The 65,616-nt window shown below is 45.0% G+C and overlaps 1 protein-coding gene across 4 annotated transcripts; it reads left to right on the top strand.

The window, feature by feature from the left end:
* The first annotated feature begins 495 nt into the window (after positions 1-495).
* Positions 496-54,701, top strand: LEF1 (lymphoid enhancer binding factor 1). Of its 4 annotated transcripts, XM_085222300.1 has the most exons (12): positions 496-831; positions 1,391-1,454; positions 2,699-2,832; positions 25,498-25,630; positions 28,578-28,668; positions 30,606-30,689; positions 32,502-32,624; positions 33,441-33,603; positions 37,364-37,471; positions 41,261-41,309; positions 41,961-42,001; positions 53,534-54,701. In XM_085222300.1, exons 1-11 carry the CDS (start codon positions 631-633, stop codon positions 41,993-41,995), a joined length of 1,185 nt encoding a protein of 394 aa, XP_085078426.1. In that variant the 5' UTR covers positions 496-630; the 3' UTR covers positions 41,996-42,001; positions 53,534-54,701. The 4 variants fall into 4 exon arrangements, with proteins under 4 accessions (XP_085078426.1, XP_085078425.1, XP_085078428.1 ...); XM_085222299.1 differs by lacking the exon at positions 41,961-42,001; XM_085222302.1 differs by lacking the exon at positions 30,606-30,689.
* Positions 54,702-65,616: the final 10,915 nt, after the last annotated feature.

Below are 65,616 nucleotides of genomic sequence, written 5' to 3' on the forward strand. Positions count from 1 at the left end.
GATGGCGGGGAGCGGTGGTCCGCAGGATGCCCCGCACCGAACACAACGAGTGGCATCGCTCCGATGTTTCCCAAGTGAGCGCGTCGGATGCTTTTGTTTGGATTTTTTCTTTAATTTTTTGGTTATCGACAAAATCTTTCCAACGCTTGTTCGCTCCCAACGGGGTGGAGAGGGGCACCGCTCCCGTAGCGCTCCCGGCTCCGCACGAGCGTACCCGCACGGCGGCCGTCTCGGCAAACTTTCCCGGGGCCCGGCCCGGCCCCTTCCCTGCCCCCCTCTCCCCCCCGCTGCCCCCATCCCGCCGCCCCCCGGTGTCACTCACGGCGGCGGCGCCTTTCATCTCCGCCGCCCCCGCCCCTCCCCGACGGCTGGGGCGGGCGGGGGTTCGGTTCGTCCCGCGCAGCCCCGCGGCCTCCCTACGCCGTTCCCCCCGCGGCGGGCGCCGAGCGCGGAGGCAGCAACTTGGCGAGGACTTCGCGGGTTTTTTTTAATTTATTTATTTTTTTTTTTCCCCTTCTTCTCTCCTCCTCCTCCTCTCTCGCCTCCTCCCTCGCCTCCTCCCCCGCCGCTCCTCCCGCTCCCTTCCCGCGGCGGGCCGGCGGCCGCAGCAGACGCCGCGCTGCCGCGAGGATGCCGCAGCTGCCGGGGGCCGGGGGCGGCGGGGGGGACCCGGAGCTCTGCGCCACCGACGAGATGATCCCCTTCAAGGACGAAGGGGACCCCCAGAAAGAGAAGATCTTCGCCGAGATCAGCCACCCCGAGGAGGAGGGCGACCTGGCCGACATCAAGTCCTCGCTGGTCAACGAGTCCGAGATCGCGCCCGGCGCCGAGGTGAGGGGCTGGGGGGCAACGAGGAGCGGGGAGAGGCGGCCGAGCCCCGCGGTGGTGGCCTGGCCCCGGCAAAGGCCCCCTCGGCCCGGCCGGGCTCGGCGGGGCGCGGGTCCCGTGGGAGCGGGCGGCGGCCCCAGCGCTGCCCCGCACGCCGACGGGCCGTGGGCTCTTGGAGGGGTTCACACTGAACTGTCGGGAAGAAATGCCCGACACTAAGCCAACTTCGGAGAGAGCCGCTTGTCGGTGTTCCTGCCTGTTTTCCTTTCTTTTTTTTTTAAAATATTTTTCTCTCTTCCCTCACCTCCCCCCCAAATATGCAATAACGAGGGCAACCTTATTTTCCTTTTGCATTTTGGTACCCATTGGGCGTTTCGGCCGCCGGAGCTCGGCGCGTTCCCGCACGCCGCCCCTCGGGCTGCGCTCTGCCCGGAGGAACCAGTGGTACTGCCCCGCGCCGTCAATGTCCCGTCTTTTGAGGTAGACGGACGCAGTGAACACCCGCACAGTGACTTCTCCTCTTTTCCTTCCTCCTCTCCGGTGCCGGATTCCCCGCGGCCAGGTTTCCAGACAGACTCCAGCGCAGGATTCCTATCATGACAAGGGCAGGGAGCACCCCGAGGAAGGTGAGAACCGCGTGTCCCATGTGCTGCTCCCACCTTCGGGCTGCAATCCGTGTCTGAATTCAGCGTCTTTTGGGGATGGGGGAGCGTTGGGGGAGGAGGTGGATGCGCTGCACATTTATCTCCAGTGACCAAATGGTTGTCAAAAGAAAGACTAATAAGGAGGCCACATGGATCCTCGCTGAAGAAATCACTGTTTTTAGGATGTTGGCTTTGACACAGAGCGACCAGCTATGTTGGGGAGCGGTGTGATTTCCCCCTAACGCATGGTGCCCCTTCAGCCCCTAAGCCTCCATCCGAGCAGCTCTCCTGCTCTCTGTAACACACTGGTGGTTTGTCCGGCCAAAGAAATAACAAAGTTTGTGGAATATTGCTTAGAGAGCCGGGCATGTGTACAAAGAACGAGTGCTGTGAAGGACAAAGGCTGTGCTTAATGTGCAGTGATTATGATCACGGGCTGAAGGAGGTCATCACCTCCACAAGAGTGGGATGCAGCTCAGCCCCAGTGCCTGCCGGGACCCTGTGGTTCCTCACAGAACTGGGTGCTGCACAGCCGAACAGCTGCAATGTCTGTGCTTACGGCCGTGAGGGAAGATCAGCTCTGTGCAGCTCTTTCTCCCCTTGCATCCTCTGAAAAACTCACCTGCAGGCGGTCTTGCTGCCCAAACCTGTCCCTTTGCAGAACCCGAAGCTAAGCAGTTTCCCCACAAAATCACCTCCCCCCCTGGGCTCTCCCTCCGGAGGCTGTTCAGCAGCCTTGGCCCTGGGTTTGCCCCATGCCAGCCCTGCCCTCTGCTCCCGGTTAGGAGAGGAGAGGGTAATTGCCCCTTGTTCTCGCCATCTTCTCCCTCCCCTCCTAGCAGTGATATGGGGAAGCCGTGCTGGCAATGCTTCCCAGCCCAGCATCCTGGAGGGATGTGCGATGTGGGGGAAAACTGCTGCTTGAGGAACATGATGTCAGTGCTGGTGTTTCTGCCTACTCTGGAGGGGAATGGCAAAATAAATGAGTTGCTCTGAGGCATTGATGTTGCATTGGCCCCTCACAAAGTGCAGTGACTCCTTTAAGAATTAACTCTTCTTCAAAAAAATGCGGTTACAAATTGCTGGGACTGCTTTCTGCCAGAAATAATTGCCATAAGCAAGGGAATGTTCTCAGGTAGAACGTTTCCGTGAACACACAGTACCTGTTTAAGTGCTCTGAGGTGCACGCGTAGGGAATAACACCGTCATTGTCTCCTCTTCCGTAGGAAAGCATCCTGATGGCGGCTTGTACAGCAAGGGACCATCATACTCTGGTTACTCGGGGTATATCATGATGCCAAATATGAACAACGACCCGTACATGCCTAACGGATCTCTGTCGCCACCCATCCCCAGAACAGTGAGTTCTCTCCCTGAAGACTTTTCGGGGTTCCTCCGTCGGTCCCACAGCGTGTGGCCGCACCGTGCGTTCGGGCTGTGGCAGTGTCAGTCGCGTTCCCGGTGGAAGAGCCGAACCCCGTGATGAACCGCAGTGCTCATAGCGGGGCCGAGGGAGCCCTGCTTTACACTGCGGGATAATGTGCGGTGGGGCGATGTAAGTGCCGTCTTTGTAGTCGCGAGGACAGATGTGAATTTTCTGGTGTTAACTCTTTGTTTGTTGAGGAGTCTCGAGGGCTGCAGCAGGGCTGCTCAAGCTGCCTGTCAGCGAGATGAAAAGGCTCGCTCCGCTTTTTGCTGCCAGATACGGTATCGCCGGCTGCTGATTGACATTGATGCCCGCCATCGGTTGCTCCATGCAAAAAGGCTTTGTGCACTGGGGAGCAGCGCTCGGGATCGGCTCCCTCCCCACGGCATGCAGCATCACACTGGGGATCGGGGCGGCCACAGCTAGCTCCAGGACGGTCCCTCTGCTCATGGTGCTGTAGATGCCTTTGCAGATGGATCTTAACACACTTTCATTTTTGGATAGGAATTACCTTTACGGATGGATCTTAGTGTCTTTTTAGTTTTGGGTAGTAAATTCTACTGAGTATGTGTAGAGGGTGATGGGAAGACAGTATTGTAACGGTGATGGTTATATTGTCTACCTATCAATTGTGGAAGTTATATTAGAGTGGAGCAGGAAACAAAAAAATTACAATTTTTTTCCCATCCCTTCCCCAGCCCTTGGAAGGGCAGGGAGTGTGCCTTATCTTTGCCAGGCTGGTGCAATTAGTCAACCTAACTAATGTCAAGTGGGCAATGGGGAAGGGCAGTATTCCCCCACGGCTCACTCCAGAGGCGGGCGCTGCATGCATGTGACTTCAGCCGAGGCGTGATCACAAACCCCACCCATTGCACTTACCCAGAGCTGGAGTTGTAGTGTCATGGATGTGTCTTCAGTCTCCATCTTCTGTACACCTAGGAGCTAGTTTGGGACAACCTGTCAGAGAAGAGGCTGCCGCTTTCATTTTCCTGTGGTTTAGAACCGAAATGTCATTATTCTTCCTGTGGTGCTGTACCTCCTCTTCTCCAACTTAATTCTGGTCCAGAAAAAAGTGTTAAGATGAACAGCTCACTGTGGGCCTCAGGTACCAGGGAGAACAGTGCTCAAGAAGGCAACCCGGATCTCTGCAGCTTCAGGCACCAAAAGTTTTTACAGATCCTCATGGTGCTGTGTGGCTGCAGGCACTGAAGCCCCACTCCTCTGCCTGCTTCACTTCTGCAGATAAGTAGGGAGAACTCCTTGAGGAGATATACCCACACAGAAGCATTTTACTGCTGCTCTAATATTTCTGAAGTCCTGTTAGAGACATGCACCTTTTTTTTGTTTTTTTTAAGCCATAAAACAGTCTGTGTCTCTCAGACATGTGCAGGAGCATGCTCCACTGGGGATATGAAGATTTTGTATCTCAAGTGCATCGAATTGCTGTTCCTATCCCACTGTCAGTCTAGGTCCCATCTCACTGGCCCTGGCACAGCTGCTTTGCATGCTGTCCCCATCCCACAGCCGGGGATTAGCATCCCTGTCACTTCGGCCCTTCCGAGGCATTGGATTCACTTAAGAAAATTGCATTCAGAATAACTTAATCTAGCAAGCCAACGGCTTCTATTTTGAGACTTGGATCTTGTGGATGTGTTTATTTAGCTTGGGTTTCCCACTTCAAAGGAATCTGTCCTCTCAGCAAGAAAGTGATTGAGCACTTAAATAAAAACGTATTCATTCAATCTTTGGGGCTGAACGAAAAGTACAGTAGGGAGCTAATGCGCGTGCCAGCTTTGCTGATCGGCCAGGGATCGTCCCCACAAAGGGGAAGAAACGTGGTCAGAGCTGCTCTACAGGAGTCCGTCCCTGCTGTCTGCTATGGGGAGTAGGGTCCTGGGTATCTTGATCTGTCATCTTCAGAGGTATCCAACCACTCGTACAGAAGTGCACGATGATGGAGCTGGAGGGTGTCCTCATTGTTCATCTGTTCTCTCTGTGTGGCTGTGAGTGTAGGTGAGGTTGGAGCAGGAAGACCGTGGTCAGTAGGCACTGCAGGTGTAAAGTGACAAGGCTGTAATGGGATCTCTGTCAGATGGGCAGTGGGACTGGAACAGTGGGCACGGAGTGATCACCAGCAGCTGATTTTGGTGCCTCTAGGATGGAGAGCATTGCACTTCAGCAAGGTGTCCTGTGGAATGTGCTTCTGGTTCATGCTCCCTGTGGCACCACCTGCTTGGGAGCAGCCTTGACACTCTCTTTCTACTATTTTCTGCTTCTTTCTGTGTTTGAAAACTGCCTCAGAGATTTTTATGACCACATCTCTCCACAGTTTTAGCTTATTTTCATGTTTTGATCTTTCTTTAAATCAAAGGATCATTAAAGTTGGAAAAGACCATTAAGATAATCCACTTCAACCATCAACCTGTCCCCACCATTCTCACTGAACCATGGCAGTGTGGAAAATTTTTATTTCAATATTCTTTTCCTCTCAAAGCCAAAATAGAACATCATACCAGCCACTGTGAAGGACAGTGTCCAAATCTTGCATAAATCCACCATAAAAAAAAAATTGCAATTTGGAGCACAAAATTAGAGGCATTTCAAATGAATGCTATGCTTGGAGAGAATTTCTTTCCCCTGGAGTTGTGCTAAAATGCAGATAAACTGCATCCAATGATGAAGGTGTGTTCAGGTGGTGCACTGCTACCCTCCTGCCAGGTACTAAATCCCTGCAAAGTCTGGCTGTGGGATGCCCTGTCCAACAGCATACCAGGTCAGGCGATGCTCGGGCTCAGCACAGATGGGAAGAGCAGCTTCCCTTTCCTGGGAAGGGAAGCTTTTGGTTTTGCTGCCCTGTGACACTGTAACAGTGAGTTACATCAGTGCTGTTCCAGCTGCCTGGCTCTCTGCTGTGTGCTGCTGGCATTTAACCTGGCAAGTGAGTTGGAATGGATCAAGTTGGGTTTGGAAAAATTATTACTCAAATCCCTCTCTCTCCCACACACGTTATTCAGTATCTTCAGTACCCATGGAATAGGGAGAAGAGGAAGCTGTAATGGATTTAACGAGAAAAAATGAAAGAAACACAAAAAAAGCTTAGCTCTTAAGTTTGTGGTTTTGTTGTGATTTCTTTTCCCCTTTCTGTTATTTTGAGAATATTTCTAAGCTAACGGCATCAAGATTCTGCTTGAGATGTAAATCTCCATGAGGAAAACTCATAATAGGAGAGCTGCAAAAAAATGCCAATTTGTTAGGCAGCTCCTCCGCCAGTCTGACAGTGTTCTTAGGCTGGCAGCAAACTACGCTCCTTATCAGAGTGACCTGTGGCAGATGGCGTCATACTTTGGAGTAAGGAATATGAAGGCACTCTGGGAGAGCTGGACAGCTTGATCTGGCTGTAGGTGCCCCTGTTCATTGCAGGGGAGTTGGCGTAGATGACATTTAAGGGTCCTTTCCAACTTAAACAATTCTATGATTCTATGAAATGCTGTTAATGAACCTTGTTAATGAAAGGATATCCCAGAACTGCCCAAAACAAAAAGCGTTTCTTCTTACTCCGAAGCCTGTAATTTTTTCTTTGTTTTGTTTCTAGGGATGTGTGTGAGAATTTTACAGACTAATTGGGCAGATTGAGAAGTATCATTGCATCAGGACTTAGACAAAACTGGTTCGATGACTCTTGTGTTTGGGTTTTTGAGGGGAGTGGGGTTACACAGGGGTTTTGTGGAGCTTCTCCTCCAGGTCCAGCTGCATGGCTGCGGGTAAATACATCTTGTTTGGCGAATAGTTGTGTTCAATGTCCAAAATACCCCATTTTGCTTAAAGAACTTTTCATCCTGATGTCTTCCGGACAGTGTTTTCCAGGGTCAGGCTTGCATTCTTGCTCTGGAGGCAATGATTTCTAGGCATGGAACCCTTAACACACAGATTCTGTGGGCTGGCTTTGAGCTGTCCCATGTCACCTGTGCCTTGCCTCCCGTGTCACTGCTGGGTGACTTCACACCGCAGGGCTGGGCTGATTGAGGCTGGGATGTGAGCCTGGGGGGCAGTGCAAGTTGCTAGGCTGTGTCTGGGCTGAGGGTGGAGCAAAAGTATGTGCCTGTGCAATTAAGCATGAAATAGGTAAGTTCTGTGGATAATTACCCGGCGCTGAGTTGAGCTTGAGGACATGACCTGTGGGAATGGCTGTGGGCTGGTAGCTGTGGGCAGATGCAGGGGAGATGTCCCCCTCGTCCCACAGCATGAAATAGGACCACAAGCTGAGAGGACTTGTCTGGAAACAGGGAGCCTGATGAGAGATGTTCAGGAGGTGACGGCAGAGGTGGGAGCAAAATCTGCAGCTCCTGAGCATCCTTCAGGAAATCATCTGGATGACAGCTCCTCTCTAAAGATATGTTTTTGTGGTGGTGCTTCTTTGTCTTGTTTTGCTTTCATGAAAACAAACCAGAAGTCTGAGAAAGTAAAAACTGGAATGTATGTGGAGTAGGGACTAAGAGAAGTTCTCAACACCTCTATCTGATTAAAAGCAATGCTGATAAGAAGAAAGTTCTTGGCAGTGCTGGCTTGGCTGTTTTCTACACTGTCTTTCCATGAAGGACCAGAGAATTCTGATGAAGTTTTTAAGAAAAAGCAGGGAGGAACTTTAAAAAAAAAAGAGTGTAAAAACTTTTTGTCAAAAAGCACATTTCGGTCTTTTCCCTTTCTCCTTCTCTGCCACTCCAGCAGCACCAGCATCTTCCTCCTCTTCTGTGTCTCATCTTTATTGCCACACACGGATGCAGGTAGCTTACTCCCAGCATCGTGATGTGCACTCTTACTTCTTTCTCGGTCCCTCTATTAGAAATCCAGCACAAATGGGACCAGATAATGAGCACGGCGCACTCCCTCCCCTGGGAAGCTGCTGTCCATCCTGTGCTCCTCCAGCTTCTGAGCTCCTTCAGCATCCAGGAAAATAAGCAGCAATTATAGCGAAAAGTACTTTTTCATCCCAGTAATGGCTTGATACTGAGAGGCAGGGTTGCAGCATCACACGGACCTGACTTCTGATGCTGTTTCAGGAACCTCTGCGATGTTATATGGATTGCCCGCTGGCTTCTGGGGGTTGGTGTTTGTGCTCCCATGTCTGGGGCTCCTGATGGGATGGATGGACAGACAGAGGAGTGGGATGTCCTAGCAGTCTGGCAGGTGGCAGGTCTCTGGCACCTCATGCTTCTCCTCGGCGCTGCTTTGTGGGCATTCTCCTGTCCTCAAAGCAGGCACTGGAGCCACAGAGGAGCGATCTCTCAGTGTGTGCAGAGGGAGAGTAAATTTTCTGGGGATGGAGGAAGAGTAGAGGGGCAGAAAAAAAAACAACAAACGCACATTGGATTACCATAGGAAAGGCTTCTTAATGGTGTTCAAAATTGAGCTTTTGTGTTGTGGTAAAGAGATGGCTTACTATGTTTGCCACCACTTTCAGCCTGTGTGTGCGCTGAGGAATGGCCAAAGTATCCCTGAGACAGTACCAACAATCCAGGTAGTGACAAGGACGTTGGCGTGGTGTCCGCAGGGAAGGAGGGCAGCTCCCGTGCTGCCGTGTCTGAAACGGGCCTGTAATGACTGCAGGGAAAAAAGGAGCTCTGGAATGGCAGAAGGCAAATGATGCAGCTAAGAGGAAATTATTTTTATTGCTAATACGCGAGTGCTCATAATGTCTAATTCTTTACAGCTTATAACGTTTAATTCTTTACAGCTTATGCTTTATTTACACATTCTTCACTTCTCACCACTCCGCATGCCGTAGCGGCAGTGAGCGTATTTCAAAACTACTGTTCTCAAAAGACTCAATTCAGTGGCTTCAGAATGAATAGAAGTGTTTGTTGAAGCGGCAGCGGTGCTCCGGACAGGAGCGGCTCAGCTGTGCGGCATCCCTGGCTCTGCCTCCCATCCTCCCTGTCCCCTCTCCTTCCCACCGGTTCATTTTAAGGCTTCCCTGGAAATGTGTTCCCTGGACAGTGTGGGCGTGTGTTTAATCAAAGCTCAGGGCCGCCTTTCTAGCTGGAGATTTTTGCCTTTGTGCTCACTCGTGAGGGCAGGGGAGGAGGGGATGGAGGGCAGGAGCATCCGACACTCCCAAAAATAGCTCTGTGGTGATCTTTAAGGCAGCGTTACGGCTGTTGTGTGGCTGGAGCAGAGGAAATCTCAGAAGGAGCTCTGCAGTCCTTTATACTTCCAGATCGCTGGTTATCTTCCCAGATAACTGATGAGGATTTAATGCTCGTTCGCCACGTGTTGTGCCTGGTTTAGGCTAAGCGAACTGCTGTCAGTTTACTACAAGGAGCTGCAGAGCAGTACCCAGGGCATCTGTAGCATTTTGCCTTGCATCAGGTGCTAGAAGTCACTAAATGCACCGTGAGTCACAATATTTTTTCCCGATTTGACTCGCTTACCCAATCATATTTTTACTTCAGCCTTTAGGCTTGAAAAAACATGTGCATAATCAGTTCATTTTGTGTGGTCTAGGCTATAAAAATGCCCCCTCTGTTCTTTCCATATGAAAAACGTGTTTTTAATTTTGGGGAACTTATATAATTTTCTGTGCTTTCTTTTGTATTTCAGATTGAAAACAAATGCTGCCTTCCCCTAACTTTGCATGTTCCAATTACGGAGTTGTGAAAATAAGTCATCCCTCAGCTTTTGTTACTTTAAAACAGCTATCGGTGATGTCAGAGTCAATACTAAAAGCATTAAGAATGCTGGCAGAATGTAATGCAGCTGCAATCCAACATGATGTTGGAAATGGGGTTGAGAGCATAAAGGCTTTCCATATTCCCAGGGCGCACAACTGCTCGCGGCCTTGGCTTTGATCTCTTCAAAGGCTGCTGCCTCCTCCTCGATGGAGAGACTTGGCTGCCACTCGCTCGCATTGAAAAAAGGCAGAGGTCTCTATTCAGGCAGAAATCAATCACTGTGCAGGAACAATTATGTGTAATTCAACCATCATGAAAACAGGACGAGATTATGGGTTTGTTACCTGAGTGACTGCGTGGAGATGGGGAGCAGCGGACACCGGCGTCCCGCTGGCACGCTGCATCTCGGTGACAATTAGGGACGTGTGAGCGGTGCAGCGGGCGGGGGCGGCGGGATGACAAATGCTGGTCACGCCGTCCAGCAGAGCAGAAAATGAGGTTACAATTGGGAGATAATGTTTGCATATGTAACCATATTTCAGCAAGCTGGGCAACTTCAGGGAGTGGAGTAGATGGGGTATCGTAAGCAGCACCGCTGTGCGCGGCGAGCTTTCTGCGACCTCGGCGTGAGAAACCCGGACACCACGTCCTAATGAGCTGCCTGCTGGACGCAGCCTGAGGGCAAGAATTTCCTAAAAGAAGCCAGCTCCAGCCCCGAGGGCAAAGGGAGCACATGGGAGCGGGTTAGTGCGCTGTCCCCTCCCTCTGCCTTCCCTCATCTGAGGGGATTTGTTTCGCCTCGCGGCAGCGCATCCCCAAGCACAGCGTTCTCGGATTTGCATGGCAACGTTTTGGCAGTAGTAGGCTGCCAGGGGTGTGACATGATGGTCAAAATATCTTCTGATTTATAATGGCCTCCTTTAATTAGGAACTTGGTGCTTTTTTTGCACCAAGTGAGCAATGGCGCACTGTCTATAAAAAGGGAAAGAACCAGCGTGCATAGTATCAGCCACGAGAATATTTATTTCAAGTGTTATTGCCTATAAAGTCTTAAAATAGTTTTCCTCCCAAAAAGGCAAAATAAAACACAGATGACTGATTATAGAATGGTATCCCTGCTCAGCTCGGCACATAGGACATGCTTCACCTTTTATACTGCTCATGCCTAGACATCAGAGGCGCAAGAAGCTGCTTTGAGTTACAGATCTTCAAACAATAAGTCAAAACAAAAAATCAATCCCTCCAGTCCCTGGGTGCAGTTAGCTAAAGATAAAAGAGAAAAATAAAGTTATGCTAAAGCAGATAGAGGAAAGGAGCAGATACGCCAAGGAAACACAGAGGACAAGTGCAGAGCTGAAGTGGGCCCAGTGTGAGCCAACATCAATGAATTTTTATCTTATCAAAAAGTTTTAGGGTTGCCAGTTCATTTCAGACTGGATCACTCTGCTCCAGGGTTGCCTGGAGCCTTGCCTTCAGCACAAGCTGCTCTCCCCACCCTCACACACCTCCTGCATGCCCCTAAATACCGAGGCAGGGGGCTAGGCTGTGCCTCTCCCTCCCTGCAAAACTGCTGCAGACTGCAGCAGCGAGCTGAGGGCTCTGAAAATCCCTTCAAAGATGAACTGTGATTTCTGATTAAATGTTTGGTGAAAAATGCAGAATCTCAAACAAAAACAATGAAGGCATTTTCTTATGGTGATATGTCCCCACCTCCTCTGCCTTGCTGTGCATTTAAATGGTATAGGGATGTTTTTAACATAGGAAAAAAAAAAGAGCAGTCTTATTTATCTTTTTTGATCGTAGGCTGATTGATTATATTTTAGATGCCAGCTGTCTTGACTGAATCGAGCACATTGCTCAAGCCTTTGCCTACAAGAAGGAGAGCGTCACAGCCCTGGTATGTGTCTGGATAGCTCCAAGAGTACAGAACTAACTGGGAATGCTGATTGGTAGAGGTGGGAAGTTGCCAGCAGCAGGGGTTAAGCTGGGGCTGGAGCTGTCCCGCCAATGCCAGCCTGTTTCTTCTGGTCCCACCGGTTGATGTTGTCTGGGCAGAACATGCGTGCTGCAAAAGTGCAAGCAGGTCTGTGGCTTGGCAATGGAAATGTCGCCTGTGGGACATGCTGCTGACCAAGGGAGAAACCATTGTAGGGACAGCTGATGCCTAGGCAGGGAGCAGAAGGTCATGACAAAATGAGAAATCCTGTACATGTGGTGCCTTCTGATCTTGTTTCCTTCCTGAAGGATGCAAAGCACAAGTTTCGAAACGTGCTGGTTTGAAGCAGGATGAACCAGGAGGCTTTCAGCCAAGCGCGGGGCTCAATCAGCCAAACCTGAAGCGGAAGGTGCTGTAGCCAACCCTGCAGAGTGCTTTGCTTGCTTTTGTTTGATGCCTGCATCGTGTGGACACAAAAGAGCGAATGGAGCTGTGGGCCTCTCCTGCCCAGGGAGCAAGGCCCTGCCTGGCCCCTGTGACGAGCACCAGCTGCCTGTCTTCAAACCTGGAGATGGAGTGTCTCAGAGGAACGTGCTGGCTGGCCTTGTGCTTCTCAGCATGAGGCTTTTCTCCCTTTGTCTTTCTCAGCCTGGCCATGCCAAGTGTCCCAACAACAGCAGAGCAATAACACTCCTCATTTAGGGCAGCACCTCACTGAAGCACTTGCATTTCAACAGCACAGAGGCAACTCTGATGTGCCAAAGGACACTGTGGATGCCCCATAGTATGTGTTGCTCTCTGGAGAAGACAGCCAGGCCGGGCCCCCTGGGAGGGTACCTGGACAGGTGGTGGCTGCTGGTGGGCATGTCTGTGACTTGGCTTCACCAGAGCAGATAGAGCCCTGGGGGATGTGTTGGCTCAGAGACCTATCCCAGTGCAGCCCAGCCTGCAATAGGAGGCAGATGTTTGCAGAGTGTGTGTTATGGAAATCAGACCAGTCAAAACTTGACTGGCCTACAGTAATGCTCCTCTCCTCACACCAATGGCAGCTGAGTTTTCTTTGGCTGGAGGTAGGAAAGAACTGCTGTGCTCTGGGCTGCAGCCGGAATGGGGCAACCAGGGCATGCTCTGCCACTCCCAGCCCTTGACATGCCCAGGACACTCCATGCAGGCTCCCCCTTGGCCCAAGCCCCATGGGAGCAGTGGGCATAGTGATGATGGCAGGGTTGTGCAGCTGTCAATTTGCTTGTCTGCCTACGCCAGCAGCTCACACATCACCCCACCACGTCCAACATGGCCCCAGGCACACAGTCATCTACCGACACCCAGCAGTACAACCTAGCAGGGGCTGCCACCGTTCACCACATCACCAGCAGTACTTTTTTGGGCTGGGCATAAGGGAGGGAGTCCATCTCCAGCACTCCCCTGGCAGCCTGAGCAGCTGGACCTGCAGAAGTATTGAATTAGCTTTGTTATACTGCTGATCTGGAGTAATTACTGGTGTAAGCCGATGCAGTCCCATTATTGCTGATGGGATTGTGGCTCTTCATGTCACAGGTGAATTGGGCTCAATTAACCAGAGCTGTGGTCTTAATTAGATGCTCTTCTCTCCAAGCCTCCTTGCAGAGGTGGGACATCCGTTCCACCTAACCGCCCCACAGTCCCCTGAGAGGAGATGACTGCATGTTACCCTGGGTACAACACAGCATCCTCACCTGGGGAGCAGGACCCATCATGAGGCCATGCCCATCTGCTGGAGGGGCCCTTCCTGAGGCATCACTTGCTCCACTAAATATAGCGCCTCCTGGGCTCTATTTCTGGCACACATTTTAGGCGCTGGGAGCCCTGTGGGACTCCCACTGCTGAGCGTGGCAGGAGAAGCGGCAGCTTCCTGAGGGCCTGCGTCCTCCCTGCCAGGAAGGATGTGCTTGGGACGGAAAGCTTGCGTGGGGCTGCCTGGCCGGCTGCTGCCAGACAGACGGTGTGACAGCTGATGGCTGTCTCCTCCCCAGCTAACCAAGAGTTCTTTCCTCTGCCTGCTCAAAGCTTCTTTTCCATTTTGCCCCTCCTTAAAAGCTCATGAGAAAGTAGCCAGCTGAAGTCCTCTGCCCGCCAATGACACAGCCATTGGGACAAGGCTAAACATGTGGTTGAGGGCTGGTTGGGTGCACAGCCTCCAGCAAACCCCTCTCAAACCACTTCCCTCTGTCACCCTGGGACTCGGCAGGGTCGTTGTCGCTACCCTTCGCGTGTCAGCTTTTGAGCCGGAAAGTGCCTGCAGATAGCAAGGAAGGGACCGGCAGCTGGAGGCCCCAGCAGTGCCTGAGGATGGTGGAGGTCGTGTTTTCTCATGGCCTTGCCGAGTCCTCCCATTGGGAAACTGAGGAGCTGTGGGCAGCTGCAGGGGCTGCTCGTCCCCAGCTGGGCTCCCGAGGAGTGCAGGTCAGTGCTTCATGCTGATGCCCTATGCTTTAGACTCATTTTTCAGACTAGGTGTTACTTTGAACTCTTGCTGTAGATGCTCATCCTGCAGACATTCTAAAATTACGTTTTTGGAGGCTTGCTTGGGCTGAGGGGGGACGGTGCCTCCAGAGGATCCTCAGGGAAGGGTTGTTTGAGTTGTCTTGCCTGTAATCCACTGGCTTTAACGAAGGACCCCTCATTTCTCAGCAAGTGTGCAGGTGCGAGACTGGTGTTTAATGCCCTGGGGTCTGCGATACCAAAACATGCCTGTCACTGCACAAAGGGCAGGCACAGAGGAAGGCGCTGTTATTTTGGTTTGCAGTGGTTGCTTCGCTGCTGAGATAAGCTGTGGTGGGTGGCATGCACATCAGACGCTACCCTGCACTCGAAAAACAGAAAACAAACAAAACTGAGATAAGCAGTGCTTTAAGGAAGATCAAAAACTTGTCTGTGTTTTTCCTCGCCGTGGGAGAACCTATGGTCCTACCACCAGATCAAATGCAGGTTAGTGTAGTTATACACAAGGCTCTTGTGCAAAGAAGTGGCAAATGAACACTGTTACCAAGAGGATATGACAGGTTTGGTGTGCGTCATCTCACTGACACACCAAGAAAACACTCTGAAAAAGTTATTTGTGTTTCGATGTAGATGCTCAAACATTCTCACACAGCAGCAGGAGGCAGGGAGATGGCTGTTTCAGGTAGGAAGGGCACAAAACTCGTCTCTGGTTACTTTGTCTCCTTTAGTAGACAGTGCATTGTTGCTTTCTCAGCCTGCTTTGTTTTCATTTCACCCAGGCTTCGCAGGAGCAGCAGCTCCTTCTTGCACTCAGTTAATTATGTACCTCCTGATGCACTTTCAGCCCTGTCACCCCAGATGGGTCAAAACCCAATGGTTGGATGAAAGCACAACACTGCTGAGCTGTATTTTCTTGCTGAAGGTTTATGTGCCTCTCCCTTTCACTTTCATAGCTTGCATACATCAGGCTACTTTCTGCTGCTATTGCTGTGCAATAAGTCACTCTCTAACCTTAGCTCTGATCCCAGCCATCTTTCCCTGGAGATGCACACTGCTTCTTTCTTCCGCAGTTGCCAACAGGCAGGTTGCATTCATTCCACATATCTGAGGTCCTCTGATGGTGCTCGGTGACATTCCTGCTTCCTTGAGCATTGCTCCGGAGCATCCATCTTGGGGATGGCTTCGCTCTTGGGGATGGCTTGGGGAGCTGCCACTGGGAGGGCACACAGGCAGCTCTCCTCTCTCAGTGAAATCTCATGCCAGCTGGGTAATGGGGGGAGATTAATGACTGTCTTGGAAGCCAGTTATCCAGCATGCCGGCCGGAGGGCAAGCATCGTGATAGTTGCAGCAGCTGGTTTGGAGAGGAGGGAAATGAGGGGAAGATAAAATTGCACGCCCAGAATGCCAGGGTAGCCTGTGTTCGTGCTTTGATGTCTTCTCCCTCCACACCCTCCTGTGGGTTAAAAATGAAACTAGACTGCATTTATAATGGGTGTGTGAATATCTGTATTTAGCTGCAGCAAGCAAGCTTTTGGGCTGGAGCCTCGTGTGTGTGTGTGGTGTTGGAGAGATGCAGCTGGGAGTGAGGCAGGGAGCTTTCTGTGCCCTGCTGTGAGGACACCCAGACACACACCCATCAGCCCACTGATTCAGGATCTGTAGCCTAACAAATCCCAACAGGCATGGATGTGCGAGGAGACAAGGGGAGACTCAGCACCCTTTTGTTCCTCCTTAATGGTGCTGAAGGTTGTAGGTCAGCATGCAGACTACCCCTGCCCCTCTTTGTGACTATAGTCAGATTGCTGACCAGGACAGTGACTCCACACAATAAACAGACAGCAGCAGACCCACCTCAAATTCCCTAGAACCGATGTGTACAACAGGAAAAGCAGGGCTGAGAGACTGGAAGGAACAGCACCCTCCTGCCAAGGCACTTCTGAGTGTGCAAACAGGAGCTCCTCCAGCCTGCTGGGTGCACACCAGAAGGCGGCGTGGGGGAACAGAGCTGCTCCTGCTATTGTGCAACACCATTGCATCCACTTCTGCACGGTGTGCTTTAATCAGCAGCCCTCCCTCTGGCCCCCGGGCCTCAAAATTCCACAAAACCCAATTAACAGAGATGAGAGAACTCCAGCATGTACACATATGAAATTTCAGAAGGCTAAAGAAGAGACTCCTAATACCATAAAGCCTGCCCTAAAGTAAAATTTGCATCTGAAATCTACATAGCTAACCCCTGCAAGGAAGACAAGATCGTTGAGTACGCTGCTTCCCCCTCAGGTAAGGGGTAACTTACTCAGATTTTGTTGGGTTTGACTCCAGTCAGTTTGCAGTCAGGTAGCACTGCAGAGCTGATGCAGCACCAACCCTGCATGAGGTGCCAGTCCTACCTGCAGCACAGCTGTCTCTGTAGGAGAGCAGCAGCCTTGGAGGATCAGGAGAACTTCTGTAGGTGAGCAGCCCAATGCAGGCTCATACAAGCTCAATAGGGGAAGTATTTAAGACTGAGCTAATTAGCACCCACCAATTCAGCGCATTGAGCCCAGGTGTTTTGTGCTTTGTTGACCCAATGGTATATTGGCTTGTTCAGGTTGCCTGCCCTGAGAAAAACAAAAAACAAAACAAACAAAAAACTCAGCAAAAAAAAGTCCTTCTACAACACAGGTTAGATGTTCAGAGAGGAACTGATGAAAGAAGTGACTTAGCCCTTCCAGATCAATCCTTTGTTTTACCATCTCATTTGTTTCAGATACAGTTTCTCCTTCTATTATCCTATCCTGTGGCTTAATTGCATACTAATGTTTCTGTGGCTGTGCTCATTTCTGAACCTTCATGTGCATGCCTTCAGTAAGAATGGCACACCAGGCACACCTTTTCAACTGGGAGAAGCCAGGTGAGAGCTGAAGCCCCTTGCCCAAGTTCCTACAGAAGCACAGCACAGCCTCTGGCAGGGCAGGGGGATCAGGCAGCGTGCTGGCAGCCCAGGTAAGCATTTCACTGCCAAAACACGAGGCCTCAAAGCTGCTTTTTTTATTACCTCCGGATTCTGCAGAGGGCTCGTTATCTCACGCTGCGAGCCAGCATGATCAAAGACCCAGGAAAGGTCAGGCATTCCTGCAGGAGCCACACTCAACCAACACTCCCCCAACCCACAACACCTCTTGAAATCCTTTATCTCACTAACGAGCCAGCCTATGGATTAGCCAGCCCTGCCTCAGCTTGATGGTGAGAGCACCCAACACCTGGCCTGGACTTTCTGAAGAGGAGAGTGTTTTTTTCTTTTATTCTTTATGATTTTGTTTTGTGAAGGAGGCAGAGTTTCCTTCCTCCACCTTATCACAGGGGAGCTCAATGCTGAGAAAAAGACTTATCTCCGTGCCATGCAAAGAACCTGCTTTTCTCACGGTGTTGGCTTCTGGTGTATCACACAAAGTGATACAAATGGTGAATTAAAATATCCTGCACCTGAAAAATCATCCATGGCGCCTTCCAGCGAGAGAGTGTTGCTCTCTCAGTGCTTGACTGGCCTGTTTGCCCACAAGAGCACAGTTGTCACACTCTGCCACACTTGGAGGTGCAGGGGAGTGTAACTTGCAAGGAAAATCAAACTATCCCTAATAACGGGGCAGTGGTAAACTTCAGAAGTGCCTCTTGAACAAAATAACATGTAATCTTTGCATAGTATTGGGGTTTCACTTGAGGCTTGACTGTGGGGCAACCCCTCGTCACAGGCAGGGTGCTGTGAGCAGCCGTAGGACCATCTGGAGGGGTGATTTACGGGGGGCTCGGGCAGTCTGGCAATTCAGGCTCTCTTTTACGATGTTTAGACTTTTACCCGTGTTATAAAGTGCAGCATAGGCTTTTTATGAGGATTTAGGTGCCTGCTGCACAAAGCTCAGGCTGTGGGTTGGGTGTTGTTTTTTCCTTTTAAGAATGACTTTAAATTTTAAAGGGCAGCTCTTGAATTAAAAAAAAAAAAAAAATCAAGTCTAGCAGCAGGCAGGAATATCCCACGCAGGATTTAAAAGGCGTCATGTGCATTGTGCATACCAGCAGCAATTTTTAAGCCCATTGGCACCTTCCCAGAGGCGAGCGCAGAGGCCAAAGTGAAGTTGGAGGAGATCCAGCCCTGCCATCAGTGGGAGAGACATTTTGGGTCTGGAGGACCCACATTTGGGTCACGCAACTGTGTTTTGGCAGCTCTCAGAGGCTGACTTAGCACCATAGCTGACACGGGAACATCCCTTGAAGCCTGCTTGGTTGGCTCTTCATGGGTCTGGTACCCACAGCTGAGCATCCATACCTGGTTTGTACGAAGTGTGTGTGCATTCAAAGTGTTCGAAGCTCTGCTTCTTTACACTTGTGCTTCACCCCACTCATTCTCTGCTCATTCTGAGCTGTATACTGTGATCATTACACTTCTAGCTACACTCACAATTTTGTGTTTCCCTGTGATTGTGATTCCTCATGGGACAGATCCAGAAAATTAAGCTAGTAGTTTTTGAGCATTCTGTTTGTACTGAGGTAATCTTTCACGATATGGCAGAGAAATAATTTCTGTTATGACCTTCTACTGATGATTCAAATAACCTGTCTCAGAGACATCCTGTTTCTGGAGGGCCCTATTGCTTTAATTCCTATTAAAATTGGTTTTGCCTTCTGTGGAACAGTACTGCAGAAATTAAGTACTTGCAAATGCGTTTTACCTCCAGATATATGTTGCTGTTTGAATTTTCAATCCTAGTGAAGCTTTAGCAGACTGCTACTTTTGGCCTAATCATTTGTACATTTTTAGGGATTTTTTTTTCTTAGTTTAAAAATGAATATTTTATTTTAAGCCTTTGGACCATCTTGCCCACATCCAGTGATGGATGTCTAATGAGATGACTTTTTACCTCCACTAAATGGTTATATTGTTTGCGCTGATGTATGCTAAGACTTGATGCATTAAATCTTTGGTCATTAGCAGATGCCATTAGCAGAAAAGTCCAAATCACTTAGAGCTGTGACTTAAGACTTTTCATTAAAACCTGAATTTGCATGTTATTGGATAAATCTGTTAATACGGTTTAGCTGGACTCAGAGAAGTTACTTGAAAACTTTTTTCCAGTGGGTATGCAGGGTCAGCAGTGCCTGAGAGCCTTAAAGTTTAGAAAATGACCTCTCTGGTGCTTGCTTTGTACCCTACTGTATGCTGGGTGACCCTCTGTTAACCCAACTGCGTACAAGCTGCCACCAGGCCCTTAACTCCCTAAAATCCAGTGGCAGGGGCTCTTCATTGCTTGACAGTATATGGATGGCCCTTCCTGGACCTTTGGTGGCAGGCAGGGCTGGCCACGGCAAAAATTTGCCCATATGGGGGGAAAGCTTGCCCAGGACAAAGATTGGCTGAAACATCATTGAAGTAGAGTCTCCACTCCTCCATTTTCACATCTGTTTCCATCCTGTATTCTTGGATTCCCTATTTTTAGAAGGCAAAGGAAGTAGGATTGCTTCCTCAAGTGCCAGTCACATTGGGTAGTGTGGGTAGCTCAACTTGGTCTCTGCTGTGTTGGACGTAAGCAGGTATTGTCCAGTCAGCCTTTCTGCTGCAAACTCAGGTGCAGCAAAGCAGCTCATGGACACATACTAGTGTGCCAAGTGCTTCCACAGCTCTTTGAGTCCTTGTTCTTGCCTTCATGAGACAAGAGCGTCTCTTCTTAAAAAATCCCCACTCAAAGAAAAGTTTACCTTTTTCAGCCTTTTCGGTCTCCATTATGGCACTTGGCATTGAGTAGGCCATGATACGGACTTGATGTAAACATGTACTTGGGAGTGGTCTTATTTCAAGTCGTTTTCATCCACTGTGTGTCATACTGAAGGGCATTGCCTGGTCAGTCACAGAAACACGAGATGGGGCTTTTTGTGGGCTCACAGCAGGAGCCTTGACCTGCATCCTGTGGGACGCAAAGAGGTCAGTGAGGAAGAGTCGCCTCATCCTGTGACGCACATCGTGGCCCCAGCAGGAACACCAGCCCTCAGGGCTGTCCTCTGGCCACTCACTCCCACACCAAGTTCACATATTTATCCAATTGGTGATGTCTCTTTTGGTGAAAAAGTTTCCAAGCTCAGTTTGGGTGCTGGAGGATGCAGAGGACTGGCCGTGTTTCAAAGCTTGTACGAGAGCATGGTGTCAGCTTTGTGGAAACGTCACAGTGTTTGTGTTCACCTTGGCCAACAGAGGACGGAGAGGGCTATGAACAGTGGAAAATGATGGGAAAAAATGCCTTTTTGGCAGTCCCACTTATTTACAGCATACTTAGCAGAAGAGGTATGCTTGCTGCTGCTGAGCATGGGATTTGCTGTTGCAAACTAATGCATGTTTGATGTGGGTCTCTTTGCACCCATATACATCAGGAAAAAAGAGAACCATGCAGGGTGGACAAAGTTAAAGGACCATCATGTGGGAACAGGAGCTCAGAATGAGCACTGGCCTGTGAAGTTGAGCAGCATTTGCTGGGAACCAGTGACCATCGGAGAGACCTCATTGCTGCGTTGGAGAGTGAAATCAAACATCACAAAATGTTTTAACAGCAGAAGCTTTCCAAGCGAGTCTGCGGCTTTGCTGGCGATTTCATGCCCTATCAGTTGTTAGCGAGTATTTCTGAAACTAATGGGCCATGCGACGTTAGGCATAATCTGTACACATGTGCACTGGCAGCCTGCAAATAGCAGCAGGCTTGTCCTCTTCCTGAGCAGGCTGGGAAGCACTGGCCGGCTCCCTGTGCAGTGCTGCAGCACCTCGGGTCTCCCTATAGCCTTCCAGAGCAGGCGAGAACAACAAATTAAGGAGTCGTGAGAGAGAAGAAAACTGAGATAGCAGGGGATTTCTAATCAAGTTATTTTAGTGCTGGGTGTGCTTTAATCACTCACTTAATGGCAATGCTTAATGAACACTTGAAATAAAGCATGTTTCTGTCAGAGATTCAACAGCCATGTTTTTAAAGATGTCTTGGGGGAACTCAACTGTTCATTACAATTTTTCGGCAAAAAGCAGTCAGAGTTGTGCTATATTAATTTCCAAGATGGAAAGGGATGAAAAAATAAAGTTGCCAAAAGAAGAATGTAGAGAAGCTAGTTTTCACACCAATGTCACAATTAACCTGAATCATGTTACTGATTATAATGCATCTAGATAGATGCTTATCCCAGGTTTTGTCAAATCCCATTCACTCTTGTCTTTGCAGCACTCCCCTGGCTGCTGTACTTGGGCTTTCATTGCGTTTCAACACTATGGACTTGAAGCAGAGCAGTTTGCCCTTCGTCTGTGGCCGTTCCTGTACACTGCCTGCATTTCCCAGGTGTGATGCCTTGTGCTCTAAGCAGTACGAGCTCCAGTCCAGAAAAGAGCCCAGCATCACTGGGATGTACTTTGCCACCTTATTTGGTTGAGTACCATGACTGTCATGACCCCGAAACAGGAGGGATCAGCAACATAAACATAAACATAAACTTCCTCACTGCCGAGCTAGAAGAAGTGCAAAATACTGACTCTTTTATTTGTCTTCTGTAGGTCAGAATATTGCTTAGCCCCTGTTATCAAGGGAGTGATTCAGGTGGTGCTTTCAGGTGAGGTTGGAAGCAAGGCTGCTGATCGCTACCTTCGTACCTGCTACCTCGTTTGCTCTGCTGCAGTGTCTTGTAGTTGGAGAAGGTTTTGAAAATTAAACATAAAGCAGTCTCTTCTGTCAAGAGATTAGGAGGAGGCTGGCTTTATACATAAAACTATTTGCTGTAAATAAGTGGCTTGGGGATGAGGGGAACAATCCGACCTCTTTATATCAAGCTTGCTGCTCCTCTGCAGTTGTTCACAGAAGGAGATTGTACGCCAGCTCCCAGGAAGGTGACAAATTATAATTGCAGTTATTGCTGGCATTGATTATCTGTTTCACCTACGAGTAACAAGCTTTGGCCAGAACACCTTCCACCTCCAGTGTTTGTCCATGACAGCTCATCTTCTCACACAGCCCTGGTTTTCACACTGCTCCCAGGCCGTGCTCTTCTTCCTCTTGCATTTCTACTGCAACAGCTGGTCATCAAAGGCATAAACTCAGAGTCAGTTTAGCCATTAAAATGCTATCGCTATTTTGAGAGAGCAACTGAAACTGCCATCTCTGTGTTTGATAAGTCCTTCTGTCTAAGAATGATTTCAGGGCTCTAGAAAGAAGAAATTAAATAGGCTAAAAAATGCACAGATTTTCCTTGTGTTTTTCCAGGCCAAGGTATCCTCAAATCCTCCAGCAAGTCATTGGTCGTCTGGTACTTGTGATAGCAGGAGTGGAAAGGGTTGTGTTTTCTGTTGTTGGGTGTTTGACAGGGCTATCTGCTGTTGTGTTTTCTTCTCTCAATTTACTGTTTGCTGTTAAAAACCTGAAACCCTCCTTTTCAGGAAGAAAAGGGAATGTGTACATTTAGCTATGTGGATCTGCTTGTCTCCTGCGTTAAGAATTTTTGTTGCGTTGTTTCTTTGTGAGTTTTTTTTTGTGTGTGTTTTTGTTATTATTGTTGTTGCTGTTGTTTTAATTTGGCTATTTTAGCTTGAACTGAGAAGACCATCTGCCAGTTCCCATACCCAGCACACAACTTGTTGACAGTAGAGGAGAAGTAAGGAGCTGGGGGCATTTGGGGTCTTTTTAGAGGCAGATCAATGTTTAAAAGAAAAACAAGAAGAAAGAACAGAGCTGTTTTGGGTGTTGCTTTCAGCCTTTTGTTCTCCTTTGCTGGGACAACCTGACAGTGGGAGCAGCGGTGAGGTGTGATGGTGGCCACATGGGACATGGGCTACGTGCCCCAACATCAGCAGCACGGCTGCCTGCGTGGCTCTGCAGGGCTGGCAGGGCTGCGCACTCCATCTCCGTCTGCACACCAGCTGGAACAAATGGTCCCTGCTGCAGCCTGCCTGGCCAGTGCTGACCCGCAGGCATTTTTGCCTTGGCTTGCTCAGGCTTTTTATAGTTTTTGCACACTTGTTGCATATAGGATACCTTACAGCTTTTAGCTAGATGTTTGGGCAGGTGGGTGGGTTTTTTAATTTTTTTTTTTTTTTTTTTTTTCTGGTAGTCTCACATTTCTTCAGAAGCATTTAAAAAATGAGAAAAAACCATGCTGAGGTGCCTCAATGTGTAAGGTCTTTGGGTTCATACACCAACAGGTTCTCAGCCTCCAAGATGAGAACACCCTGTTTTGTTTTATTTCGTTTCATTTCCCAGAATTGCAGACATTGAGCGTGGCTGCACATTCTCACTTTCCTTTCTGGGGCATGTGAGAAGGTTTGCACCTGGAGCTAAGTGAAGGCCTTTGGTGTTAGGCCACTTTTGGAGAGACGTGTGACTTCTTCAGACTGCTCTGGACATCACGTTGCATCCTCAGCTGCTCTGTAGTGTTTCTGTGGGCTGCTTTAGGTACCAGTGTGCACTGAATTATTACGTTTTGATGTATGGTTGCTTGTGGGAGCAGGAGGAAGCCCACTGACAAAGAAAACAGAGCTTGGTGGAAACCTAATAGTTCTTCTCATATGTGAGCCCAACATAGGATTTTGGCCATAACAATCAGCCATGTAAAGCTTCTGGGGTGATAAAACCTGGAGAAAAAAAACAAGAAAAGAGTGGACATCAGCAAGCAGATCGCCTACTTGGGCTGATTTGCAGGGCAGGTGTGAGTTCAGCATTGATGGAGTCAGTGTGGGGCTTTTAAAAATAAATCAGTGGGCCTTTCTGGCCCAGGCCAGAGTGCTCTCATTGTTATCATTGTTCTATTTTATTTTGCAGGCTGTGGCTCTGCAGACCCCAAATACTGCTGATGGAGATGCAGCCCATTTCTGTGTTAATTTTATGCCCGCTGACAAGCGGTTTACTTTTCTCCTCACTTCTCACGGTTCCCTCACCCGTTGAAAACCACAGCCACAGGCTTAGGGGATAAGGTGCCGAGAAGTAGAAAATAAAACCGAATCTGCTGGATGCTGAGGAGCGAGGGGTGCCCAAATTGGTTTACTGCGAGGACTAACAGGCAACTGCTGTTGAAAGCAAGCAACCCTGATACCACAGGCATGCATGACAGCTACAGCCAATATAATACAAAATGTTAATTACTAAAATTTGAGAAATTAATGCTGATTAGCAGCTGTGTGTGTGACCTAAATACATCTGTTTCTTGATCTTTATTCATGATGTACAGTTTATTGTTGATAAAGTAATTGCTGAATGGTGGGCTGGCCCATGAGTCTCACAGCTAAAGACCGAGGCCTGATCAGTAAATCAGCTGAAATTTGTTGGCGTCTGTTTTGGTTGCATGTATACAGATCGGGAAGATGAACAGCAGCCTGCACTGTCGCCTTTACAGCTCAACTCATATATATTATTGAGAATTCATATTGCTTTTATTATTTGGTCACAAAAACGGACCTAATGCTTGTTGGCTTTAAAACACCTACCAGTGCTGCTTTCTCTCTCCATCTTGCAAAATATAAGACAAGGCCAAAGCTTAAATTAAAATCCTCAGGTTCTTATCTCTTTCCTACAGGAAAGCAAATCTGTGTTGAAAACCGTAAAATTAAGAGGAGAGCAAGGATAGCATAATTTAGCAAAAATTCATGGCACCAGATTCTGAGCTATATGACTGGAGGGATAGGTCAGACATTAAGAAGATACTGCCTGCTAATGCAAGTTCCTTAAGGTGGTGCTCTGGAAACAAGGAAAGCAGAAAATGCAGCACTGCTTCCCATTTGCTCCTTCTTCGTCTGCTCCTACCAGCCTTAACAATAAATTGAGCTGTCCGTTGAATAGCCCTCCTGGTTTTAGAAATCCAGAGAAATCCTTGGTGTGGCGTTGGAGCATTGTCACTATGTCTATTCGTGCCAGGATTTGAATAGTGAGACTCAAATTTAATTTCATTCGGTTCCTAAATGATTTCTTTTTTCTTCTGTTAATTCACAGTTCTTGACAGGCTGTCCTCGCTGAGATTTATCAGTGGTTTTCTCTGAAGGCCTATTGCTTTTTTTTATTATTTTTTTCTCCTTTTTTATTTTATTAAAAATCTGTTTGTGGAATAATTGTTTTAGCCAAGGGGAAGGGTGGCGGGATGGAAACGAGGAGTGCCTCTCAGTGCTGGGATCATCGCTGCGGTTCATCCTGCTGTGGGAACAGCGACTTTTGTCTCATGCAGCACTACCGCAGAAGCACCGCGTTGGCATAGAGGAGCCCTGCTGCCTTGCGGGCTTGATTCATGAGTGTGGTTTGTAGGAATATCGCCTGGCAGTACCCGCTTTGGGGTCCCACTGGGTGTTTTTAGTGCTTTGGTGCCTCCCTGGGTGAGGTGGTAAATCTTCATGGCTCTCCCCGGGGTAGTCAGCGGTCTCCTTCCCGAACAGCCCCTCCAGAAATCCACTGCCAGCCCCTTCTAGCTTCAGTCATACCATTATGTAAAAACTGTATTTTGGAAGCCACACCTCGCTAATGCTCTTTTCCCTTCTCTTGCAGTCCAACAAGGTGCCAGTGGTACAACCTTCTCATGCAGTTCACCCTCTCACCCCCCTTATCACCTACAGCGATGAGCACTTTTCCCCGGGCTCCCACCCATCTCACATCCCCTCCGACGTCAGCTCCAAGCAAGGTGAGCCCGTACTGGTGGGGGACTTTGCTTTTCATGTTTCAGAGGGAGGGGTCCCACCATGTATGCCCACTTTCCGTTCTGCCGTGATGCTGGTACTTAGCTTGGCTGTTTAAATCTTCATGCTCTTCCTAATGTGATAATTCTGGCTTGTTTTACTCGTCAGAGGCTTTTAAAATCTCAATAAGCAGCGGCCAGTCCTCACCACCCCCTGTTGTGCCTCAGGCTTGCAGCATGCAGACACAGAAACAGCAATCATCCCTCGCTGTCCCTAAAACTAGGAAAAAGCACTTCAGTTCTGCTGTTATCAAAACCTTTTATTTTTTTAAATCAAAATTGTGTTTTATGTTCTCATATTCTTGCTTTCTGAATTCTTCTATATAATAATTGGCATAACTGTAGTCTAACCACCATCACCCAACGAGAGGCTTTTTTAGTTCTGACTTTCCCTGGATGCCTTGTTTTTGTGTTGGCCTTGCTATGCTGATAATAATATGGGCTGCCTCCAGAAAATACCATAGACATGTGGCTGTGTGGTTATTTTCCTTCACTCCAGCCTGCAGATGCATGTATAATTCTTTTTTGAGAGAAGATGAAGCAAATGGAGACCTCATGTCCTCATTTGTCTTCCTTCTTCATGTGAGTGCCCAGGAGGAGGACACTGGTGGTCGTTCCTTGAAGCCTCATGGGTGCTGTGTGTGTTAGACTATGGGATTTGCACCCCACAGCGGCAGCTTGTGAGCACAGGAAGTTTTGGCTTATTGAACGATTGGGCATCATTTTCCTCCTCATCTCCCGCAGACCCAACCAGGAGGCCTCATTTGTGCTTACTGCCTGTCTTCCTTTTCTGCTTTGTTTCGCCCTCTCCCTTGCCCAGCCCATCTCTCATGCGGAGCTCTGATATTTCCAAACAGACTCTTGAGTCCTCCTCTTAGTGTCTGGCAAAGATGCTGATGGACAATGTGGGCCGGAGGCTTCTGCTTTTTTTTTTTGCTGCCATGGTCTTCTTGATGTGTGTGGTCTTCCCATGCTCCCATCCCAGCACCACCAGCGTGTCACAGCAGCTGCAGTGAAGTGGTCCATGCCATTGCTGCTGAGGGAATATTTTCCCTCAGGTCCTCTGCCAAATGCCTCCGACCATTGTTTCTGTCCTCACCTCCCAGTGTGGGGTTTGAGCAAGACACTGCCTCGCTACCCCAGCCCCAAGGCTGGGGGTCGCACAGTGGCTCACCCCCAGCATCGCCTCTCTCACCAAGCATACCTCGGAATGGACACGTGGCTACCACCTTTCCATAGGCACTCAGTTAATTCTTCCCTTTTGTCTTTATTGCTTTTAACCTTCCTGAGAGCAAATCTGGTTTCGGATAGTGCTGGCTGTGAGGCTGCTTCACATTTTCCTCCTGGGCATCAGGTAGCTGGTGTTTCTCCATAAAAGGCCTGAAGTTTTGTGCACTAGGCCAGAGAGCACAGTGTGCTCACCATGGGTCACAAATGTGCATTTTGAGGAAGGAACAGCAGCCCTTCTCTTCACACACAACTTGGTTGAGTAGGGGCAGGGTCATATCACTGCTCCTCAGGAGCATCACTTGTCACCAAAGATGGGAGCTGGTCCGTTTTTCACCCTTTTCTAAATGCTCTGAAAGAGCGTTTGCTGTTACAAATCCTGGAATACATAAAATGTTCTCTCCTGTCAGCTACCAGCTGTTTTACAGCTCTGAAAAGACAACTGGCCAGACATTTGAGCCTCAGGCTGCGGTCCTAAGCCTGGCAACTTAGCTTTTGAGGCACCAAAAAAGACAGAGTTTGTAGTAACTGCCAGTGTTATTTTCTATGCTTTCCTGTACACAATCCCGAAAGATATTCCTCAGTTCATTTAATTAAATTCAGAAGATTTAAATGCAAGCTATGGGGTGGGGTGGGAAGGAATCAGTTGTGTCAATCTATAAAACCAAGTCTCAAGGTAGCACACACTCAATCTTGGGCCTTTGGAGTGTCACTACATAAATATTTAATACCCTTTTAAAGCAGCTGATTTAACATGTGAAGTCGACTTAACACTTCCTTCTGTTTCAGTCTCCTCTTCCCCAAACATATTTAAATAAAACGATGTTCTTTGCGGCCTCTGCAACTGTAATTCCATGTCTCCTGGGGGCGTGAGTTTGAGGTGAAGAATGGAGACCAGAGGCCCTTCTGGGACCAGGATTAGCTTTAATCTTGAGGTGATTCTTACAATTGTAGGACTCTGTGTTCTGGGGAATGTGAGCTAATGGAACATTTCTGATGGGACCCTTTATTTTTCCATGAAATACTACCAATGCAAAACAGATTGACCTTGGAGCCCACAGGAGTCAACTTGATGAAGAGCTTAGTTGGAGCTGGAGTGACAATTGGAAGCCAAATGAATCATATCAAGTGTGACCATTACAGGCCTGAAAATGATTCTTAATTAACCACTGATCCTCTGTGGTAACAAGTTTCCAAAATCAGTGAATCCATAAGGGAACCAGCAAAAACGTGCAAGTAGCAATTTACCTAATCTAATAGCTCTGCTGCGCTGCCTCTGACAATGCTTTATTTTTATTTTAGTTTGTCTTGCTTTGTGCTGCTTGTTGGAAGAGTTCCTCAGGATTTTGCTGGGTTTGGTAGAACCACTTAGAGGACAGTTTTGCCTAACGCACTTGACAGGAAATCTGAACTTGTGCAGCTCCTTAGCCCAGACATTTATTGTGCTGTTCCACTTATTTTTCTTCCCAATATTTCCATTTGAATTGCAATACTTATTTATTTTTTAAAAGGTGGCATGAGTGGCCTTTAACACTGACCAAACAAGTGGTTATTTCTCACCCAGAGCACTAATTCCATCATAGCGTTGGCTGTTAGTTGTGAATGGTAACTTGCATTTCAAGTATTTTGAGGTGAAAGTCATTCATTCTTCTGTACTCTTTAACAGGCATGTCCAGGCATCCTCCAGCTCCTGATATCCCTACCTTCTATCCCTTGTCTCCAGGGGGTGTTGGACAGATAACACCACCTCTTGGCTGGTAAGATCTTCTAGCTTCTTTTCAGACAAGGTGCATGTTTGTACCATGTGCTGGTGTTGAGTCAATTGCAGCATTAAAAAATAAGAATGTCACTGCAGTAAGAAATAACTATGTTATTTGAGTTTAAAAGATCAAAAAATGTTGATCTTTGAAATGAATTGAATCTGGTTTTTGAACACGTACAGAAATTGAAGTGTGTAGATTTCACTTTGAAGTCTTATGGCTCGGATTTGTGGCTCTTGGCATTTGGAAAGATAGCAGAAAACAGTTCTCAAGGAATTAAATGTAAATTTTTAATAAACAAAATTGCAATTACTGAAGGGAGGGGAGGTAAGAGAGAACTTTGAAGTGTGTGTGGTGGGGGGAATCTTGAAACTGCACCAAAATGGAGAACAAACTTTTGTAATCTGCTGCTTCTTACAGTTTCTGTATGGAGAGAAGCCTCAGTTATTAGGAGACTTTGCTCTTCTTGCTAATATTAGCACTTGTAAGATCTTTCTGTGCCATTCAGAGTGTCGTTTTCCTTTTGGAGGAAACACATGGTACTTTCAGAATGTAATCTATTTGGCAAGATGCTTCATGTCTGCTTGGAGTAGATGCATACTCACTCCTCAGTTCTCTCAGAGCAGGGAATAAGTAAACAGAGCACCAGTTTCAGTGCTTTAGAGTCCTTATCTTGACTAATCTGTGCCCACACAATGAGAGATGTATATGTTTTTCTTGTGTCTGTGTATGAGAGGAAAACATAATCCAGATGACAGCAGGCAGGGAAAGTAGAGACTATAAAATGGTTAAGTGCTGTGTTGCTGGCAAATCTTGCAGGAAGTGCCACATGCCTTTTTGGAGCAAATTGTTATTGGATACAAAACTAAAATATGGAAGCATCTGACTCCCCATTCATTGCTGCTTGGCTGACTCACCACCTCCACCACCAGCAGGCAGTTCCTGGCATTCATTTTACAGACGTGGTCCATCATTTCTTTTGAATGGTTTCATGATGCAGAGGCTGATGGGGAGGGGAGTGGCTTAACTGGAATGAGAAAGAAGAGGAGAGACAAGCTGTGATTTTACAAGGTTCGGGAATGTGTTCAGTGGTACTCATTGACAACTGGACATATCTGTCCATCCCTTATGTACCGTGGCTTCCAGCTCCCTCATGTGTGGAAGTGCGGCTGAGACTTCCTTCACCCTTTAGGCATTCCTAATTTCCAGTAATTTAGTCCAAGTGTGAAACCGATATCCTGGACCCTACAAAGGCCATTATCCATTTCTTCTCTCTCCACTTCTGGAAAGCTGATCTACCAGTGAGTAGCTCGTGGAACAGGATTGGCATGTGTGGTCATCTTGTTGGGCTGGTTAAGGTACTGGGGCTGAACTTGGTAAGGCTGAACTTTAAGTAGTCAGAGTGTATTTGTGTTGCTATTGGGCTTTTTGTCATAGCAAGTATAGTTTCTTAGAAGAACAGGTCACTTGTTCCTCACTATAGAATACACAAATGAAGAAAGTCTTAAGATATCACAGACTTACGAACTATTCAAAAGGTTTTCTAGCTTGGTAGTTCATACCCTAGTGTTCTTGCACTGAACTACATTGGGAATATTTGGAACAAAATGTCTCTTTTGTAAGAGCTAGTTAACCAAATCTGATTGCAATGATTCTAAAACAAGGTGCAAGGGGGGGTATGCACGTGTGTTTTGGAGGAGGAAGGTTGGTTGTTTTGCTTTCCTCTCCAGTAGAAACCTAGACTGGGAATCTTTCATTAGCTAAGGAGAAGGTCCTAAGTATTCAAAGCTAATAAACACCTGAACACAGCAGAACTCTGGAAAATTTTCCTATTTTTGTTTCACTCTGAGTTCCCATCAAGTGCTTACAACTCTAGAGTTACTACTGAGTACCGTATCATATGATTGATGGGTTCCTTTCTTCTGTGACATCAGGCAAGGTCAGCCTGTATATCCCATCTCGAGTGGATTCAGGCAGCCCTACCCATCCTCACTCTCAGTCGACCCTTCCATGTCCAGGTAGGTGTAGGAGGTGAATGACTGACTGGGGAGTAACTGCTGGCATTAGAGGGCAAGTTGCTCTTCTGCTTGCATCTTGGTCTGCCTTTGCTTGCTTTTCAGTCAGCTAAAACTTTATGCATACATTTTTATTTAACATATTTGTGTATATAACAGTTTGCCTGGATCCCACACTGGTCTCATTCAGCATTTTCTTGGCAGTTTCTGAAGTATCACGATTAGGAGCACCAGTAAATTGTCAGCAATTAATTGATCTGTTTCATCTGAAATGAGTCATTAGTTCAGTTCTAGATACAACATATAACATGCATACTTTGGTTTTACTCATACAAGTACAAAGCCAGGTGGATTGTCACTCTCATTCTGTAGTTTTATTTTCAAGGTTGTTGGTTATTAGTCTTGAATCATTTAGGTATCACTCCACAAAGAAACTTGCTCAGAAATAGATATTGCCCAATGCCATTAATGGCAGGAGATGCCAACACAGTGTATTTGTGCTGGTGTGTGACTCAGGCACTGTGTCTTTATGTTAAGCGCAAGCAAGCAATGCTAACTGAGACTTGGCCATGACACACTCCAGTCCTCCTCTTCTCTGCTTTTGCACTCTGAAGACAGCTTCTGCATCCTGTGCTTGGTGTACAGAAGGTTGCAATATACCATTCTTGTTTCTTTTGTGTGACTTGTAGAAGACACATCCTCTTGCAAGGGGAAGTAAGACAGGCCACTTGATAAGTGGTAGGTCCTCTTGCCTCTGTCTATGTGGCTGTCCCTTCATTTCTTTGCAGTGGAATGACAAGCATGCGCGTGCCAGGTGATTGGGAAGAAAAGCCACTCTTTCTCTGTAATAAAATTGCCTGATTTGGTTACAGGGCTTTGTGTTTGCTTTATTTTGATGAAGTGGAAGAAAAGACCAAAGGGACTAGAGAAAAGAGAGGCTGAATGCAATTCCTTAACCAGCACTCATTCAGCAAAGCTTTAGCGCATGAGCTTGCTTGTGATGTTACTGGGGCATTCCACAGGCTACATGTAGGTTTTTGTGTTACCTTGGGCTTGCAGAACTCAGCACCCTGCAGGTCTGTCTCAGCCATCTTTGAGGAGGAACTGGGATAGCAGGGTGGGATGATGGAGTTAGTGATGCTGTTTGTTTTCTGTTTTCCTTCTTGTACAGGTAGAAGGAAGGTTAATTTAGGACACTTTCTCTCTCTCTTTTTTTTTTTTTTAATTCCTTCTTCCAGAATGTAGGAATTTTTCATCAATATTAGTTTGTGAAGAAGACAGTGAGTTTAGGTGAAGTGATGCTAAAATCTTTTAGTTTAAGTACCTTGCAAAGCAAGAGATTCTTTACAGACCTATCAGGGACTTCTTGAAAAGACTTATTCTTCTTTTATTTTATTTGTTTCTGCATGGCAGTACCCTCTTTGCATTGTCTGGTGGTGGATATTCTACCAGTGTTTATATCTTGGTGTGAAAATACAGTTTTTGGTTAAAAAATGTGTATTTTTGTTGCTAGTCAGTGCAACAGTACAGCCATTAAATGTTTCTGGTGTGCACTGCTAAAACTATTTGCCTGAAAGGTAATAAAATAACTTCTTTAAAACCAAAATGGTGACTTATTTTTGTTGTTTTTTTTTCCTTGAATAAACTGGCTACAATGCACAGATCTTAGCCAAATATTTTTCATGCAGTCTTAAGGAATTGTCTTTCCATTGCAAGTTCTGTAGTGTTTGCATTCTTGAGCATCCCACTGCTGTCATATTTGTTTGATGCCTATCTTCAGTAGGGTTACAGACCTTCCTTTGTTTTCTCTTCTAGGTTTTCACATCACATGATTCCTGGTCCTCCAGGCCCTCACACAACTGGAATCCCTCACCCAGCTATTGTAACACCTCAAGTAAAACAAGAACATCCGCACAACGACAGTGAGCTAATGCATGTGTGAGTCTGCCTTTCTGTGCTAGCCCTTTATCTATAAATGCTGGAAAACTAACCCTGTCTGAAGAAGAGTCAAGGTTAAAATAAAACAGCAACAAAAAAAGCAGCAAGCACCTTACATGGCCTCTCTGAATATTAACTCTTCTCCGATAACTAGGAGAGTTAGCCTAGATGACCTTTAAAGGTCCCTTCCAACTTAAACAGTTCTGTGATTTTAACATCTAAAAGAGATGTGGGCTACTGTTTTAGAAAAGTAATGATGCTATTTGTCATTCCAATCCAGCGCTCCTAAGCTATCAGTGGCAATCATTTTGATTGCAGTATAATTGTGGATCTGCCTACATGAGGATGGTGCCTGAGTATGAATTCACAAGCTTTTTCTGGGAACAGTTTTAACTGCGAAATCTACAAGTATTTACACATATGCTAGAAAACAGCATTTTTGCTTTCTACTTCAAGATCTCAGAATAAAGTGGGTGAGGAGTTATCCTCCTGCCTAAAACAGTGTCCTGCTAGGATAGCAGATGTAACCATTCAAAAAGAGAATTGAGATAGGTAATGAATTTGGAGCAGATTCACAGATCAAATGTTATTTGCTAGAGAATGTCAACTTGACATCTCCCTGAGTTTTATATTCAGTCAGTTTTCTAAAAAGACATGAAAGGGGGCGAGACATGACCACTGAAATTCAGATTCTTACCAGTTATTTGCTACTGTAACCACTGATTGGAAATTTCCATTGGGTTTGGGTTTTTTTTAGGCTGAAGGTAAATAGATGCTTTTTTTCCCCTCTTTCCCCCTTCCCCCACCACGTTTTAGGAAGCCTCAGCACGAACAGAGAAAAGAACAAGAGCCAAAAAGACCTCATATTAAGAAACCTCTGAATGCTTTCATGTTGTACATGAAAGAAATGAGAGCGAACGTTGTAGCAGAGTGTACACTGAAAGAAAGCGCAGCTATCAACCAGATTCTTGGCAGAAGGGTATGTACAGAAGGGTGTGTGTGCGCTCACGTGTGCTGCTAATTTGTGTGTTTCCCTTTAGTGAGTGTGATAGCTCGCTTTCTGCTTGAGGTGCTAACTAATGTGCAACTATCAAATTAGCTATAGAAGATAAAACAGGTGACTAAAAATAAAAGCAGTGACTTGATTTTTTTTCTTTTCTTTGGAGTTAGTCTCATCATCCAATTGATGTCTGTTCCGTTCATGTCACATGTCAGTACCTCAGGTGAGAAATACTCTCATCCACACGTGGAAGGAAAATTCAGATCACCCTCTAGCTTCTCCTTTAGGCTGGCATCCATTAGGAGGGGCTCATTCAGAGATAAATGCTGAATGCCAACAGAGATAGAAGTGAAAAATGAGTGCGGTACAGGTCTGGCTGTAACAGCATGGAGACTGGGAGGGACCTGAGGAGGTCATTCAGTCCCACACCTGCTCTACAAACGCTGGTTTCCTCAGCTTTCTCAGGAACTTCTCAGAGTCTCGGGGATTCAGATGTTGACTGAAGTCACCAGCTGAATACTGATGGTCCCAGCACATGTCCCAGAACCTCTCAGTAGCCTTGCTGAGAGCCATTTGCTTTTGTGGCATTGTAGGCTTGTTTTCTCCTATCCACGCACTGAAAAATGAAGGCCAACCCACAATTACAAACTTGATGCTCAGTGTAAGTATTGTTCTTCCAAAGGGAATGCAGCATAGATAATCACCCATTTTAGCACTGATTGTACCAAAAATTTAAAAAGAGAAAACATTTGTAATAGCAAGTATGGATTCTTCAAATTCCCTTGCTCAGTGAACACCTTTTTTTGACCACTTGTTAGGTCAGTATCAAGAGGCTCTAAAACTCTCTGGAAGTCCTGTGCTTTTAAGTGGGAAGTCAGTACACAATTTTAGCCCTCTGAAGACTTTTTTTTCCCTCTCAAACGATGCAAAAATTTCTTGTTACTTATCCCGGTTCCTTTGGTTCTTCTTTCTCTCATGTTTTTGTTGCTTCTTCTTAAATGACATCTCAGTGCTTATATCTTCCATTCTTGCACGCAGGTCCCTATGATTGTATTTTCATTCTCATTCCCTCAGTGATCCATCTTAGTTGCTAAGTATGTCTTAGCCTGAATGATGGCAGTGGCTTATGGATCTCCATTTTGCTAATGATTCAAACCTCAGTGCTCAGCTCAATGCTTTTTCCATTGCTTTGACTTCTATTTCCATAAAAATACTTCGGTTTCTGTGGTACAAATGTACTTCTTATCCCATATAATTGCTTGGAGATTAATTATTGTCAAATGTTTTGTTTTCAGTCATCCTCTTCCCTGTTCTCTGCACTCTGTGCCACTTTGGAACAGGAGCCTCTGTTCTCAGGAGCTGACACCTTGCATGCTGCTGGGTCTTCTGATGCCATCAATTAGTCAGAAAGTCCAATGTAGGAAATCCTCATCTTTAACCAAGGAGGGCTTCTTTCTCTCCTTCCCACCCCTATGCCTCTGGTTCTAGGTCTTAGCTCAGCACTTCTTCACGCTCAGCAAGGGTCAAAGCATAAAACACTCTCAGTGAAATGGTGGCCTTATGCGCCTTCCAGGTCTGCAGTATGGAAGGATGCCAACTTCTAAGAAAAATCCTGCTAACCCAGAGCTTTCCCTGCATGTTTTGGAATCCCAGTTTTGCTCTTCACCAGATCAGAGGATTTTAAATGTAGGCACTGAAGCCAGCAAGAAATGAAAGACTGGCAGCGTTGCCATACAAGGAGCAGTTTTGTAACTCTAAGAACAACTAATACTAGAAAATGAAGAAGAATGGGCCAGGCAGCTACAGAAAAACTCCATATAACCTGTAAAAACTTCCAACAGTTGTGGAGAATTAAGTTTCCATTCTTAGACCTTTTACCTTTACATTTCTGGTAAGGCAGCTGTTCTCTCTCTGTCCTCTTGGTACCAGCAAATAATATCTGCAGAAAAAGAAGCTGTTGCCTTATCTTATTTTCTTAAGGTTTTTCAAATTCATTCACACTGAACCAGAAATGTTCCGCCTGTCATGGAAGCATTCTGACCCTTCTTGTCCCATACTGAAATTTGGCTGCCTCAGTTGCTTGTGTAGAATTTGTTCCACAGTTGTAACTGGGCTTTTGTTGCATTACCTGATGTTGACTGCTTAGACACAAGTGAAAAATGCTCACTCCTCGTTCCTTAAATGCTCAGAACCTTCCAGTTTTGGAATGCATGTGTGGAGTATGAGAGCTGCAAATAGGCTGAGCTGCTCTGCTCTCAGTAACACATTGAACTTGCCAAGTGAAGGCAGACCAGCCCTGTAGTTCACATCTTCTGACATATAACAAAAAGGCATCTTAAATCAGATGTGATTTGACCTGAAATCGTGATTCTGTAAATTATTCTTGCATGAGTGCCTCACTGATTTCATGTCTGTGTTTTTAATACCTTTCTTTTAATAATGCATCCTGCATCACTATCCCTCTCTATTCCAGCACATGTCGTCAATGTCAAACAAGACACTGAAAGCTGCAGCAGTGAACCTGATTCTTACTAAAACTCCTTTTGTCTTTTTGGCTCAGATTTATTATAGATGTTTCAACAGCTACAAAATGATTAGATACCAGTGTAGATGGTGCCTTTTCCACTGTGCAGGTTTTTGGTTTAGTTGGTTGTTTTTTCAAATTAGGTAAAAAGAGCAGGAAATTTATCCTTTATTGGCCACAAAGGTCAACTCATCATTTGGAAGTCTACAGTTCTGTGGTGCTTGTTTCTTAGAAACTTTTTGCAGTTGCCATTTTCTCCTGTTACAACCACAAGAAAGTGGAAGGTGGGTACCTTGGAGCTCAGTGTGGAGAAGTTGATCACAAAGATGGTGAAGGGCCTGGAGCATCTCCCCTATGAAGAAAGGCTAAGTGAACTGGGTCTGTTTAGCCTTGAGAAAAGAAGACTGAGAGGGGACCTGATCCAGGTTTATAAATACCTGAGGTGTGGCGGCCATAGTGGTGAGGCCAGTCTCTTTTCAGTGGTACGTGGAGACAGGACGAGGGGAAACGGACATAAGCTGCAGCATAGGAAGTTTTGCACGAATGTGCATAAGAACTTCTTCACGGTGAGGGTGACGGAGCACTGGAACAGGCTGCCCAGGGAGGTTGTGGAGTCTCCTTCTCTGGAGATATTCAAGTCTCGCCTGGACGCCTACCTGTGCGACCTGGTGTAGGGAACCTGCTTTGGCAGGGGGGTTGGTCTCGATGATCTCTAGAGGTCCTTCCAACCCCTACAATTCTGTGATTCTGTGATTCTCTGATCTTGGAACAGGAGCCTGTTGGTGCTTTGAGAGCCCTTTGTGACAATGAAGATCTGCCTGCAGCTGCTTCAAAGCAAGACAGCAAACCCTTCTGTGCTGGGGAGCTCAATGCCCTTTAAAAGCAGCACGAACCTGCTGTTTTGTCAAGAACTAGAATATTTTTTGCTTTTGTGTGTGCCTGTGTCATGTTGGGAGAACATGGTTCTTTGAACGGATTATACGGTTAGCCCTGTTTCCATAAGTGATTTTTGTCTTGCTCAAGGCAGTTGGCAGTTACAGAGTTGACAAATGCCTGAAAGTTGTTTAATAAACATGGGTGCTTGTAACTGCTAATGAGTTTCATTTTTGCAATGGAGAAGGACCAAATCAAAGTCACACAAATATCTGTTCGTGTCATCTGTTGCTTAGGTATGAGTTATTTCCTGGTCTAATGCTGTGTTTATTTGGTTTGCAGTGGCATGCTCTCTCTCGTGAAGAACAAGCAAAATATTATGAACTAGCTCGTAAAGAAAGGCAGCTACACATGCAGCTTTATCCAGGCTGGTCTGCAAGAGACAACTATGTAAGTCGCACTCTTGAAGGTTCTTTTCAAAGTAACTTCCTTCCCTTAACAGGCATTTTTCATTTTTCTTTTTTGACATGTAACTTGTGGAAAGCTCTGATAGAAGGGATGGTGAGCAAACATTAGCCTGGTATTTGTTTGCACTTCAGACATCTAGAGATTCGGAGATGTTGTTGTTGTTGTTGAGATGCATCTTACGATGGTCACTATTCTTGAGGGGAAAATTTAACACAGAAAGTTCTTCTAAGGCAATTGACAGTGCAGTCTGAAAGCTGAAGTACAGCTGTGAATTTTCCATAATGTCATGTGATTGCTTGATATCCAGAAATCTTCTGTAGACCTGAGCTAAAAAAAAGGGGCACCTCCCTTTCAGGAGAACAAAAGCCAGGGGAGTTCTGCACGCTGAACTTTAGTTGAAAGTAATTCAGGATGGTTCATGTCTGAAATAAAGCCTGGAAGACTTGTATAAATAAACCTTGATAGATTTTGCTTTTATATACTTCAGAAAAGCTAAAAAATTTAACAAAGTTTTTTTTTAACAATTACTCATTTTTTATAATTAAATATCAAACAAGCACTACTGCCACACTGCATGGCTCACGCTGCACAACTACACAATTGTTCTCCCTGTGAGCAGTCAGGGGAGTTGTGTGTTACATAGCTCGAAAGCCACAGTCCTGAGAGACTGACCCCAGCCTGAGATCTGGGCTCCTTTCTGTCCCCTATCAACTGTGACATTTACTGTGATAGGAAGTATACACGCTGTATCTGGCTTAGTTTCCCATCTGTATTGGGTGGACAATAGCATTTTCTGTTTCAGTGATGTCTTCTGGATGTTGAAGATTTTGAGGCACCTGAATACAGCATTAACAGAGACTGCAGAAGTACCTAACATTTCCAGTGCAGCACAGTGACTGCTCAGCTTAAACAAAGTTTTTGTAAGCCTGAGTCTCTTAGGGAGATTTTTGGCGTGGAAAGTATTGACACAGAAGCTGTGTGATCATCTGTGAAGCAAAAGCCTTGGTCTTGCTCACATCCATGCCCAGTTCTGTAAGCACAGATGCTGCTGTAAGCACTGGCAGCCTGTGTCTGCCTGTTTTACAGTCTTTTTTCCTAGCACATGAGCTATCGTGACCTTATGCAGGTGGGGTTTATTTCAAGTAACCAGACCATGTCAACAGATCTGTTTTGAAATGCACCTGGGAACAAACAGGGCCAGGGCCATGCTGAAACGTCTCTGCAACAAGGGGACTTCAATTATCTTGAAATTACTGCTGGAAAATCAGAGTACTTCACAGCGGTGCTAGCTCATGCTTTACTTGCCCTCAGCTTTCCCTGTGGTGGCTGGCCTCTAAGGTGCCAGAAAGGTACTTTTTGGTAGCTTGCATTTACCTAGGGAACAGTGACTTTCCTGTTATTATGCTCAGGCATACTAACTTCACGAATCCAGTGTATTTTGCCACAGCACACACCACATGCACATATAGCGTGAGCAGTAGACCTGCTGTTTCTTACACACACTGACAGACATTTTGAGTGTATAAGATGGCACACAAGAATTCTCTCTGATGTGCTTCCTACTTATATCCTGTGTAGCAGTGCAGCTCTGACGTGCTCCAGTCCTATATATTACAGCAGAGAATCCTGCTAGCGTTCCTCCCGCAACCCTCTCTGCCTCTCCAGGAATGCCGGCACATGTTGCAGCAGGGGGGAGAAGGCGATCAGAGTTGACCACAGTTTATCACTGAATCCTATTTGAATCATATTTTTCCTTCATTTTTGCCAACTTGCAGTCAAAAATGACAGTATTGATTTAGTAGAGAGATTGTTGCAGTATTTTCAGAGTAAAAAGTGACTTGGGGATGACTTATGTTGTCAATTTCTGGGTGCTTTTTAATTTTTTTTATTACTGACATCCAACATAGTCCCTCCAAGCATCACAAACTACTTCTTTGGGGAATGCTGACAATTAGTTTTCAGCTCAGCCTTTTCCTTTTGTCCTTTAAATTCTGTTATCGTAGATGGATCTCAAATCAGCTTTCAGGTCATTTCAGTATGCAGTACAGTAAAAAAGCATTGTCCGGGTGCTTACATGATAAAGCACATTGCTTTGAATTTCCCTGAGCTCCACAAATCTGCTTTGTGATTCCTTGTTGTGGTCCTGTCTTTGGGAGCTCATTCACAGGGCATTGCCCAGTCCAGCTGCCAGCCTCAGGAGCTCCTCTGGTGGGGAGGACACTGGGGGGACAGCAAGTTACACTCCCACACACTGCCTCTGCAGCAAGGTTTGTCAGAGCTCATCTGCTAGAGCCTCTCCTGCAGCCTGAACACTTTCTTAAAATACATGTGGATGTGACTTTTTTCATTTTTTCTTTCTTTTCCATTCTTTTCTTTTTTTCTCTCCCTTCTTTTTTACTTTTCATTTCTTTTCATTTTTTTCATTTTTTTTCTCTTCCTTCTTTTTTTCCTCCTTTTCTTTTCCTTTTTTCTTCTCCCTTCCCTTCCCTTCCCTTCCCTTCCCTTCCCTTCCTTCCCTTCCCTTCCCTTCCCTTCCCTTCCCTTCCCTTCCCTTCCCTTCCCTTCCCTTCCCTTCCCTTCCCTTCCCTTCCCTTCCCTTCCCTTCCCTTCCCTTCCCTTCCCTTCCCTTCCCTTTTTTCTCTTTTCTTTTTTTTTTCTTTTTCCTTTTTCCTTTTTTCTTTTCTCTCTTTCTCCTTTTCCTTTTCCTTTTCCTTTTCCTTTTTCTTCTCCTTCTCCTTGTTCTTCTTTTCCTTTCCCTTTCCCTACCCTAACCCTTTCTCCCCTTCCTTTTCCCCTTTCTCTTCCTCTTCCCCTGCCATTTCTCCTGCCTTTTTTTTTTTCCCCTTTTCCCTTCTCCCTTTTCCTTCTCTTCTCTTTTCCCTCAATAAAAAGCTGTGATTGAGAAGATTGCGAATACAGGGCAATAAGGAGAAGTTGTATGGAAGAATGTCAGGGTGGCAATTAGGGCGATACAGGATGACTGAGGTTTAAAACTGTGGGTCTGAGCTGATCCTTTGTTCTCTGACAGCCCATGCGACCCAGGCATTCTGGCCTTTTTGATAGCCGGGGGCGTGAGGGAAGGCTGATTCTGTGTGTGGGTTGGCACGATGGCTGTGCTGACACACTGGTGCCAGCGTGGTGGCCAAGACAGACAGCTGCCTGGCGGCCATTGCTGTCCTGCCCTCACTCACGCTGAGGGCTCTCACTGCACACCAGCCTGTTATTTGTGTGGGACACTCCTCACTGCAGGCATGGACATACAAGACCTGGCTTTTGTTAAGTTACAGGCATTATCGGAACGGTTGTAGTTGGCTGGTTTGCACCCTGGGGACAAGTTGTGGTTGTCCTAGGTATTTTCAGCACCCTCTCTGCTGTTGCCATGTATGACAGCGTAAGTATCTGCATGTGTGAAGAATTCTTGTAAGACTCATAAATTAGGATATCAGCATATGTGTCATCAGTTTATTAAGCATGAGAAGTCTTTTGGATGCTTGCGGCTGCCAGTGTTAGTTGAAGAGCTGCCAGAAATTGTAATTCCATTTGGATACAAAAATGTGTATTGCTCATGTGCATATTTCTCCTTAGATACTGGGAGCAACTCCCTTGTTACCACTGAAACAGTCAAGGGTTTACCTACCCCCAAAACAACTGTGTTTTTTTCCTAACCGCTTTCTCAGTGTCCAGATGGCTTTTCTTTCTGTGGTGTGAGGCAAGGAGGGCAAAAATACGATGCTTGTATGTAACGGTGTGGTAACATCACCTGTTTTGCAGGGGAAGAAAAAGAAGAGGAAGAGAGAAAAGTTGCAGGAATCAGCATCAGGTAGGCCATGTCCAGCTCCTACTTAGTACTCACATCAGCTGTATTTCAGAAAACCAGGGCTCACGCTATTTAATTTTTACATGCTTCTCTCTAACACTTGCTTCTGACCAATGTTTTAAAAGATACTTCACCTTGAATGCGAGCTTGTAAAAATGCACACAGTACGTGTTTCCTTTCCTTTACGCCTTTCCTGACTACATCAACATCTGTGTCTGAAGTTACTCGTTGCTGCAATCGCTGTCCTGCTCTACTTTACCTTTGCTTTTCTCCCCAGTCAGTGTTGCATCATCCTTAGACTCAACCTCTCAAATGTCGCATGGGATTACTGGACGCTGAAAAGTTCACACTGATCTTTTTGTAGCTACTTTAGTTTTTATCAACCATATTTTACGTTTCTGTGTACACTAACAGCTGCCTGGTAGGCTGGCTAAAAGCATCAGTGAGGTCTCTTCTTTGCCTTTAAAATACAGCAAGAGAAACTCTGTTTCCCCCAACAAAAATGGCTGGTATAAGAACCATGAAAAGAAAAATGAAAAAATGAGAACACACACCCCCCCAAAAAAAAAAAGTTATGCTGTAGCAAACAAACTTATTTGGAATGTGCAAAAGCTCTGTAACAGAAATTTGTTAAAGGAAAACAATCTTCTACAGGTACAGGCCCCAGAATGACAGCTGCCTACATCTGAAGCATGGTAAGAACATCTCTAAAGCTTTCCTGATAAAACTGATTTGTAAAATGAGCTTTCTTATCAATTTTCTGCAATAATATGGATTTAGCAAAAATGGCAGAAGTATTATATCCCAAAGCTAATGTTACTTCAACTTCTGATGGTTTTTATACCGGCTATCAATAGATTATTATTAGGTGTTCACCATTTCACTTCTTAACCTCAGTATTTCCAAATTGACCGTACCTCACTGACTTGCTGAAGTCTGCCTGTGAAGCACAGGGTTGGGTTTATTAAGCAGTGCAAACCATCCCAGCCAGCAAAATGCTGCAGTTCCCAACACGTGGGTTAGAAGCTGGCTTTGGAGCGTGTTTTCTGTGCTGACACTGGCTGGCTGGGCACACCCTTTTTGTAATTTTTTCACCTGTATACTAACAACATATCTGCTAAGAACATGGGACTGTGTTTCAGTTGTATCAAAAATGTCTCCCTTGATCGTACAGCAATACTTTGGCAGAGTGGGGTTCCTTTTGTTGTAGTTCCGGTGTGTGTTTTCTCTCTTTACATCATCTTCGAGGAGGGTGAAGGGAGTCGTTGTTACACATAGGCAGTAACACCGCCAAGCCGGGCTGTGAGAGCCCACTGTGCCACAGAGATTCTCATTTGTCAGTGTTTGTGTTGGAAGGCTGGTTTTTGTCCTCCTGCCAGTGAGATATGTTTTCTAGTAGGAGTGGAGTTCATTTAAAATAATAGTGACTTCCACACAGTCTAATTAACCCACACTGCTCTTGGGAGATTCCTGAGAGTTCCAGGAGCCGTGCAAAAAGTAACACTCTCTACACATCTGTATGCATTAGGGTTCTTTCTCTCCTCTCTTCTGACTTGTTTGACCACATGATCCCCTCTCCCCTCCGCTCTGACTTCCAGCCAGGGGAAGCCACACTGGCTTTGCTCTGTGCAAAACGGCACCCAGCAGCCAGGCAGCATGGCTCAGGTCTCTTCTGTGCTTCAGCCTTGAGTTTACGATTGGTACTTCAGATTAGGTGCCGTGGACCATGTTTGTTTTGAGTATTTTTTCCCTTCAATGTTAATGCAATACCAATGAACATCACATGTATGATGGGCAAGCTACATCATTTTAACATTGTGTTTGGGCATTTTTGTGTTGGCATATCTGAATTAATGCACAGAAACTAAGTAGAATACCATTAAGTTTAGTGTAAAATCTGGGAAATGTTTGGTTTCTTGGACGCATTACAATTAAGGATGGCTGCTTTGCCTACACTGAACTGCTCTTACTGGAGTCTCTTTGTTTGCATTTTCCATAGTAGAACATTAGTAGAAATGGAAGATGAGGAATGTTCTGAGTATGTTGGGCTTTCTTTTCTTTAACTTCCACTCCCCTTCCTCCCTTCCGTTGAGCTCTGTAGTAGTGTGGAAATTGTTGTGATTTCCGTGTCTGTGTCCTCACACAATGTACACAATGAAGTGTGAGAATGGCAGGCATCTCGCCCACTGACTAGGAAGGTGCTGTGGGCTCCATATTTGCGTGCATCAGTGGCCTCACAAACATTGCATGCTGAGTGAATGCCCTCCACTGAGACATACAGATGTGCTCTAGCTGGAAGGAAAAGCACAGAATGAATTAGGGAACCTGAATCAGCCAGACTTCAAAGTAAACTTCTGAAGGTTAAGACTATTGCCCTTTGCAAGCCTAATCCAAGGAATGTTTTGCCCACAAGCGTAATATTTTACCAGGCCCACAGCAGAGCTGTTCTAGTCTTTACTGGATGGAGATGATAAGTTTGGGAATGCCTTTCAGTGAGCACAAAGAGCTCCTGGAGACAGGAAAACATGGGCTTCCTTACTCGTATGGCTGGCGCAAGGAAGAGGGGGAAGGAGGTGGGAGGTCTGGGAAGGAGACAAGCATTCTGTTATCTGAGAAGAATCAGAAATGAGTAGGTGGCAAGACCAAAGAAAGAATCTTGAGATGCGGCACAAAGGAGACGAGCCAGAGCTGTAATTATGGTGACGTGAGAAGGATGAAATGGCGGGAGGGTTGTGTGGTGGGATGTTCAGAGGGAAGTAACGGAAGAGACATGCAAACAGAAATGATTTAAGAGACTGTGAAAGGTTAGGTTGGTTGGTTTTTTTTTTTTTTTCCAGTCCATGAACGCTACAGGACAAAAGTGATTTTTAAGACAGACCTCCAACCAGTTTTTTGGCTTGCTTATCATTTGAGCAGTGAAATCAAGATGGTAGCATTAAGTTGCTCCTCCTCTCAGAGTTGTACACAACAGCAAGCTCTTTATGGCTTCACTGCTTAGGATTTAACTGAGCTCCACTATGCTCTCCAGCCTGCATTTGTAAAAATGCCTTAATATTTGAGAGTTTTAGGAATGCTGTGACCTGGTACTCTAGCCCTTGCTAACTTACCCTGGGATACTCCAAAGCACATGGCCATTCTTGAAGAGCTGCAGAACTGTCCCCATTTGTCTTTGGTTCACGTGGCCCAACACAATAGTGTATATAGTGCTCAAAATAACTTGCATTTATTGAAGAAGTATCGCTTCTTATCTCCTTCTGAAGTCAACTGAGAGTAGCACAAGACCAACAACGGTAAAAATGAGTTTGGGAGAGGCCAGGAAGAAAGGAAAATGAATAGAGCTAAGACAGTGTAAAAACTGCCTGTTGAGTACCTTTCAGAAAGGTGGGGTGCTTTTTGTTTTAAACGCAGCTTGTAAATGGGAGCAGTTCTATGTCAGAAGTGATGATTTCTGATTCCCTGCTTTGACCTTTGAGAAGAAAAACTGATACTTTAGCATCTCATGGCTATTTATAAATCATTGAGGAAGTTGAAGTGTGCTAACAAAAATCCCCCTAATAAATAGTTAACTTTTACTGACTTGCAATGTAGGGTAATTGCAAAAAAACAACATCGTTTGACATGTGGCAGGATGCAATTGGGAAGTCCTCACAAGCTACATTATTTAACATTGTGTTTTGGCATATCTTCAAGGGCTAGAAAGAGTGATAGAGAAGTGTAATAGGCATTTGAAAACCTGTGAGGAGCATATATGTGGCTTGCAAAATGCAATGACAATTAGCACTTAGATTAGCGAAGTTTTCAAAAAGAAGGAAACTTGACTAATGCTGATTTAGAATCAGAAGCACTTAGAAGGATCAGATTAAGAATGTTTAACTTGAAACAATGAATAACCTGTACCATTTCAAATCTCCTAGATGGAAATTAAAGACTAAATTCTGTGCAGGAGAAAATTTGGATGGTGTTGTAAGAAGAAGTCTATGGTTGGTTTATCTTTCGCTTACAACTTAGAAGCAAAACAGAGTTAGGTTGTGAAAGAGTATAAAGTGGACTAATCTACAGCAAGCATATACTGTGGAAAAGAACCATCTGATGACGGCTGTTGTTGTTGACCATGAGCTTCTAGCCACTGGCCTAGATAAGAGATGCAGAGGGGATGTGGTACCTTGTTTTCTGAGGCACATGTTTAATAACATGGCTTGGCCAGTGCTCTTGAAATTCCTGGTGGCTGTTTTTTTCATTTCAAATTACTCCTGCTCCTATCCATAGCCCTTTACTGTTTGGAAACTTGACACAGCATGGGAGGGTCTGTGCAGAAGTCAGCGTTTGTGGTGATGGTGGTGCAGGGATATGTCCTGGTTTGCTTTAAGATACGCATGTGATGATCCATGTTTCCCTGTTCCCTATTCTGCCTATAAATAGAATTCTTCAATATAGGCAAGAGGGCAGGAAAGAAGTGCTCCAAATGTGTCACCTTCCACCACCTGAGAGAAAAGCAAAAAGGGCACCTCAACAGTAGGACGTTCCCATGTCCCAAGCAGGATTAACTGTGACTAACTACTACTGAAAGCAATTAGTTTGCTGCTTCCCCCTTCAGACTGTATGACTACTACAATATACATCTTACAGTAGTTAGAGTGACTGGCGCAGACATGGCCTCTTTGATGGCTAATGCTTCACGAAGCTTCTCACAGCTTCAGAAAAAGTTACAAGAGGCATTTGGGCCACGCTGGCTATAACATATCTGTAATCACTGGAGGAATTTATAAAAAGGAAAATGAGGAGAGTGAAAAACAAAGAATGATTGATGGATTTAAATACTTATATTATCAAAACAGTTACTAACTACAGTTATTTTCAACCTTTTAGAAATTTTTAAAGACAAGGGGTATAGCCCTCACAGAGGGCTGTATATATATCCCCTCCTGCAACTGATTTCAACCTAACACTGATCCATCCAGGGCAAGAGGGAAAAGTCCGTTCTTTCAGGCTCTGTGACATCAAGAAAAACACCCAAAGGAAAGCTGCCTTCTGTTTGTGTGGCAGGTACAGAAGGGCACTGACACCTGCTGGGAGAGATGTGGCAGAGCATATGTAGTTTCCCCTTTTCCAGCCTGTGAAGCACGGGTGGGGAGGGAGGATATGAAGGCAATTTTGGTGGCAGTCAGCAACTACGGGAGAGATAAGGGCAAGCCACTGCAGTGGCCAAGCATGGGTTTCCTAAATAAAAAAGAGCAGAATGTTTTCAGACAGTCAACATAGACACTAGATTGACAAGACAAGAGAATATTGCAAGTACTTTAAAAAGATTAGTTTTTGCAACCAAAGCGTTTAACAAGGTCAGCTACAAAGTCAGCGTTTCCAGTTTTAAACTGGCAAAGAGCAGAGATGGGTAACTCAGCAGGTGAATGCCCAGAGCCTGTTTGTTTTGTCTGTGTGAGCTGCAGATGATGCTGTGAAGTCAGAGATTCTTGGAGTTTGAACTCAGTCACATTTACAAGAAGTTAAACAACAGTATCATTTCTCTTCTAAGGTGTTAGCAGTAGGAGGCTTGGGCTAGAAAGAAGGAATGGTATTGTTCTAACAGCCTTCCTGTGGGATAGGGTGGGGACAGGGAGTAGACTGCTGAGGCACCATTCTTCTCAGGCTGAAAACTGCGTAAATTGGTAGATTCAGTAAACTTAGCACTGGCCTAAGGATTCCGAGGTCATGAGAAAACTGTGGAAGCAAAGTATTTCATAAAGAAAGCCGTAAGATTTTGAAATGTGGTTTAATTCCAAATGAGAACAAATTCCAAATGAGCATTCTAATGCTCATCTCTGTATTGTATTTTCCCTTTGTGGTGTACTTACGTGAAATAATTGAAAATTAGTGATTGATGTGTTGTTACAACACTGTCAAAAGTCTTTGCCACTTGAGACTCTCTTTAAGTGCAGTCTATCCTCTAACTCAACAGAAATGTATTCACATACAGTTTTGTCAAAGCTTGTCTAGCAAGCTAGCAGTGTTATGTTTCTGTCAGCCTGACTTTCAGAACGTGATTGAATTGAGGAGGTCTTTTGATATTCTTGAGTGCAAAAACACCCATCCCAAAGGCCAAAAACCAAGAACAAACCTAAACCAAAGACTTGCTGATTTGACACCGTAAAAGTCACTGCTAGTAGAGCCAATCTTCAGTAGCATCAGTTCCTTAATCCTTCACTTTAAGACTTCTAATGAAAGTTATCTTTAAAATCTCTGATCCCTTACCCGCTTGGGAAGACTGTACCATATAAAAAGGTTGAAAGTGTGCAAATTAGAAAGCTGTGCAGGGCTGGAAGCTCACAGCGGGACCAGCTGAAGCTCTGCTGTCTGGACAGATAAACCAGTCGGTTAGACAAAATACATTTTAATCCAGCCTTTCAGGACAGCAGCTTTCTACCATAGGTTCCAGCATTTGTAGGTGTTGGAAGCATGTGTGCGGAGGTGTCATTGGTACTGGTGTGTGGGCAGGGTTAGGTACAGATGAGCGAAATAGGAACCATCTCTCTGGGTGTTCTTGTTGCATGCATTGTTGATGCGTGGTTGGTGGGTTAAGGGAACTAAGGAGGCTCAGCTGAGCAGTGTGACATAACTTTTGAGGTTGCTTCCTCCTTGCAAATGTCAGATGCGGATTTCATCATGAACATTTAGTTGCATCAGAATTAAACTCTGGACTTTTGGGAGCCATCTCTCCTTCACCCCTGGGATACCTGAAATTGCATGAGGTAAAATGCTATTTCCAAAATAACTGTATATAATGAATTAGCTTTAAGGTGCGTGCATTTGCTTGTTATTAGGTGAGACTGAGTTTTGCTGACTAGTTGTTTTCTACCCGTATGCATGCCTTTTGAGATGCACGGCAGGAGGCTTGTGTTTTTTCGGACCACTAGAGATTTTTTGCTGAGAAGACGTAATTGCATCAAAGGGAACTTGATGTGTTCGAGTTCTGCGGTGGTCTCTGTGCACAGCTGTCTTACCCTGGTAATGCTGCCCTATGGGGGTGTGACTGTAGAAGTCAGTAACGCTCAAGAAGGTGTTCTGCTTACATCTCTTACCTTTGGTTGTATAAAAGAGACTATTTAAATGATTCTACCTGTACAATAGCAGATTTAAATATTGAGACTATCTTTCCTGTACAGTATAAAGTGTAACCTATGTTTAATGGCAGCAGAAAAGGTGATCTACAAAGGAAACCTTAAATACATTATTTTTAAAAAAAATTATCACAGATTAAAACTGCAGTAACAATTTCAGTGCCCTTAGAACAGATGGATCTCTCTTCCCTGCTCTCAGTCTATCAAATAAACAAGGTGCGGAGGTTTTTTCTAATAACAAACAAACCAAAACAGAACAGAAACCACTGGCACCAAGTTCTGACTAAATGTCTTTCCCTTTTCTTGGCACTTTAACATTTACAATTTTATCATTATTTTAGAGAAAAATTAGATGTGAGGAGTTCATTAATTCCTTCAGCAGAGGTGCTTTGTCTTAATCTTCTGAGTATTTATTATACAGATACAGAAGGACGCAAGCCTATTTTTTCCTCCCTTGCAGGTCACTTTTAGTATATCTACAGATCATTTTTTGTATATCTTCTTTAAGAAGCTGCTGGAGATTGCTGTCTAGAGGTAATCTGTTTTTTATTACACAGAACCTGCCCCCCAACAGGAAAAACATGTCGTGAGCCTTCTAGCATGAGATTGTAGCTCAGTGATAGAGCTTCTAGTTTCACACTGCCTACACAGGGGGCCTTTGATAAGAGCCACACCTGCTTTGGCATTGCTGAGTTCAGCTGAACAAAGCGGGAGCTGCAGAACACCTGGGTTTCCCTGGTGCCATACCAGCCTGCTCAGAAGAGCTCTCAGACCCACTGAAGGGGGACTTGTTACGGCTCCTGTGTGAGCTACTTCAGTGCATCTGAAACACAAGTGGGCATTTTGTAGCTGGACTCCTGCTCACAGTTACCAGCAATGGGCTGAAGCTACAATAGCAAGTGGGAGAAGAATCCTTCCCCCCACTAACAACCGAACAGAAAATCTTACCAATGACATAGCCTCAACATGGCAGAATCTGTTGCAATTTTAAAGTACAATTTTTTCTAATGTCTTCGGCAACAAAGGCAGCTTAAAAAAATGCCTCTGGTGCTTGCTGGCACCCAGCTCTTGCAGAGGGCTTTTTCCTCTCTCCCGTAGGTCTCCAGCCATGCGCTACAACAGCCTGCGGGACCCTGCAGCAAATCGGATTACTAAAACAACTGGGGTTTTGCTGGGAGGTGTTTTTTTGTTTAGAAACAACAAAGGTTGTGGAGTGTTTGTTTTTGTTTGCCCAGAACATTTCAAGGCTCTGGTTTAGGCTAACCCCACAAACCATGGCCCAGCTGGGCAGGAAGAGGAGCAGACGGCAGCGCCTGAACCTCTGTGCGGCTCTGCTGTGAGGAGCATACAAAGGGGCTTCACAAACAGAGGGAACCTTTCAGATAAATCACGGCTTCGTTTTGCGTACTCAAGTTTCGGGAGTACAGGATCCATGCTGGCAGCAAGTCGAACATGTTCGTTTGGGACTTCAAAAGAAAATGAGTTTCCGTTGTCGGATCCCTGAGCTTGCCACGGTGTTTGAAGTACTGCATTAAAACCCAGGTTTGGAGACTGGCTTTTTTTTTTTTTTTTTTTTTAGTACATGTAACTGCTGTCGTCTTGCGTCTTTTTACAACTGCGTGAGAACAAACTGTGCTGAGGGAAGGTGAAGAAAAAAAATGCCTGGTTGAAAACTTTTATTTTCTCTTGCCTTCTGTGAACGGCCAGATATCTCTTTCACTCAGCGCTTTCCCCCAGCCAGGCCCAGAAGCTCTTTCATAACATCTGCTGATTAGCATCACTTGGATGAATCTGCATAATCCCCCCTCTCTTGTTCCACCAAATGGAGATGAGTGAAAAACCATGGAAGAAGCAAGGGGAACTTGAGGCCCTTGCAGACCCAGCCTTCAATCCACATCGTTCCCAAGCGTGGGGAGGAATTCTGACTCCCCTCTAGTGCTTCTGCCCTCAGCTGTTGAGCCCAGGCTTGTTAGGACACTTTATTTTTATGGCAGTGATTCCCGAAATGCAGCTGTATCATTTCAGTAGCAAGGCTCCTCTTGTTACATTGAATTTTTGTTGAATATTATTTCTGTTTCTTACTCGAAGAGGCCGTTTTTTCTTTCCTCCTGCAGTCAGATGTACAGTGCAAATGGCACAGACATTGCCTCCTATTGTGGCTCAGGCTCAAGGCTTCACATATGTAAAATGTGACTTGCAGCACTTTCTTTGAAGCCTAACCGCAGCCAGGGAGCTGTAATTGCAGTCTTTGATTGCGCCGACTTCGCTTGTGGATTGGGCTTTGCTAGGGCATGCCTTGCTTGGCCAGACTTCAGCTACAGCCCCCCAGTGAAGCCTTAGATGTGGGAAGTCTTCAGTCTCCTCAGCTCATGCCTGTGGTTTCTTGAAAAGAATCCTGATTTGACCTGTTTTCTATCTGTAAGGCAACACCGTCCTCATTCCTATTTTTTAGGTATTATTTGGTTTATCAGCAGTGGAAGCAATTTCCAGCACGTAGCTGTAATGAGCAGCTGGGAAAAGGCTGGGTTCTAGATGCTGTTTTCAGGATAGCCACTGTGTAATTTTCTGTATTGCAGCATTTGCTTAGAAATAAAAACATTTAGGGCTTCGCTGTGCCTGACCCCTCACAGATAGAATACTATCTGCAACTTCCCTATTGGAAAGGAGGCTGCTTAGATATAGAGAGAGGTTGTGGAAAAGAGGCAGCAGCTGCTGATGCGGTGTTTGGATGAGAGAGAAGCGCCGGCCACTGGTGGAGAAAGCCGAGGGCCAGAGCAAGGCCGCGGCCGTTATTTTAACCTCCTGACTTCAAAGACAGCTTGCTGGTAAGGGAAGGGGGGAGGAGGCAGGGAACCATCTCAACAGAAGAGCATTTCATTTCCTTCAGTGAAGTAGACATTCCTGGCTGCTAATGGGGAGTAGCTCTGAATCACAGCGCTTGTATCAGACTGCTGTGAACTACTGGCCTGGCGCCTCAAGGCCATTCCTCAACAGGAAGCTGAATGTTTTCATGTAAGACTGAGAGGAAAACCTTCCCAGGAAGAGCAACCTGGACCAAACCTTTGAAAATCTGGGATGAAAAGGCACAAAATAAATATAAAGCTGCAGGGTGCTCTCCCCAGTGTTCCTCTGCTATTTGCTTGGCCTCTCTTTCGTGCTCCTTGGAAAGGTAGAGTCCTTCGTAGCTCTTTGATCCACATGTGTTACGGAGCACTCTGCTACTTATTTATTTATTTAATAATAATAATTAAAAAAAAAAAAGAAGCAGGAAGCTCAGAACGCTTTTTTTAGTTGGGACTTGTGCTGGTTTTATGAGGAAATAGGAACTGAATTAGTCAGTGCAGACCACCTCTGTTGAAACCGCTGGTTTTCCAGTGGACTTTCAGCTGTGCTGTTTCAAGAGGCCACAGCAGCTTTAAATGTCCTTTTGTGGCTACCGACAGCAGGTGAAAGTCATTCGCTACATACCAAGGGATGGTGGTATTTGGAGGAAGAGCATCCTCCTTCAAATTAAAGCTGTGCAGTACAGCTTAATCTAAAGCTCATGCTTGTTCCTTCTATCCTTGTAGCTAAATGCAGTGTCCTCCAGCTTTCCCCTTCCCTCAAATAGTGGTCACCTAGGTGGCTTCCATGAAGCAGACAACTTGTTTAGTAAGGTTTCGGGTTCTCATCTCGTGCTCACTAAACTCAGAAGGTCCAAAATGAGTTTTGGAGGTTTTCTACCCTGGAGCACATTAGCCTGAGTAACTCCTCATTCAGTAGCAGTACTCAAACCAGTATGGGAAAAAGTGTTACAATGGCCTACACTCAAGCCACAGGGCATGGGGGCAGGCGGTGGGACTCAGTTACAAGTCACCCTTGTTTACATAGTACTGCTGTAATATTCGCTGATTATTTCTGCTTGTGGCTCCTACATGCTCCGTCATTCTATTACAATTAGTATGACAGGGTACACACAGTTGGCAAATTCTGGTAACAGAAGTTTGAGTTGTGGCTTAAACAAGTCAATTTCTTCATCAACTTGTTTTGTCTTGCCTTGCATGATTCGAGGTGTCAGCAGTGCATCTTCTCTAAGCAGTTTGTGCATCTCGCCTTCTCCACTGAATTGCATTCCTGTGCTAATTTTGGTCATTCCTTAAAGCTGTTCCTTAACTTGCTTGTTTGGCAGTCAGGCAGTACCTGGAGGCTTAGAGGCTCACACAGATTTTTGAGATACTGCTAATCCCAAAAGTATGGGATTCTATCTGTGGAAAACGCCCGACTCACCAGGCAGTCCCTGGGTGGAGGCCCTGTTACAAGGCACTTGCCTGGTTCAGAAGGGCAGGGTGACGGCTGAGTCAGCATAAGTCAGCTGATGTAACCAAGAGACCTAATGCTGAAGAACAGTACCTCTGTACAGGGAAGTATCAATAGCTACAGGCTTGCACTACTGGCCTTTTCATCGGGTGTACGAACGAGACCCAAATCATAGTGAACTGTACTGCTGGGTAAGAGGCCTGATGGCTGCATGCAGCTGGAATATGTACCCTGCATTGCCAGAGAGCAGAATGAATCCTCCTCAGCATAGGGTCGCTGTTCAGAAAGTCTCTCCCACCGCATTCCTTGGCCCAGCTGCTTCCAGAAGACAGTATTGCTTCACTTCTACAGAGCAAAGCTTGAAGCTCTGAACTAGAGGTTTAATTGACCTTAACTGCTGTACTAAGTGCTAAAGGCTGAGGATGTCTGATTCTGTAGCAGGTATCTGGGTCAAACGTTGTAGATAGATAAATTAAATCCACTACAAAAAGGAATTACTTATGTAATATGCTGAATGTCTAAACAGCTGTAAAAAATGCTTTCTAGTTGTTGAGGACATCTACTTACAATACAAAGTACTTTCCTGCATGAATAATCTTGCAAACTTCAAGCAACTGCAAATAGCAATGCTCTGCACTTAAGTGGGACACTGCAAATGCACGTCCTACTGTGTACCTTAACAGTCATCCATCACTGGACATGTACCACAGGACAGCTTCTTTGAAGAGGTTTTTTTAAAAAAAAAAAATTCATATAGTCTTTATCTCTCTCTCTCTCTCTCTCTCTCTCTCTCTCTCTCTCTTCCTCCTTCCCCTGTAGGTGGGAAAAGAAATGCATTCTCAACTTGCAAAGCAAAGGCGGCGACACCAGGACCCCTGCTGGAGATGGAAGCTTGTTAAACCCTAGGTGTGTCCTTCATCCACACAGACCACCCCTAAGGAGTCTGTCTAGGATGTCATTCACCCTGATGTCACTGCTAAAGACACTGAATCATAAAGACAATCACTGCCAAAATCCTTCACTATCACGAGGTCCAGCCCTGATATAAATAGAGCAAATAAGCTCCTGGGTCAGCAGAGCAGCTTTTGTCTTCACTCCACCTCTGCCTTGCACTCTTAAGCCCTCGTCTCATCTGTGTCCATGTTGAGTCAGCAAACAAAGTAGCGTGGCTGTCTCTGCCTGCTTCAGCCAACAGAGTAACTTAGAGCACCGCTGCCCCATACAGCACATCGAGGAATGGAATTTGCCTGGACCGGGACGACACACTCAAAACTTCTTTTTATTTAATGGTGCGACAGGATCAATTTTGGTTTTAGCTTTTTTAAGAAACTTGAATGCTTTTGTATTTTAACTTTTAGTTTGTAATTTCCTTGGTGTATATTTTACTAGGTATGAGCTTTTAAACAACTGTCAAAAATCTGAACTACTTTTTGAATAAAGGGGTTTATTTTCCTTTTTTTTTTTTTTTTTCCTGCCAGAGGAAAAGCCTGTATGGAAAAAAGGTGGCTTGTAACAAATAGTGGCCTCTCAGTCTATATAATACAGTGTCGTATAAAACTAAATAAATGTAACAACAGTCAGCTGGTCAGTAGCCATGTCCGTCTTGCATCACCTCCTCTGTAAACATAAGCAATACATCCAGCAAATCTGACTGCAGTGAGTTCTCCTTCTCACCCATCACCCTTCTCCTTGTAAAAAGCCCAGCACTTGAATTATTACTTCAATTGTTCTGTATTTGTATCTGTTTTTGTTAGCCTGTTAGTGGGATTTTAAGCCAGTTGCTGAAATGAGCATTGATGTACCCATTTTTTAAAATAGTAAGGCACAGCCTCAGCCAAAAATACTGTCAACCATTTTTTTTTTTGTCATTCCAGTTTGAGTTAATGTGCTGAGCATTTGGGTTTTTGTTTTTGTTTTTTTTTGTTGTTGTTGTTGTTTTGGTTTGGTTTTTTGTTTTTTTTAATAAAAGCTTTGTAATAAAACAAAAGTCAAGTGTCTGGCTTAAGAAAGAAACTAGTCACACCTGAAAGAAATGAATCCCTAGAAAGTAGATGCAAGTCCACAAAGGTGCAGTCACTTCTAAGACTGCAGGCTTTTGGCTCAGTGTCCCCTTGTAGGAAATGCACTGTTTTTATTTGTCTATATGGAACTTTTCTTCCTAAAGAGAGCAGGAGGGAGGAATTGGTAGAGCCAGTGCTACCTTCTGCTTCACAGCTAGAATTGGCCCAACTAGAAATACCAGCCTCCCTCTATCCCAATTTTCCTACTAAAAAATCTCAGTGAATGCATAAATGGTTTTAAGCTGATGGTGGATTCCCTTCTTTCTGGATGCCATCTATGTCCATGTAAGGAGTAGGAGCCTATACTTGAATGTCTTATAGCTGCCTAAGTCTTCCAGCCATCAGGGAGAGGAGCACAGTGCCGCAGCATGGCCTGCTACTGCTAATGGCAACCATGAGAGACACCCCTGCCTCAGCAAGCAGCCATCTGCACTCTTAAAACACATTTGAGTTTTTGCTGCCTCAGATCAGATACCACTAGTGACTTGTCTCATACCTCTCCCCTTTGGTCCAGGGATTGGCATTTCACAGCTCTCAGAACCAGACAGGGCTGCCAGACTTCTACTAAAGGACTTCAAGTGGGGAATCAAAAAACACTGCAGCCACAGGTAAACTATTCCAGTCATTGGTGAGCACCACTGCAAAAGCAACATTAAGAACTGTAAGGTAAATAAGCATGCCTGCTATCTTCAATCTTGTTTGGTGTGGGACTGGCCCAAGTCAAGCTTGAGCTACAAGATATCACGTAGGTGTTTACCCTATAAGGAAGCTTTGTCATTAGATTGTTTATAGTTATATATATATTATAGTTACTCTGAAACTACGTTGCATAAGAAGAAAAAATGTCACGCTTGAGAATATTATATGACAGCTTCCCTTTCAGCCAGCACATACCTCACACAAACTCAGCTGTACCAGTGTGGCCAGCATGCTAGTGTCTGTGATATTTATTTGTAGCAACTAGTGATTACTTTAAAGAACTGAGAGTGCTCTCAGGTGGCAGGAGAAAAGACTGGGAGAACAGCAGCTACACACTGCAGTTTCACGAGAGACGGCTCTATTTGCATTCTTGTTCATCCCAGCTGTTTCTGGAAACCTGTTTGGATGTCAGTCTGGGGTTTGTTCACTTTTTGAGTTTTCCTTGTTTGTTTAAGGAAAAAAAAAAGCAAGTACTTTAGTGTTGGAATTGTTCTAAATCAGGAATAAGTGCAGCGAGTTCTGTAAATTGCATGTTTCAAAGATAACAGTTCTCTTTAAAACACCACTACTTTATTTAGTTATTGGAATGACTTCATTTTTGGGGGGCTACTTAAAAAGCCACTTACTCATTTTGCAATAAAATAAAATAAGATGTTCCCAACAGAAATGTTAGCTGTAAGTAGCAAGCTGTCCCAAATACACTACATAGTCAACAGTCGCCTGTCTTGAGGTTGAAAGGTCCTTCAGCTCTGTCAGTGAAGGAGAAAAGAATTCAGGAACTAAAAATAACATCTCTGCTGTTAACATAGGATGAGCGAGCACCATGTGTTGGACTCATTCACAGATCAAAGACCTTTCACATAATAGCAACTGTGGAAAAGGTGAACTAATATGCAAAGCTCGCATGAAAGCACCTGGAACAAGCTAACCACGCTGTCCTGGAATACCCTTCGTGGCTTCAGTCAGTGGCCAGCTGACCTGAGCCCTCCTTGTGCTGCACCAGCTTGTCCATGGAGACACTCAAGTTAGTACAAATAGCCCCATGATGACGGTGCTACATGGGCAGTCACACTAGGTTTAAACCCTTGTCACACTGAGGTGTGACTCAAAACCAACTCCAGAATTCCTAACATGCATTTTAGGTAGAATTTCACATTTAACAAATTCACTGTTGGGTGCTTAAGGGAGATGACTACTTCCCATTTCTCAAAGAAAAGGTCTTTAAGGATTTAAATGCTGCTATCTAATGGCTGACTATCCTAATGCTTTTGCACACATGGTACAAACCCACCTACTCCCCCTATACTCTGTCCCATGCACTGCACATCTGGCAGGCACCAAAGGCAGTTCCACACAGGTATTCCCATTCATAAGCACAGAAGATACTCCGGTAGCTAGGGAACACACATCCTCTCCTCTCATTGAACAAAACAGAAGGGCACAGACAAAACCAGGCAGTTGAGCCAGAACTGATAATGGCTAATCAGGCCAACACCACCGGATGATCTGGCTCCTCAGGCTTCTAAATCACCTGGACAAGAGCCATTTCCTTTCTGTTATATAAAAGAACAATGTCCCCAGGCTAACTTTGGTTCCTTACCCAGCGAGATGGAGGTTCACCAATTAGACTTACAGGGACTTTCCAGCTCTAGAGGAATTATCTGCTATTGTAGTTCGCAGGATTAACAAATAGAAAAGGCAGTAAGTTAGCTGCACAAGTCACACCTTGGTGGGCAGCTGAATTTGCAGCAAATGTGGGAGCTTAAGGATCTGATCATTTCTCAGTGCTGCATGACAACAGAATCCAGAGTATCAATCATCCGTCCTCCTCTGAAACCACTACAGCGCATAAGGCTTTGAAGCAACCATTCTCTGTTTTCTGGTGGCCTCCCGCTCTGATCTACAGAGCAGTTAATTACACTAGAGCAAGGCAGGCAGAAAATGAGGGACACTGCAGAGACTAAGAAAAGGTCAGTAGCCCTCAGTAACATTACTACAGTTTGGTTTTTTTCCCTGTGCTCACAAGGGGGCCACCGGGTCAGACAGCATCCCCTCTTGTGTAACTACTGAGCATGAAGTAGGACGCAATGGAGGAAGAAACTGCTCCACCAACTGCCAGAAGCCTGTCAGCTATGAACACATCGCTCCTAGTGAGCGACTAAATGACTGGGCTAACAAGGCAGATGCCAGCCACAAGAAGAGCAGCTCTGACAGAAAAATGGCCTGCTCTACACAGACATTCTGAGATGAAGCCAGAAGTGCCTGAACACACTTATTTTTCCACATGACAGGTTGGGAAGAGAAACTTTGGGTTAACATATGAATTTACCCCCCATTTCTCCTCATAGATACAAAAATCTTTAGAAAGTAAGTACAGCCCCAGGAAAAGAGATGTGTCTGCCACCAATATCAGAAATGAACCTTTTAAGCACCAGCTTCCAGCCAGGTCAAAGCAAGGGCTAAAATTCTGCTCTCCATCCTTCCAGGTAAACAGTCATACCTTGAGTCCATGAGCTTTAGATGCCATCTTCTCTCGTTGGCATACTCCTAGGACAACCGTAACTTCAGTGAGTCGTAGAAGCAGGATCTGCTTAGGAGAGATAACAGCCACTGCTTACCTGCTCTGGGACACTAAGGTTATCTCCCTGTGAGTGATGTGCTATAAAACACATGACGATAAACTCACGGATCCCACCTCCTAGAAACCCAACACACACAAACGAGCAACAGGTTTGCTCATTCCTGACAGCTATGGAAAACCAACACGAACCAACAGAACTAAGAGTAAAGTTTCCATCTATCACATGCCAGAAGAGCGACTCACCCAGAGAGCTGGTCTGTCCTCCTCACTGTGCTGACAAAAGCAACCAAAATCACTAGCAGAGTAAGAAAAAATAATTTCTCCACAGCTCGATGGTGGTCAAGACACAAGAGAGGCAACTCTTCAGACTAGCTTCCCACATATACGTAAACTGACTAAAAAGTCCTGCAGTATATTCATTAGCCTGACATAGTACCATCTCTGCGTCTTCTACTGAGAGAACAAGCCAGAGAAACAAGGACTGAGATCCTGGCAAAGCAACATGCAACATATGAGTTAATTCTTCTAAGAACTTGCCTGTGAAAGTGAGGTGCTAGATAACAAAACAGGAGACACCAGAACATAGCAGGAGCTACACCGCTTGGCTTAGGCCAAGTTTTAAAGTCTGAGATGGACAAGATTCTTAAAATCTAGTTTTTCTTTTGCTACCTTGATGTAAGTTTCCTCATTCTCTCCTCCTGCAACATGTTTTACCCTGTCATGAGTCAAATGATCAGCAATAACTTCTCTTCCCTCTCAACCCTAAATTACATAAGCAGCAATTTTACTTGCAGGTAAACTATGCGTGAGGAATCACAGAATGGCCACTGCTTTTTTCAAGCCTGTAAAAAACAGCTAGCTCAAACTCTACATAACCTTGTAGTGCTTGTCCTGATAGAATTCATTGTTAGAACATCTTAATCAAAGGTCCCTCAACAATTTTAACAATCAGTGTTTGTAGTTAGTCTGAAAGCAGAGATTTTGTAAGAAACATTTTGACACATGGTCTAAAAACTTCCATTTCTGTGAGACCAGTGCATTAGCATGACTCAGAACTAGCACAACTCACATCACTCAGTTAACCACTAAGCAGTCTCATATTGCCTATGCTAATATTCCATATATATTTTTTAAAGGATGGATTTACTGAAATTACTTATGGAAACAAAATGGCAAATAGATTTCTCAATATCCAAGCATCTGTTTTTCCTCTGGTCCACTCCATTTCACTCCTGCTCAAGGGTTTCTGTCCTCCCATTTCTTCCTCACCTTTTGTTGAGGCCCCTGCTCCTGCCCTGCCTTCACAGGCAGCTGGAACTTCTCTGCTGAGAGAACAGCACTGTTAAGGCCTCTCTCACATCAGGAAGCAGTCTGTCTTTTCCAATTACCTGATGTTGTGTTTGCTATGAGCATAAAAAGATGAACTTCAAATCTAGCACAAGTCTAACACATACTCTGTATCTTCATCCAGCCCAGATTGGAAATAAATACCTTTTGAAGACAGAATGGGCAAAAATACCACTTTCTTCTCCAGTCAGTTTAAGAAAAGGATTCCCTAGATGCATTCTGGGGATGCTAATTCCTTAACTTACAGATATGTTCTGAGGATCAGATTCTACAACAATATATAGCTATATAAACTGCAGAAAGAAAAAAATACAGAACATTGTAAGTGAGGTGCATACAACTGCCCTACAGAATTAATTATAACTGTTACTGCACAATTAAATAAGCATGGACTGTATTCATCATCCCACAAAAAGAATTCTTCAAATAACCTCACTCCAATGCTGCTTTGCTAGCTTCGTCATTTTCATTTGGGAGTTACCTCAGTTCTAGAGGCAATGGTAACAACTCCTGGAATAGTAAGAGAAGAGAGTGATATTATGGCCATGGATTTAAGTGTTTCACTTGAGCTGTCTTCTGTTGTAGCATTACTCTCCCAAGAACCCAGGGAAGCGTGGAGAGTCAAAGTTCAAGTTTTGTTACCCCTCCCTCTCTCTACCATCAGCAGACCTGGCAGGTTCTCCAGAAGAACTTCCCTCCAGAAAACAGAGAACATTCTCTTCCCTGCCAAAAACTTACACGAAATATTAGTCATAAGCCAGGCAGTTCCATGGGAAAGCAAGCCTTAGCACTGACTGCTATACTTCTAGCAGGACAACACCCTATGGGCTCTGGATTAGTTTAGAATGACAATTCAGTTTTAGTGAATTTAAAGTAAATCCATAATTTCAATATAAATCAGTTGTAAACTGAGCTTGGTGCACACAGTTTATGCATGACTTAAAGTTCTAAGTCAAACTGATACCAGCCATAGCTATGTCTAATCTTATCTATTGTTACAATAGTTTATTCACTAAAGAACACAATAAGAGCAATTTTTCAAAACTACAGTCTTTACTGGAAAGTTTCCTCCTTGTAATGTTAGCTGCCACTGTAGGAAAGCTCTGACCTTTGCCAGAAAGTGTTGAGCCTGCAGGTGAAGGTTGTATCTACAGTGTCATCATTTGACATATTCATCATTTTTTAACATTATTCTTCCCTTCCACCAACATGCTACTTTAAATGCTACACATCGATAGGCAAAACAATTTTTTCAGCTCTAAACCTGTGCAAATAATCTTGTAGAGTATTACTCTGGTCTTAAGTCAAATTTTTCTTCTAAGACAATCAAACGTCCTTACAAATTTAGATCCAAGTAACAATACTGGCTTCAGTTCATAGATTTGCCAGTTTAGCATCAACAATAGCTTTTAGCTTTAGCCAAAAATAAAAGCAAAGTCTGTAAGAAGAAGAAACACTTCCTCTTCAGTTCCAATTAATGCTAAAAATAAAAAAAATTAAAAAAAATGATGGTATCAGGAAAACTACTCGTGCAATTAACAACTGCTTTGCACCCATCTCATATTCTCATCTTTAAAAGAGAATTTACCTGATTAGATTTCAGGATCCACAGTCTCATGCAAATCAGCTCTCTCTCTATGAAGCATCAACTCCCCTGTTGCCTACTATATCTGCACACTTCCCTCAAACCAACTTTTTTTAGGCACTCTGAACGTTACTTGTGTGTTCAACCTGTGCTGCTTACGAATCTCACCCTAAATTGCAAAGAAAACAGAGCTGCATCAGCTTAAAGGAACCCATTAGTCCTGTTGTTATCAGAGAAATACCTGTCAGAAAATTTCATCTTTTACAAGCTCTTTAGAGAAAACCAACAATTAAAAAGGTCTACGAAATATAAATGCAGTCTATCTTACACCTGCTTATGTTTGCAGCTTTGTAGGATTCTAAACAGCAGGTCTCAAACAAAGTGAATGTAAAGAAAGCAGCTGAAGATGCAGACTTGAAGCTGCCAGTGATTGGCACCCTGCATGCCGAGGAACCCGGGAAGAGAGCAGTCACAGGCCATCCCATTACTTGCACCAACCCTTACAGCAGTGGAGCACACAGATCTCAGTCTGAGCACACTCCAGAAACCCACCTATTGTACATGTGTGGTTTTACCAATTTCTATTGCACAAGCATTCAATAGATTTGAGTATGCAAGGATAACAAAGCAAAAAAAAAAAAAAAAGGGGGTGGGGGGTAGATATTTGGTGCTAATTCACCACATGCAAATTCCAGCTGTTTTCTGTAGACCTACCACCAAGCACACACTTCTGCCCAGAGCTCATGAGAAAGCCTCTTGCTGGTGAAAGTGGTTAATCCACAAGATTTTTGCTGCCAAAGCCAGGACTCTAAATGGGGGGTTTAGGTTACTAACGACAAAAAATTTTGCATTCTTTTGCTAGCAAATACCGTAAGAGCTTGTGCATTTACAGAAAACCACCCCAGAAGTGGTTGCTGGCAGAAAAATGGGACCAGAATTAGCAGAAGCTGTTACCAGGCAGGGCAGAGATGCACCAAACAAAGCAGCAATGAACAACAGGCTCGGAAAAAATCCTATTATCTGGCAGCCAAAGTAAGCGACAAGTTCTTTAGTGCCCGCCAAGTAAAAACTTTGTGCTAAAATATCCTCCTGTGCCCTGGCCAAACTAAGTATCTGACCCAAGGCTGGAAACCAAACCTGCTGCCATGCCCCATTTTGATGCCTCACACTCAGCAAAAGAAACGGCTCCTTTAAGAATTAAGTTTGGTGCTTTACATGCTTCTTACCCCAAAAGGAACAAAAAAAAAAAAAAAAAAAAATCCAGCCTGCTCAACAGCTTTACAATGCTGGTCTCTGTGCAAAGAATGCTCTGCTATGAGTTATTTGCAATATACGGAAAAAAAACAGAAAAACTCTAAGGGAACAAAAGAAAAATGTGAACTGAACAAGTGCAAAGCTGGTCTATGGGCATACAAATCTCAATCCAATTAGTACAATACCAGTAGCAAACCCAGACCTCATCATGTATTGTCCCGTGATTGCACACGTTTAAATTAAGACTCTGCATAGCACTGTGTTTATAAATTGAACAATATAACGGATAAGCCAACATTACACAAAGAACTTGAGTTTTATGATGAAATTTTGATAAGAACATCAAATTCAATAGAGATCTTTCTACAAACATCTTTAAAACTCCCAGATTGCAGTTCTACATAACCCCTTGCTACTGGAACTCAGTAGAAGGCTAAATGCCACTTCCCTCTGGCTGCGATAGCAGGAAAAACTACTGAAGAGACATAACAGAAAAGGTCTGACTCAAGTGTGTTCATAGCACCTGCTTTTGCCACTGTTATCAGCTCTTCCAAAAAGTACAGAGAAAGATGTGGGTAAACCCACATCTCTAAAATCACTTGCTGCTGCCAAGTGGCTTTCTCTAGTTGGAGGAATGGCAAGTATGCATTAAATTTTGGCAATTACGTGCTGATTGCTTAATAAATATTGTTAGTACGAGCATTTACAATAACCATCAGCCATGTAGCTACCCTAATGGATAGAGGCGTGAAGGGCAATATACTGAGATACAGGTAACACTCCCTATTTCATCATGCCACGCAGTACGCAGAGAGAAAGGCAAAGACTTCACTAGAGAAAAGCAAGTATCTGGAGTTTAACACAAGCTCTCCAATCTCTTTGCGAGGAGAATAATTATTCTTCAAATTAAAACAAGTCAAAAGTGCTTTCCCAAAACAACAGCAGAAACATCATGTATTTTCCCGTGGCTGATCATCTGCTCATTTATTCCAAGGAACAGCACAGTCCCACCACCTTCATGCTACTGCATGGCACACACTGAAATGACACTGCCCAGGGGGATCTCAGACCTCACCATTGCACTGCAAATCCTAAGTAACACAACAGATCACGTGCTAATACCTACATCCTCTGGCACCTACGCTTCTGAGCACAGGAATGCATTACATTGAGTCAGCTTACACTTAACTCATTTGCAGGCTCTGCTGACCAGAGACTGGCTCAGTTGGGAACACACAAGACCTTTTCTCAACAGGATTACTGTTTGGCCAGGCACACTTGAAACATCTGTTTTTGAAATCCTCTTCTCCTTCTAATTGCAAGTACAACTTTAACCTGACAATCACCTCTCTCTACACTTGGCTTGATACAGAAAGATTTTGGCTGGTTCTTCTCCAGGCTGATAAACACTTAGTAATTTATATCTACAGAAAAAATAGGCTGACAAACCTCAATGTTTCAGAGATATCCAAAAGCATGAAAAGAGCATTAACCACGGAACAAACAATGGGAGAAGAAAAATAAACAAACAAACAAACAAACAAATAACACTGAATCTCAATTTGAAGCCACAACCATGTTTTGCAGATGCCACACTCACCCTTGGAGCACTGGGTTGGTAGTACTGGATCTCTGGAGGATCTGAAGATGCACTACTAGGTGCTGGAATTAACTTCAATTTTGTCAATAGTCAGCCATTTACAGCAACTGATTTTGGAAGAAAATTTGTATTGTCATTTCAAAACTAATGGGTTAGATGGTTTGGGGAAAAAATCCCAACTTGTCTTTTAAGGAAAAGGATACCAGTTTATGTTGTTTCCTGTAGCTGCTAAATCAACACTTCTTCCTACTGCATAAAATAAGACATAGGTTCACAAAACTCCCATCTGGACAGAGCTATGCTATTCATTTCAAGGCAGCTACTCATTTCAAGGGGATAAACTACATCAAGAGACAATTAACATATGTCAAGTTCTTGGACAATGCTGTTTTCTCAACTAAATTTTTACCCAGCTGATGTTCCACAAGTCTTCTCAGCAGAGGAAGGAGGAAGCAACATCTACTTTTTACTGTGACCCACACAAGTTAGAAGGCTTCCATGCACCTATTCCATACAGCAAGTTGTTATCCATATTATGTAAAAAAAATTAATCCCTTACAGTGATAAAAGGAGCTCAGTTTTTGAAAACACAGGCTCAGCTAAGAACTCAGGACTTCTGCACTCAGCAGACAGACATCTGTTGCTGCTGTTCCACATACAAGTAGTATTGTGCCCAGTGCCTTTAATAAAGAGTGTTTCATTTGTTAGACCATAGCCAAATTGTAAACTACACTTAATTCTTCCTTGCATGAAACTTTATTGCTGCCTCTTGCACTCCAAACTCTGCAAGTCCCTCATCCAGAACATGCTCCTCCATTCCAAGATTCTGCTTTCAGTTCCCTCTGTAAAGTTTGCTGCACTCTTGTTTTCAACCCCAGCCGTGTGAGCAGTGAGGATGACCATAGATGGAGCACATTTGGCAGCTGACATGACCCAGATGCTGAATCTGGAGCTATCTTCCCAGCTGCAGTAGCTGGGCTCATGTCCGACTCCTCAGCTGTTGATTGTCAAGCTGCTTCCAAGCTGTGCCAAGTGTACATCTCAAGGCTTTGATGGAACTGGGGCAAATGCTCTGACTCTGTGAGGTCTGTTGACAAAAAATGGTAATAAAGACTAAAGGTTTTAAAAGCAGGCAATATGGGAAACCAAATATCCTTGCTTCCTTCTTTTCTTATTCCTCATTTTTTTCCACAATCTGTTTTTCCCCTACTGATAAAAATTCATGAAGAGCTTTAGTGTAACATACCAACCAGGCAAGAAGTCCTCCCTTGACAGCCAACATTACACGCAATGGAAGGCAGCTCATGTACTTCTACACGGGCATAGCAAGGGCTAGGAAACATTATTCACAGAGGGAAACAGAGACAGTCAATTCCTTCATTTTGTTATCCACTCTTTAAGCCTCAGAAACATCTTTAGGCTGTTAAAGTTGTAATTCGTCTACAAATCAGTTACAGAAGTAACTATTTAATACCCTATTTCTGACAAATTCAACTGTACTTCATCAACTGAACCCAACAAGAGGCTTCTACATATTCCATTTCTCCTCCCTGAGGAACAAAACAAAAGGCTCACCTTGATTTCATTGTCCTCAGTCGTTCAATTATCACTACGTGTTCTGATCTAGATTTAAGGACAAGCACTTGAAGTTTTGGACCTTCATCTCGTCTCTGCTCATCCTGGCACAGTACTCCACACAGATAGAATAAACTATCCCCATCCAACAGTTAAGTACTTCCAAATGGCCTATTTGCTACAGAGAAAAAGAAGTTTCTT

Source organism: Meleagris gallopavo, chromosome 4 (assembly GCF_905368555.1).
Source record: "Meleagris gallopavo chromosome 4, MGAL_WU_HG_1.1, whole genome shotgun sequence".
Lineage (NCBI taxonomy): Eukaryota > Metazoa > Chordata > Aves > Galliformes > Phasianidae > Meleagris > Meleagris gallopavo.

Excerpts from the sequence above, each read along its gene's own strand:
- LEF1 (XM_085222299.1), top strand. The coding sequence starts at position 631 with ATGCCGCAGCTGCCGGGGGCCGGGGGCGGCGGGGGGGACCCGGAGCTC. Across the intron at positions 30,690-32,501 it reads GTCGACCCTTCCATGTCCAG|GTTTTCACATCACATGATTC; the intron begins GTAGGTGTAGGA and ends TTTCTCTTCTAG. Across the intron at positions 37,472-41,260 it reads GGTCTGCAAGAGACAACTAT|GGGAAGAAAAAGAAGAGGAA; the intron begins GTAAGTCGCACT and ends CCTGTTTTGCAG.